The sequence below is a fragment of the Thalassophryne amazonica genome, chromosome 7, assembly GCF_902500255.1.
Source record: "Thalassophryne amazonica chromosome 7, fThaAma1.1, whole genome shotgun sequence".
NCBI lineage: Eukaryota > Metazoa > Chordata > Actinopteri > Batrachoidiformes > Batrachoididae > Thalassophryne > Thalassophryne amazonica.
Window position 1 is genome coordinate 40,962,767 of NC_047109.1, and position 72,089 is coordinate 41,034,855.

Below are 72,089 nucleotides of genomic sequence, written 5' to 3' on the forward strand. Positions count from 1 at the left end.
TGTCACCCCGATGGTGTCCTGGCTTTCGAATTTTTGGCACGTGCCAATAATTCAGAATTTGCTTTGATACGGACGAATTTTAATCACGTTCTGACTAATATTTTGGGAATCCTTTATATTCACACTAACGAACAAAATTACTTTGGTCCCCATCAAAATTCTAACAATCGTCTCAATTTCAATATGTTCCTGGCACTCCAGCTTTAAGGAGTTTGTATCATTTTAAAATTGTTGGCGCTAGGACAACCAGGAAATGCTTCTATGTCTCCATTTGTGGTCCTAAAAAATTGAATAATCCACCTGAGAAACTCAAGCGATGTCCAGATATCAACCGGTTCAAATATTTATACAAAGAAATGGTATTGTTGAGTTGTGTTGTATGAAGGTGTTATACTTGAACCTTTTTGACTGAAATATGTAGATGGTAACCAGCTTGTATTGTGAGCTGTTTGGAAATATTTGCTTTCTTTTAATTGTAATTATGAGCTGCTGTTGTTCAGATTTTGTTTAGAAATGAATGTTTATGAACTGGCACAAATGCCTGGTTTGATTTGATTTCATGGAGGGGTATAGTCGTTGATAAGCTTTGCTTCTGCCTACACCTTTAGGCACCGTGTGCATTGTTTATTTTATTTTATTTTTTTCTTACTGTCTTTTTTCTTTGACTACTTTGAGTTTTGTGTTGTATATGAGTGAAATTTTGTTGCATGGGTGACTAATAAATTCAAATTCAATTCAAAATACTGTGAAGGATTAAGACAGATCTGAGGTTAAAAGAACCCAGCATGATACTACCAAGATATGTTGTTGATCTTTCAGTTGCCCCATTTATTTAGGGTTAGCACTGCAGATACAGTACAGGTTGACACAAGCTTGACACTGGATGCTCTTCTACTTTCACCAGGAGCAACACACACAAGAACTGGTCTTCCATCAAAGTACTAACCAGCCTTACTCTGTGTAGCTTCTGAGATCTGATAGGATCAGGTGTATACAGAACAGATTTGCTGCTACCAGTACTACCAAGCTGTATTTTAAGGCCCCTTCACACATAGCACGAATAAGTATGAATCAGGGTGAATCACAGCAAAACAACCCAAATGAACAAACCACAAAAACATTGAGCCGATGTTGGGAGGGACACACAGTTGGGCAGGTGTGAATGATCCCACTGCGACAGTTTTGTGCACGCGCAGTGCGAGCAGCTGAAACGTGTTGGACCACATTTAGCCGCTGCTGTGGAGAAACAAAATGAAAACCACACACCATATAAAACACCGCAATTTCCAATATTGAATCCCTCTTATTGAGTGGCAATACAAGTATGATCCCTCTGTGCCTCTGCATATGATGGGCACAGACATACAGTCATGAAATGACATGAATGAAGCAGTGTGCTCTCATTATGTCTAGCCAGATATATAAATAATTACTACAATCACCGCACACTGCTAGAGTAGATATTGGTGTATAATTAGTGAAAATTACTGGGTTGATATAAATAATAAATAAAAGGGGACCCAATACAGACTCCTGCGGTTAAATAACCCTGGTTAAATAAAAAATAAGTGTCACTTCCAGGATTCGAACCTGCAATTTACAAATGCTCTGATTAACAGACGGAAACATACAGAAGCACAGAAGCATAAAATGCCTAAAATCAACAAGGAGATAAACATATTTTTAAAAAAAGAGAAATTAGATGATCTATAGAAGAGGAAGTTTTCGTCATCATTAATTACCGCGAAAAAAGCACTGTAATAACTGACAAAACGTTGTTTGATTTGGCCGCTGGTGTACGCGAATAGTTGTAGGTGTAAGAGGCGTTAGAGGCAGCTCCAATTTTTCACGAATGGCATGCAATTCCTCCTTTGTGCGCTACTCGGCTTCAATCGTGTTATGTGTGAAGGGGCCCTTAACGATGATGAATGAATGAATGATAAATGAATAGCTTTTGAAAAAGCTTTCTGCAATGAAGGCAGTTCTAGAATAGAATTTAAAATTCTTCTTCTTACTTCTAAGGTTTTGAATAATCAGGTCCCATCTTATCTTAGGGACCTCATAGTAACATATCACCCCAATAGAGCGCTTCGCTCTCAGACTACAGGCTTACTTGTAGTTCCTAGGGTTTTTAATAGTAGAATGGGTGGCAGAGCCTTCAGCTTTCAGGCTCCTCTCCTGTGGAACCAGCTTCCAATTCGGATCAGGGAGACAGACATCCTCTCTACTTTTAAGATTAGGCTTAAAACTTTCCTTTTTGCTAAAGCTTATAGTTAGGGCTGGATCAGGTGACCCTGAACCATCCCTTAGTTATGCTGCTATAGACTTAGACTGCTGGGGGGTTCCCATGATGCACTGAGTGTTTCTTTCTCTTTTTGCTCTGTATGCACCACTCTGCATTTAATCATTAGTGATTGATCTCTGCTCTCTTCCACAGCATGTCTTTTTCCTAATTCTCTCCCCTCAGCCCCAACCAGTCCCAGCAGAAGACTGCCCCTCCCTGAGCCTGGTTCTGCTGGAGGTTTCTTCCTGTTAAAAGGGAGTTTTTACTTCCCACTGTCGCCAAGTGCTTGCTCACAGGGGGTCGTTTTGACCATTGTGGTTTTTCTGTAATTATTGTATGGCTTTTGCCTTACAATATAAAGCGCCTTGGGGCAACTGTTTGTTGTGATTTGGTGCTATTTAAATAAAATTGATTTGATTTGATTTTTGATTTAGTAAAACTGTGCAACCAGCAATTATAGATTGACCAAAATAAATCAGTGGACTCAGCTGTTTGTAGCCTGCTTTGTGAATGTATAAGGAGGCTCTTATGTAGTTCAGTTCAACATAGTGTGAAATCAAACTCCTTCTGTCTCCCATCCATGAAGCTCCCACCGACTACAATTACATCTTTGCATTTGAAAGAATGTCAAATTGTTGGAAAGAATAAGAATGGCATTTGCACAATTAAAATAAAATAAAAAATAATTTCAGCCAAAACTCATGAGATGTCTTTGTAATGTGTATCATTTGTAATATGTGACTGTGTAAATCAACAAATATTTGAATTTAAAAAGCTGTCAAAATGAATAAGGGGAATTTATCTAATCTCCAAGTTCTAATTTTATTTTATGAAGTTGTATGAAAAAGTAATATAGGCTCATTACAGATGATAAAGCTTTACCATATTGCTGCTCACAGATCTTCACCTGTTTTCTAAGCCTAGCTTCTACTACTCTTTCCCATAACTTCATGCTGTGGCTGATCAACTTTATGCCTCTGTAGTTACTGCAACTCTGCACATCACCCTTGTTCTTGAAAATAGGAACCAGCACACTTTGTCTCCACTCCTCAGGCATCCTTTCACTTTCCAAGATTTTATTAAAAAATCTGGTTAGAAACTCTACTGCCATCTCTCCTAGACATTTTCATGCCTCCACTGGAATTTCATCTGGACCAACTGCCTTTCCACTCTTCATCCTCTTCATAGCAGCCCTCACTTCTCCTTACTAATCTCTTGTACTTCCTGACTTACTCTTACCACATCATCCAGTCTTTTCTCTCGCTCATTTTCTTCATTCATCAGCTCTTCAAAATATTCCCTCCACCTTCTCAGCACACACTCCTCACTTGTCAGCACATTACCATGTGCATCTTTTACCACCCTAACCTGCTGCACATCCTTTTCAGCTCTGTCCCTTCATCTGGCCAGTCGGTACAAGTCCTTTTCTCCTTCCTTACTATTCAACGTCTTGTACAGCTCGCAATATGCCTTTTCCTTCACTTTTGCCACTTCTCTTTTCACCTTACGCCGCATCTCCTTGTAGTCCCGTCTACTTTCTTCATCTCTCCAACTATCCCAAAACTTTTTCACCAACCTCTTTCTCCTTATGCTTTCCTGGACCTCTTCATTCCACCATCACCACGAACATGTACTCAGTTTTGTGATGGAGCCACAAACAAAAACATTAAATGACTTTTCATGACACCATCACAAACCAGGTGTGAGATTGAGTTGGAAAATAGGGGATGAAACCATAATTAAACAATGGATAGAATGTGTGGCTGAGGAAGACAATAAATGTTTTTGCTTGCACTGCAAATTATTGATGCTAACTTAAAATTGGTTACTGAGTGTTTATAGCTTTACAACCAGTAGCGGTTTTTGATACGGGTGAATCGGGCAGCCGCCCGGGGTGGCATATTTTCATGGGAGCACCAGCACTTAAAAAAAAACAAAAATCATCTGCACCACAAAGTGGTTATCATATCACTGCGTGGGAAATTGGCAAATTGGTGCTCCCTGCTTGCTGAGGTGCACAGTACAGAAGCAGTGTGTGAGAAGTTCTGCACGCGGTTGTCTCCTGCGTTGTCTCCTGGGACAGTCTCTCTCCTCTCTGTGCGCGCTGCTCCACTTTGGCTCCAGATGGCGCATCCTGCTCCTATCAGCAAGATCCTGCTCTGTGGCTTCACAGTGTATTCTCTTGCAGGGCAACGTCCACTTAGGACACAGCACAGAACCTGAACTCTGCATCACATTTCTCTACAGATCATCCAGTGCCAAAATAAAAGAAGGACGAGGCAGGCAGCCAATTTATAAACTAAAAGGCGTTTGAAAGTGGACAGACATGGTGTAAGAACGGGTTTGAATCTCACCAGAGAAGACAAACTGCCCACTTGTGGAAAAAGAGTTTGCAGAAAAGAAAGCCTGCATATTTGTAAGGAGGGTTTAGAACTTGAGCTGCGTTCACAAGATTAGTTGAAGTGACTTGAATCTGGCTTTGTTTTTGTGTGCCTGCATGTGATGCAGTGTACACTTCAACAAATTAAAAGATATATGTACTTAATCTATTTTCGTTAACCCCTACCACATAACGTGGTTGTAATTAATTTAACAAAACATACACTCAACAAAAATATAAACGCAACACTTTTGGTTTTGCTCCCATTTTGTATGAGATGAACTCAAAGATCTAAAACTTTTTCCACATACACAATATCACCATTTCCCTCAAATATTGTTCACAAACCAGTCTAAATCTGTGATAGTGAGCACTTCTACTTTGCTGAGATAATCCATCCCACCTCACAGGTGTGCCATACCAAGATGCTGATTAGACACCATGATTAGTGCACAGGTGTGCCTTAGACTGCCCACAATAAAAGGCCACTCTGAAAGGTGCAGTTTTGTTTTACTGGGGGGGATACCAGTCAGTATCTGGTGTGACCACCATTTGCCTCATGCAGTGCAACACATCTCCTTCGCATAGAGTTGATCAGATTGTCAATTGTGGCCTGTGGAATGTTGGTCCACTCCTCTTCAGTGGCTGTGCAAAGTTGCTGGATATTGGCAGGAACTGGTACACGCTGTCGTATACGCCGGTCCCGAGCATCCCAAACATGCTCAATGGGTGACATGTCCGGTGAGTATGCCGGCCATGCAAGAACTGGGACATTTTCAGCTTCCAAGAATTGTGTACAGATCCTTGCAACATGGGGCCGTGCATTATCCTGCTGCAACATGAGGCGATGTTCTTGGATGTATGGCACAACAATGGGCCTCAGGATCTCGTCACAGTATCTCTGTGCATTCAAAATGCCATCAATAAAATGCACCTGTGTTCTTCGTCCATAACAGACGCCTGCCCATACCATAACCCCACCGCCACCATGGGCCACTCGATCCACAACATTGACATCAGAAAACTGCTCACCCACACGACGCCACACACGCTGTCTGCCATCTGCCCTGGACAGTGTGAACCAGGATTCATCCGTGAAGAGAACACCTCTCCAACGTGCCAAGCGCCAGCAAATGTGAGCATTTGCCCACGAACTGGAGTCAGGTCGAGACCCCGATGAGGACGACGAGCATGCAGATGAGCTTCCCTGAGACGGTTTCTGACAGTTTGCGCAGAAATTCTTTGGTTATGCAAAGCGATTGTTGCAGCAGCTGTCCGAGCGGCTGGTCTCAGATGACCTTGGAGGTGAACATGCTGGATGTGGAGGTCCTGTGCTGGTGTGGTTACACGTGGTCTGCGGTTGTGAGGCTGGTTAGATGTACTGCCAAATTCTCTGAAACACCTTTGGAGGCAGCTTATGGTAGAGAAATGAACATTCAATACACGAGCAACAGCTCTGGTTGACATTCCTGCTGTCAGCATGCCAATTGCACACTCCTTCAAATCTTGCGACATCTGTGGCATTGTGCTGTGTGATAAAACTGCACCTTTCAGAGTGGCCTTTTATTGTGGACAGTCTAAAGCACACCTGTGCACTAATCATGGTGTCTAATCAGCATCTTGATATGGCACACCTGTGAGGTGGGATGGATTATGTCAGCAAAGGAGAAGTGCTCACTATCACAGATTTAGACTGGTTTGTGAACAATATTTGAGGGAAATGGTGATATTGTGTATGTGGAAAAAGTTTTAGATCTTTGAGTTCATCTCATACAAAATGGGAGCAAAACCAAGTGTTGCGTTTATATTTTTGTTGCGTATACAATCCATTGTATTTTACAGTATATTCTGTTTAATATTTAAACAACTCAGGTATGTGGGACCAGTTGACAGAACCAGATTAAGTGAATATAGAAGAGCATGTTCATTCAAATGTGCAATTCATGGATGTTTTGTCTAAGAGTTATATTGTAACCTGCGGTCTTTTGATGTCAATTTCAATTGCAATTTCAGGGGCACTTATAAAATATAAAAAAATAATAAAATAATAAAGAATGACTGTTTGTGCAAAGTTTTTGTTTTTTTGGGGGTTGGGGAGCACTCAGAGGTGCTCTTGCCCAGGGAGTAATTCAGTATAGAACCACCACTGTTTACAACACCTGTGTTATAGAACATTTTTCCAGAGCGAGTATCATAAGGAAAACATGACATGCTGTGCTAAATGGGACCTCATTACAGCAGGAATGCTTTTCAAAGAAATGTTTCGAAAGGTTCTATTTGTTTTGTCCCTATGTTGTTGAGCCATAATAAAACACGAGTGAATGAACTGTTCCAGTCAGTGCAAGGTCTGTATATGGTACTTACACAAGCACGGTTTGTAACTGAAGGAGGAAAAGCTTTGCATTGGCTGTGAATGCTGTCATGACATTACTCAACAAAAGATCCATTGTCCATTTAGTACACAACAAATATTAGGTAACAAAAGCTTTTCAGTGATAACACAATGCAGTCCTTGCACAATGAGCAAATGCGTACAGTTTGTTTTTTATGTCTTGTATTCTGCAGTATCTGGCTCTGGAAAATGCAAATGATGGTTAAACGCATTCAGCGTATAATGCCCAAATCAGAAAAAAGTTGGTAAATGGCAAATGCAAATGAGAAAGCTGCATGGATTCTTACATTTTGACTTTTAATTCATTGCAGACAGAATGAACCCAAGATATTTCCTGTTTTGTTTAAAATACAGATTCATTCCTGCACTTAATGCCTACAGCAAGCTCAAAAAAAAGAAAAAAAAAAGTGATGTGCCAATTTAGGGTTGACCAATGAGGTTAAATAAATGAATAAATGCTGTTATTTCAAATGGGTGATGTTAACACATAAAACTAATACTAATCCAGTATTTTGGTTGCAAAAGAAAGCTATAAAAATGATCAGTAACAAACCATACTGTGAGCCAACAAATCCATTATTTGCCTGTTTACATATTTTAAATTTCTGGAACTTGATTGATCACAATACAAATTAGGTACAGCTGAAATAAACTTTTTGCCTCAACATGTCCAGGATGTGTTTAAAATGAGGGACTTCAGTTATAATTTGAGAGTAACATTATTATTTGAGAAATTAAAGATCTAAACTACTGTAAAAAGTCATTGTGTTTCCGTTAAAGATGTTAACATTTGGAATAATTATCCTGATAACATTAAATCACTTGGTTTTTTACTTAGCTTTAAAAGGCTTTACAAAAAATAATAAAATTACTTGTTATAGTTTGAAAAATTCGGTTCACCCAGTGTGTTATTGTTTTTGGGTCTGTGCATTGTGCACTATTGTTTGTCTGGGTGTGTTTTCAAATTTTAGTTCATTGACTAATTTATATTCTTCGTGCATGCTTCTTTAGTATTTATTGTTATGAGTATATACATACATATGTATATACTCATATATTCATATGTATATATACACACACACACACACACACACACACACACACACACACACACACACACACACACACACACACACACACATTCTTTATTTTTTATAGTATAATTTTAGAATAACCCTGTTGTGTCTGATGATTTGCGGACATTCATGCTGGTTATACAGTCGCAAATTCAGTTTTACCGATGACGCATTAGCGGAGCCGCTAAAACGGATATTTGCGACGGCGATCCAGCATGAATGTCCACAAATCATCAGACACAAGGGGTTATTCCCATTCTAATCCAATTCCCTCGTTTGCACGGTTTATTTTTCTGTAGGTAATTCGATCGACGAGGCTTACCTTTGAGCCGAGACAGCGTTTGTTCTTATATAAGAACAAATCCTACGAACACTTGGTACTCTTACGCACATTTTAGTGCTGACATGTCACATTAGTTGCGTTGTCTGCTTATGTGAATGTCATTAAAATATGATATTGCAGTGATATTTCCATGATATCTCTGTTCATTATAATATGTTACATTTTGGTAATTTACAGAGTATTGTTAATATTAAAATAAATGAAATGTACACTGTAAAAAATGTTTGCCTCATTAAGTTAAATGAACTTATGTCTTCTCACAACTCCACTTGTAATGGCAAGTTTAGGATATTTGACTCAAGTTTATATGTTTTCAAAATCTGAACTTAAAGCTATCCATTGTCTTCACTAATTATGAGTTGATACAAAACTTATCTTTAAGTTAACTAATATTCAGTTGAATTAACCCACATTAACCCACAAAATGTGAATCAGCTGCAAATCGGGAATTATCCGCAAACCATTAATTGCAAAACATGAATACTGAAAAAATATCTCCCCAGCGTGAACGCAGATCTCGCAAAACATGAATATCATTCATACAGTAGTGTTCAGAATAATAGAGCTATGTGACTACAAAGATTAATCCAGGTTTTGAGTATATTTCTTACTGTTACATGGGAAACAAGGTATCAGTAGATTCAATAGATTTTCACAAATCCAACAAGACCAAGCATTCATGATATGCACACTCTTAAGGCTATGAAATTGGGCTATTATTAAAAAAAGTAGAAAAGGGGGTGTTCACAATAATAGTAGCATCTGCTGTTGATGCTAAAAACTCAAAACTATTATGTTCAAACTGCTTTTAAATCAATCCTGTAAATCACTAAACTAGTATTTAGTTATTTAGTATAACCACAGTTTTTCATGATTTCTTCACATCTGTGAGGCATTAATTTTGTTGGTTTGGAACCAAGAATTTGCTCGTTTACTAGTGTGCTTGGGGTCATTGTCTTGTTGAAACACCCATTTCAAGGGCATGTCCTCTTCAGCGTAAGGCAACATGACCTCTTCAAGTATTTTGACATATCCAAACTGATCCATGATACCTGGTATGCGATATATAGGCCCAACACCATAGTAGGAGAAACATGCCCATATCATGATACTTGCACCACCATGCTTCACTGTCTTCACTGTGAACTGTGGCTTGAATTCAGAGTTTGGGGGTCGTCTCACAAACTGTCTGTGGCCCTTGAACCCAAAAAGAACAATTTTACTCTCATCAGTCCACAAAATATTCCTCCATTTCTCTTTAGGCCAGTTGATGTGTTCTTTGGCAAATTGTAACCTCTTCTGCACATGTCTTTTATTTAACAGAGGGACTTTGTGGGGATTCTTGCAAATAAATTAGCTTCACACAGGCATCTTCTAACTGTCACAGCACTTACAGGTAACTCCAGACTGTCTGTGATCATCCTGGAGCTGATCAATGGGTTAGCCTTTGCAATTCTGGTTATTCTTCTATCCATTTTGATGGTTGTTTTCCATTTTTGTCCACACGTCTCTGGTTTTTTTGTCCATTTTAAAGCATTGGAGATCATTGTAGATGAATAGCCTATAATTTTTTGCACCTGCATATAAGTTTTCCCCTCTCCAATCAACTTTTTAATCAAACTACGCTGTTCTTCTGAATAATGTCTTGAACGTCCCATTTTTCTCAGGCTTTCAAAGAGAAAAGCATGTTCAACAGGTGCTGGCTTCATCCTGACATAGAGGACACCTGATTCACACCTGTTTGTTCCACAACATTGACGAACTCACTGACTGAATGCCACACTACTATTACTGTGAACACCCCCTTTTCTACTTTTTTTTTTTACTAATAGCCCAATTTCATAGCCTTAAGAGTGTGCATATCATGAATGCTTGGTCTTGTTGGATTTGTGAGAATCTACTGAATCTACTGGTACCTTGTTTCCCATGTAACAATAAGAAATATACTCAAAACCTGGATTAATCTTTTAAGTCACATAGCACTACTATTATTCTGAACACCACTGTATATATATATATATATATATATATATATATATATACGAGGTCTGTTAGAAAAGTATCGTACCTTTTTATTTTTTTCAAAAACTATATGGATTTGATTCATATGTTTTTACGTCAGCCAAGCTTGAACCTTCGTGCGCATGCGTGAGTTTTTCCATGCCTGTCGGTTGTGTCATTCGCCTGTGGGCAGGCCTTGAGTGAGCACTGCTCCACCCCTCTCGTCGTTGTTTCATTGCGAGGAAATGGCGGAATTATTTGGGCTTTTTTTCCATCAGAATTTTTTCAGAAACTGTTAGAGACAGGCAGCTGGAAACCATTCGAAAAATTTATCTGGCTTTCGGTGAAAATTTTACGGGCTTCACTGAGAATAAGGAATGTTACTACAGCTTTAAGGACGACCCACAATGGCGTACGGCGCGTCGCGCTCCGAGCCGCCATCGAGAGGCAGAAACCACCAGATCATTTCTAAACGGATCGCTGTGTGGAGCTGGGACCGTCGTGTGCAATTTCTCTGGTTATCACAAGAGCTGGACATCAGCCATTTTCCGGCAGATTTCACTTTTAACAAGAGATTTTGTCATGGAAAGCCGCGCGGAGGCTTCGCGCGTCATGACCGATTCGCTGATGATGCGAGACAAAGGAACACCTCCGTTTCGGATTGTTAGAGGACAAGTTGAGACAAGCCCAGCTCTCCACAATTTCTCTTATACTCACTCGACTGGTAAGCACTGAAAGCCGAGATAGGCATGATCTGGTGGTTTCTGCCTCTCGATGGTGGCTCGGAGTGTCATTATTTTGTTTAAGAATGTTTAATTTTCACTGTTCCTGCACTTTGTGTCAAATCATAGTCATATACATATACATGTATGTATACATGTATACATATATGTCTATGATACATAATCATAGACATATTCTGTCTGAGTTATTTTCATTAGTTACTTCATCCAAACCATCAACATGTTTATTAGACCCCATTCCTACCAGGCTGCTCAAGGAAGCCCTACCATTATTTAATGCTTCGATCTTAAATATGATCAATCTATCTTTGTTAGTTGGCTATGTACCACAGGCTTTTAAGGTGGCAGTAATTAAACCATTACTTAAAAAGCCATCACTTGACCCAGCTATCTTAGCTAATTATAGGCCAATCTCCAACCTTCCTTTTCTCTCAAAAATTCTTGAAAGGGTAGTTGTAAAACAGCTAACTGATCATCTGCAGAGGAATGGTCTATTTGAAGAGTTTCAGTCAGGTTTTAGAATTCATCATAGTACAGAAACAGCATTAGTGAAGGTTACAAATGATCTTCTTATGGCCTCGGACAGTGGACTCGTCTCTGTGCTTGTTCTGTTGGACCTCAATGCTGCTTTTGATACTGTTGACCATAAAATTTTATTACAGAGATTAGAGCATGCCATAGGTATTAAAGGCACTGCGCTGCGGTGGTTTGAATCATATTTGTCTAATAGATTACAATTTGTTCATGTAAATGGGGAATCTTCTTCACAGACTAAAGTTAATTATGGAGTTCCACAAGGTTCTGTGCTAGGACCAATTTTATTCACTTTATACATGCTTCCCTTAGGCAGTATTATTAGACGGTATTGCTTAAATTTTCATTGTTACGCAGATGATACCCAGCTTTATCTATCCATGAAGCCAGAGGACACACACCAATTAGCTAAACTGCAGGATTGTCTTACAGACATAAAGACATGGATGACCTCTAATTTCCTGCTTTTAAACTCAGATAAAACTGAAGTTATTGTACTTGGCCCCACAAATCTTAGAAACATGGTGTCTAACCAGATCCTTACTCTGGATGGCATTACCCTGACCTCTAGTAATACTGTGAGAAATCTTGGAGTCATTTTTGATCAGGATATGTCATTCAAAGCGCATATTAAACAAATATGTAGGACTGCTTTTTTGCATTTACGCAATATCTCTAAAATCAGAAAGGTCTTGTCTCAGAGTGATGCTGAAAAACTAATTCATGCATTTATTTCCTCTAGGCTGGACTATTGTAATTCATTATTATCAGGTTGTCCTAAAAGTTCCCTAAAAAGCCTTCAGTTAATTCAAAATGCTGCAGCTAGAGTACTGACGGGGACTAGAAGGAGAGAGCATATCTCACCCATATTGGCCTCTCTTCATTGGCTTCCTGTTAATTCTAGAATAGAATTTAAAATTCTTCTTCTTACTTATAAGGTTTTGAATAATCAGGTCCCATCTTATCTTAGGGACCTCGTAGTACCATATCACCCCAATAGAGCGCTTCGCTCTCAGACTGCAGGCTTACTTGTAGTTCCTAGGGTTTGTAAGAGTAGAATGGGAGGCAGAGCCTTCAGCTTTCAGGCTCCTCTCCTGTGGAACCAGCTCCCAATTCAGATCAGGGAGACAGACACCCTCTCTACTTTTAAGATTAGGCTTAAAACTTTCCTTTTTGCTAAAGCTTATAGTTAGGGCTGGATCAGGTGACCCTGAACCATCCCTTAGTTATGCTGCTATAGACGTAGACTGCTGGGGGGTTCCCATGATGCACTGTTTCTTTCTCTTTTTGCTCTGTATGCACCACTCTGCATTTAATCATTAGTGATCGATCTCTGCTCCCCTCCACAGCATGTCTTTTTCCTGGTTCTCTCCCTCAGCCCCAACCAGTCCCAGCAGAAGACTGCCCCTCCCTGAGCCTGGTTCTGCTGGAGGTTTCTTCCTGTTAAAAGGGAGTTTTTCCTTCCCACTGTAGCCAAGTGCTTGCTCACAGGGGGTCGTTTTGACCGTTGGGGTTTTACATAATTATTGTATGGCCTTGCCTTACAATATAAAGCGCCTTGGGGCAACTGTTTGTTGTGATTTGGCGCTATATAAAAAATTGATTGATTGATTGATATAGTATGTCATATTGATATGACAATTCAGTAAGCTATATCTTCCATTATACATTCCAAATCTAAGGTGGAACTCTACTAGTGTTTACTAAGGTACACCTAAATATCTGAAAGAGAGAGAGAGAGAGAGAGAGAGAGAGAGAGTAGAGCCACTTAGGTGCCTGGTCTTGAGAACCAGGGATGGTTGGTCGAAAAGCTTTTTTATCCCATGGGAACTTTCCCTACCCACCTAAGTGGCTCAAGAATATGGACAGCATGTATATAAGTGACATTTACATGACAATTTATATGACAATATTGAGATACGATAATTTGACCATATTGTTCAGCCCTACTGTCAACTAGCTGAAAATGTTGAATATTAATTTACATCTACATTTAAAAAATGCTTAAAGTGGCAGGGGGTTAAATGGGCTATAATGAGGGGGGTCAGCTGAAAAGCAAATAAAGAAAAATGCTTAAAAAGGTGGAGAGTATGGGGGGCAGAGCCCCTCCAGAAGATGAAAGGCAAAATAAGGAAAATGCTTAAAAAGTTGGAGAGTATGGGGGGCAGAGCCCCTCCAGAAGATGAAAGGCAAAATAAGGAAACTGCTTAAAAAGGTGGGGGTTGGGGGGGCAGAGCTCCTCCATAAGCTAAAAGGTTTTAGTCACGCTCATGCTCCCAAGAACCATTTTACTGAAAAAAGTCTGAAGGAACTAAAGGGCATGGTTAGATGGCGAGGAGCTTTCCCAAGTATGTGAGAGGCAACTAAAGAAAAATGCTTAAAAAGGGGGAGGGGGGTCTGGGGGGCGGAGCTCCCCAGAAGCTGAAAGGCTTTTGCCATGCTAATGCTCCCCTGAAGCATTTACTCAAAATAAAGTCTGAAGAACCTAAATAACATGGTGAGATGGTGACGAGCTTCACTCGTTCATGTCCATGTATTAATAATAATGCATATTAATAATAATACAGCACTCAGTTTGGAAAAAATGTGCAAAAATTTAATTTTAGTGAATTATTGAATTTGATTGCTCATTTCATTACCTTTTTAAATTATAAAAATTACTAAAATTCAATTTTTGCACATTTTTTTTCAAACTGAGTCCAACCTTCAAGTCCCCTACTTCACCAGACTGTGAATTCCTCAAACTATATTGGATTAACCATGGAATTGATCAGCTGGTCTCTGAACACTATTGATACCATTTTTTTCAGCAAGGAAATCAGGGCCGGGGGACCCTGCGTGCCCAGATGGAACCTACCCTGCGGGCTATGTTCTTGACACCTGGGAGACATGGTGTGTCGCATGCTTTATGCCATTCTCTGTGGAGGACGTCGAGGATTTATTTATTCTTCTTCCTCCAAACATGAGTAGTTGAGTTTTTAACCAAAATGTTCCATTTTGGTTTCATCTGACCACATGATATTCTCCCAATCCTCTTCTGGATCATCCATATGCAAACTTTCAAACTTCAGACAGGCCTGGAGATGTAGGCAGGGGGACACGCCTGGCACTGCAGGATTTGAGTCCCTCTCTGCGTAGTGTGTAGCTTTTGTTTCTTTGGTCACAGCTCTCTGCAGGTCATTCATCAGGTCCCTCTGTGTAGTTCTGGGATTTTTGTTCACCGTTTTCATGATCATTTTGACCCCACAGGATGACATCTTGCGTGGAGCCCCAGATCGAGGGAGATTATCAATGGTCTTGTATGTCTTCTGTTTTCTTACAGTTGCTCCCACAGTTGATTTATTCACAACAACGTGCTTGCGTATTGTAGATTCACTCTTCCCAGCCTGGTGCACATCTACAATTTTCTTCCTGGTGTCCTTCGACAGCTCTTTGGTCTTGGCCATGACTGTTTGGAGTCTGACTGTTTGAGGCTGTGGGCAGGTATCTTTTATACAGATAACAAGTTCCAACAGGTGCCATTAATAGAGGTAACACGTGGAGGACAGAAGGGCTTCTTAAAGAAGAAGTTACAGGTCTGTGAGAGCCAGAAATCTTGCTTGTTGTGGTTGACCAAATACTTATTTTCCACCATAATTTACAAATAAATTCTTTAAAAATCCTTTCAATGTGATTTCCTGGATTTTGTTTTCTCATTTTGTCTCTCACAGTTGAAGTGTACCTATGATGAAAATTACAGACCTCTCTCATCTTTCTAAGTCTGAGAACTTGCACAATCAGGGGCTGACTAAATACTTTTTTTTACCCCACTGTAGTCATAATATAGTATTCACCTTTTTCGGGAAGACAGGGTGGGCGGCTTCATTTTGTCAAGCAACTTCCGGTTTGCCACTACATCTGATGATTAGCTACGTGAGAACACAGTATGCCAGAAGTGTCCAAACATGAGTAGCAGTTCTTGGGTGCCACAACAACTGGAAGAAGAGGAAACTATCGCTTTCAGAACGATGTTTTGAACATGGAAAGGAGAGATCTGAGTGCTGTGGATGAGTATTTAACTTGTTCCCTCCTCCACTGAAAGACGAGGATCTCCAGTGATGGCTAAAGGTGCTGAATTTGAAAAATCCACCCAAACGTCCCTATGTCTGTTGTCTATATTTTATGGAGAAAAAACCCACACTGGATATTTACCCAGACAAATGGTTGGACTACAACGCTCTGTTGAAGAAGCCACAGCAGATGCTAGTGAGACAGGGCTGTGTTTGCAGCATTAGCTGCTCTTTACTCATTTACTGGTGTTTGATACAAACAAGCACTGCATGAAATAACACCATACGTATATTAACGTTATGTAATTTTGACATTGTGGTGGTACTACTTGTCGGGTAGTATTTTAACTTGATTGTGCTTTTATATGTAGTTCCTCATAGCCAAACCACACCGAGTGACAACACAAAGTAGTTAAAAATAATCGAGGGCTACTTTTTCATGTCATCTTCCCTCTCTGTTATGACCCGTTGGTGAGCCAGAGTCAATTCCTTTGAGCTTTTCAAAAAGGTTTTTGTTTCTACCTATTCAGGGTTTTCATGTATCCCATAATCCATTGCGTGCCAGAGAGTTGCTGCAGTCAAAACAACATACAGAATTCACATGATGACAACTGTAAATGAATATTATACTACAAAAACGTATTTGTTTATGCTTTTCATCACGTTAATAAGAAACTGCATGCATGATACACTGAAAACTTGCTAAAACAATTATAACAAATAATCCGTGTCTGCTACGTTTAATCTGCGTGGAATTTAATAAGCGCAAACCGAATTTGAGACATATTATATATATTAGTCTGGAACAAAGAGGACAAACAGTTTTGTAAAGAACAATAATCAAGACGTTAAAGAGCAAACTTCACTTTCCCCCAAAACGACATGATCAGGAAGCGAGCATAGATCACAGCAGCTCCCATTGAAAATAACAGAGACAGTGTTGTGAAAGTGTAGTGACACGGACCCACAACAGGGGGCGGTAAAAAACGGACAATGGAGTAAGCCAAAAAGTAACAATTTAATGTTACAGACGATTGCAGTTGAGGCGTACAGTCAATCATACACAAGGTGACGTGTGGGCAGGCTCGAGGATAGAAGACGTCTGTCCAGAGAAGAGTCGGATCCCACACGGCTTCCACCGCCAACGGATCTGAAGAACACCGGAGCCGCCAAGTCCTGGGTCCCAGGTGGCCACCGTCTCTAGCTGTCAGACCTGGTACTGCTGGCAGAAACAGAAACAGTTAATGGTGGGTGTGTGGATACACACCCAATAATCTCTCTGTACTTAGTTCCTCCGGGAGGGAGAACCTCCACTTCCAGAAACAGAAAACACCCGTGCAGTTCCTGTCAGCCGCTTCTTTGGAAGGAGTGAGAGGCGAAGACTTCGCAACCCACACTGTACGCCAATCAAGCAGAAGACTGTATCCACAGGGCGAATGGCTGCACACAGAACAAATATGCAGAAAATCACAGCAGAGAAGGTTACCTGAGTGGTAGCTGATTTCTCGGCGGGGAGGTGGAGTTGCAGTCTGGCTTTTATGGTGATGTGGATGATGATAGTAGAATGAGTGACAGCTGGTGCTGTTGACGAGTGACAGCTGTCACTCTCTGTTGCTCCGACGCCCTCTCGTGCTTGAAGCCCGCACTTCAAGCAGGGCGCCCTCTGGTGGAGGTGGGCCAGCAGTACCTCCTCTTCAGCGGCCCACACAACAGACAGCCTGTGATTCTCGCATGTTTACATAAAATAAACACAATAACAACGTCTAAAAACCCAGAGAATATATTCACAAGAGTTTTAGGCACAATATAAAAATAGCTTTATGTTGCGATCTTAATGGTGTTGACCGTGTGCAGCGGTTAAAGTGCAGCGTGATCAGAGCGTCTCAATGCAGTTCTCAGTGTTACTGAGATCTCGCAGCGCAGTGAACTCTGCGAGGTTTTGTGGGATTTGAAACCTGAAAAGGGTGAATGTAATATCTTCCATTGTTCTATATTGAAAACACAGCTAACCTTCCTGGCGTCCTAACGATGGTGTCCTGTGGCATTTCCGTTTTGTCTTAGGACAAAACGGAAATGCCTCTGTTGTAAAAGTGGGCGGGGCTGAATAAGGTGAATAGACAATTAGCATGTAAGGGCATGTTTATTCAAATTTGCAATTCATGGATGTTTTGTACAAGTTTTATGTTGCAGCCTGCGGTCTTTTGATGTAAATTTCAATTGCGTTTTCAGGAGCACTTCTAAAATATTAGAAATAATAAAAAATGGCTGCTTGTGCAAAATTTTGTAAATGGACTGCATTTATATAGCGCTTTTCCATCTGCATCAGACTCTCAAAGCGCTTTACAGTTATGCCTCACATTCACCCCGATGTCAAGGTGCTGCCATACAAGGTGCTCACTACACACCGGGAGCAATAGGGGATTAAAGGCCTTGCCCAAGGGCCCTTAGCGATTTTCCAGTCAGGCGGGGATTTGAACCCATGATCTTCTGGACTCAAGCCTAACACCTTAACCACTAGACTAGACCATCACCTCCCCTAAACCACTAGACCATCACCTCTCCTTGTGTTTGTTTTTTTTTGGGGGGGGGCGCTAGGAGAAGGTCTCACCCATGGAGTAATTCAGTGTAGAACTGCCACTGGCAGTGACCTCAGCTTTGGAGAAGTGGTGAAGTGACCAGGGAGTTGCGGCTTTCATCCTCCCACACTCATTACCACATCTACAATGCCCTTGGAAATTACAGGTGGGAGCAGCCCTTAATCCCCAAATGGCCTTCCATGCCAACTCCTGATGTCAGTGTGTGGGTGAGTATGTGTGGGTAACCACTGTTGGATCCAATTATATGCCCATATCAGGGATTTGGATGTATGGTCACAAAATAATTTCTGTTCTTAAAAGGAGTTTATTAGCCTTCTATCAGGCATAAGAAATACTGTAAGTGATGACATTTTCCTTCCTCCAATAGTTGTATTTCTGGTGGAATTGCTAATAGACTGAGCTCAGTTGACTAAATTAAGAAGCTTGGATGCAACTGGACTGTGTAGCTGCATGACTAAGAAGATTAAACAAGATTTAACTGCCCAACGGTTGTCAGCAACACTGTTCACACAGACAAAGGAGCGTAGCAACAGGTCAGTGTTAGCGTTCGCAGATTAGCACATAAACCGGTTTAATGTTGGAGCTCCTGTTTTTCTATGACTCCACATATGATTAACGTCATCAGTAAAACCTCTGTTAAGGTCAGTGTCTAGCTTTTTGTGAACCTACAATTAATAAGGATCCATATATGTGCATTTTTTTTTCCATTTATTTGTGTCTCAAGCTAAACTTATTCATGATACCGCTGGTAAAATTCAACTGAAGAGAAATTTGCTTGGATGGACCAGTTGGGAGTGTTATTATTTAGTGCTGGGGTGACAGAATGGTGTCATAAATGTGCAATTAAAGTAAATTTTGAGGGCCTACTACATCCACATTATTGTACATGTACAGTACACAATAGTAATAATGATACGAGGCGATGTGGCTCAGAGAGTGTGGGGACACAATGGCAGACTCACACCCAGAGGCGTAGGATATATCAAAAAGCTTTATCTGATAAACAGGCAGTAGTTCCGTACATATGGTGGCAGTCAGTGTGGCAGAGGTAACAGGCAGATGTTAAGCAGAGGCGTGGTCAAAAAACAAGCTGAGATCAAAACACTGTGATACAGAGGTCGATGGGCTGAGACAAAAGCGTGATCCAAAAAAAAAAAAAAAACCCCAAAAAACAAAGCAAGGTCAAAAAATAGCAAGGCAATCAGGACTGGAACAAGAGGCTGGAACAAAGCATACAGAAAACAACAAACTGGCAGTAAAGGACAAAACACACAAGGCTTAAATAACAGAGGCGGTAATCACAGAAAATGAAATACAGGTGAGGGGAACATCCAGGAAGGGGGTGTGTGAAGAAACGAGACGAAGATGAGGGAAGGCAGGTGCAAGAGAGTGCATTGAGACAAAACAAAGCAGACAGAAGCAAGAGAAATCAGTGACACAAACACCAACGGTGAATAACATAAAAAAGCCAAAAGAAAAATAAGACCAAAAGCCTAACAAATATTAACATGAACAAAACAAAGAAGCAAACTAGGAAATAAAATAAAAGACCTAAAAGTAGAACAACAAGAAAATAAAAGACTAAGACTAAACTATAATGGAACTCACAATGCCTGAAGAATGATAAACAGAAAAGAAGTAATCAGAACAAACTAAGACAAGACTCAAGTAGCTAAAAGTGACTAAAGTATAACAAACAGATAAAAGAACCAGTAACTAAAGTAAAAACAAAGACAGAGGATCAAAGGGCAGAGTGGACACAGACAGGGGACAAAATGTGATGAAGACCCAAACAGAAGAGGCCATGGGACCAGACAGAGGAGGACCTAGCAAGCAATTGTTTAAAAATCACAACAGTTACTCTTCTCACAGTGCAAGAATACAAAATTTGGAACATTTGGGAAAACCCAATAGGCAGAACAAAAGAACATAGCTAACCACACATAACACAATAAAGACAGATGTTCCTCTCCTTTAGGCGATGCTATTGTCCTTCACTCTTTCTGAATTTCTGGGCTATTATTCTTTCAATTTTTAAATTTCACCAGAACCTGGGGAAAAACCCACATCTTAGGGTGCTATAATAACTGGGGTGCTATGGGATCAGACCAGTCAAACAACATTAGAAAAATATGTAAAAAAAAATACAGATTTTAAATGACAAATGTGTTTTTGAGGGGAGTTGCAGCCCTGTCACTCCTCACTCCAAGACCTGCCTGTGATTAAAGTACATTTCTCTGCAATTGTGGTCATTAATTCAGCTGTTTATAGAATTCAATTGCAATTTCAGTTTCACTTATGAATAAAATTCAATAAACCACAGTTATATTCACTCCTCAGTCATAATAGGATGATATCAGGTGAACATGCGTTGATGTGATGCTGTGGACGGTATGCACGTGGACATTCAAGGGGATACTGTGCACATGCAGATTCCTGTGGGTGAGTGTGAATTCATCCCTTTGAAATCTGTCATTCTTTTTGGAAACTGGATATTTGAACAAAGCTAAGGTGTTGATGCACTGCAGGTGTGCCCATATAATGCAATACAGTTTTTGCCACGGGAACGGCGACTTAGAGAAGACACACGACACAAGCAGAAACACCTTGCAGGTAAGTATATACAGTAATAATTACTCAAAACAGCAGCAGCGACACTCAACTACAGCACTGTGCAAAGGTATGAAGGCCAATTTATGGGTTCCAAAGTTTAACATATATTGAAAAGCTTTTAAATATTGAATACTGGCAAACACAAGAATCACTTTGCACCCTTAAAAATATGTAATTGCAGCTACAATTCATAAGAGAATGATACTGGATTTAATCCTATATTTATAATAATTTTGTTATTAATCGATCATTGGCAACTGTCTTTGTAGCATGAATCGCCAGGTAGTATTTTATTTGTTTATTTAGAATTGATTAGTTTCTTTCATATAACTCAGCCACCTGGGGTGTGCAGCCAGTATATTCTGAGCACTGGTCCCAAGCCCGGATAAATGAGGGTAGAAGGAGGCAAGGTGTTAACCATAAAGTTTGTCAAATCTCAGCCAAATGGGGTGTAAATCCAGTACACTCTGAGTGCCGGTCCCAAGTCCAGATAAATAGTAGGGTTGCATCAGGAAGGACGTCTGGTGTAAAACAAGCCAACGCAATCATGCAGAGTACAAATCAAATTTCCATACCAGATAGGTCGAGGCTCGGGTTAACAATGATGGTCGCGAGTGCCATTGCCCAATAGGGTGCCGGTGGAAATTGGGCTACTGCTGGGCGAAGAAGAAGAAGAGGTAGAAACGTGTCCAGAAAAAGTTGGAGAAGAGGAAAACTAAAAAGGTGGAAGGGAGAGTCGGGACATTGAATTTTGGCAGTGTAACTGGCAAAGGGAGGGAGCAGGCTGACATGATGGAGAGGAGAAAGGTAGATATTGTGTGTGCAACAGAGTAAGTGGAAGGAAAGTGAGGCCAGGAGCATAGGTGGTGGGCTCAAATAGTTGTATTATGGTGTGGATGGGAAGAGAAATGGTGTTTGGGTCATTCTAAAGGAAGAGTATGTTAAGAGTGTGTTGGAGGTTAAGTGACTGTCTGACAGGTTGATAAATGTAAAGTTGGAAACTGAAGGGGTGTTGATGAATATCATCAATACATATGCCACACAAGTAGGTTGTGAGATGAAGGAGAAAGATTTCTGGAGTGAGTTGAATGAGGTAGTGGAGAGTGTGCCAAAGCATGAAAGAGTGGACTTCCCCCCCCCCGTGCGCGCGTGCACACACACACACACACACACACACACACACACACACACACACACACACACACACACACACACACACACACACACACACACACACACACACACACACACACACACACACACACACATATTCCAAAAATAGAGCCCTCAAACAAAACAGCAGATATACATCCCCCCCCCCCTTTCTCTTTGGTTCATCCAGAGGAAAAATAATGAAAATAATGTTCTTTCGAAGTAGAATTTATTATTGAGTAAACATGTTATTAATAATTTGATGCAACAAGTGCACATGTAATTTTGCCAGCCTCAGAACAGACAAAATTTTGAACACACTCTGGGGTTTTTGGTTGTTGGGGGTTGACCTGGACCTCAGTTTGGGAGTCATGATCATAGCGAAAAAAAGATACATTTTTAAGTTCAAGACACCCAAAATCTGTTGTTTTATAAGGTGTACATATCAGACCATGAACTAAATTGTGTTATTCATTTTGCACTATTTGGGCAGCACGGTGACTTTGTGGTTAGCACTGTTGCCTCACAGTGAGAAGGTCATAGTTTCAATTCCCGCCTGTGGCTTTTCTGTGTGGAGTTTGTGTGTTCTTCCCATGTTTGTGTGCGTTCTCTCCGGGTGCTCCAGCTTCCTCCCACATCCAAAGACACGCAATATAGGTGGGTTGGAAACTTTAAATTGTCCATAGGTGTGCGTGCAGGTGTGAAAGTGGTTGTTTGTTTATATGTGGCCCTGCGGCAGACTGGCGTCCTGTCCAGAGTGTACATTGTGTCTCTTATGATTAGCAGCTCTCAAGGAATGAGATAAACCCCAGAAATGCAGGTCAGCCAGACTCAAAATTAAGTTCCAAAAATATGCAAAAGTTTAATGTCCAAACGTGAACCAAAAATACTATCTCTGGAGGAATAACAAAGATACAATTACAAACCTGACCAAGTGAGTGGGGAAATAAAGTTCCAACAAAATACAAGAAATTAAAGTTAATTAATAAGTGTAATGCTGCATTTACACATAATGATGACAGGTCACGAATGCCACAAAGTATACATTCTTGGCCGCTGATCACGAATATGATGATTTGAGGCAGAGGCGTCAGGTGTCCTCAGGAACTGCTGCAACCTGTTACGTTACGATTAATGGCACATGTTGCTAGCGAATTATCAGGAACCATTACGCATGGTCAAGAATAATGTTCTGCGCTGTTGCATGCTGTTCCGCGCAACAGCGCATGGTTACGTTCTGTTACGTTGTGAATGAGGTGAATTGTCCCCCCCCACACACCCCCATATTCATCCATCAGTTGCTGAACAACTCAGATCGCTCCAGTTTGCTCCTCAAAATCCACAGCAGAAAACCTTTGTGACTGCATGCTTAGTTGGGCTCCGTGCCATGGAGTGGCGCAGAGAGGAGGAGGAGACAGAGAGCCAGATGTGTGGTTTCATGCGGCTCTCGTCTTGTGCATTTTCCCAAACATCAGGTGCAGCAGCAAGTGGAACACCTGCAGGAGCACGCTGAGGAGCACTGGAACGAAACCTTTAGCCGGCTTGGCATCACTGTCCTTCAGGATACTGCAGTAATAAAACTGAATGCGGTGCAGCAGGGTTTAATTGTGCGCACGTCAGAGAGGAACGCTGTCATGCTCTATTAAGGATCACCACTAATCAACACGCTCAGCTGCGACCTCAACGACGAGGCGAAATGAGGGTGGTGCGTGACATTCGTGGAAGATTTTTTGATAGCCAAAAACATGCTCCACGAAAATCACAAATATCATGCACTATTAAGAAACCTATTCAGATGCGTTAAGTCACATTAAGAATGTCAGGAATGTGCCAAAAAAATGACAGAAATATGACATTCATAACGCGTCCTGCCTATGTGTAAACGCAGCATAATCCAGAAAAATCAGAGGCTTGAGCTGGGAAAAAGAACAAAATACAATTTCAAACCCTACAAAGGGAATTACGTACCAAAAATACAGGAAGTCATGTCTAAGTGTAAAACCAACATTATGAAAGGCTAGTGCAGGATAAAGAACGAAAATACACTTTAACCCTTCACAGGGGATGGGGAAAAACAGCTAAGGGCAAAGGTATAAAGTCCAACAAAATCAAAAACAGAAAACTCACAGCCACGGCAAAAGGCACTGAACCACGAAGAAGGGAAAAACCATACAGAATAATGAGCCCACAACAGAAGAACAAGCAAAGGAGGTTTAAATAGACAGTCAATACACAGGGGAACAGGTGATACTGATTGAGACGATGACGCGTATTAACCAAAAGATGATGCTAGAGGGCAGCAAACCATAAACACAGAAAACAGAAACTCCAACAAGACTAAGACAGAAAACCTGAGACTGAAATGCATAATAATAATAATAATAAAAAAAACAACCCAATCAAAATGAGTAGAGATACACTCACAATAAATAACCTGACACAAAGACTTGACTAGTAGCCACAATAAAATAAAACACAATCACAAAAATTTCTGTGTAGGCTCTCAGTTGTCCAGGTGGTTTCCATAGTAGAGAAGCTTGAATCTTCGACTGGACTGGGTTGCTTGACGCGAGGACGTTTCGCTTCAAATCGCAGAAGCTTCCTCAGCTAAAATTCTTGCTCTGGAAGTCTGACTTCTGTCTGACTCTTGTAGAGAAGAATAAAACAGAAGCCAACAAAAGCTGGAGTTTTAAACCTAACCAGACCCCTCCTACTGAGAGGCAGACTGCTATAGGCTAGTGACTAAACAATAGCTCTAATTAGCAACTATTGTGCTGTAGTTAGCACACCTAATGGCAGGACAGCTGTCCCTCTAATGATGGGATAGATGCCTTTCTGATGGCTCCCTTGATGACGTGAATGACTCATTACCATGAACAAAAGACTGAAACTCCTTTGACCTGAGTACCCCATTGTAAACAGGGGATAAAGTGTGTCTCAGACCCCCTCCCCGGTTAAGGCTGGGTTTCAAACGTTTCACATAGAATGCCTCCTTGGCCCCTCTCTCAAACCATTTCTTCTCTCTGGCTAATATTTTAACTTCCTTGTCCTCAAACGTGTGGATAGTGTCTTTGAGGTGGAGGTGAACTGCAGACTGAGGTCCACTGGCGCCCTCTCTGCAGTGCTGGTATAGCCTTTTGTGTAAAGGTTGCTTCGTTTCACCTATGTAGTGTTCGTTACAGTTTTCCTGACATCTGATAGAATACACTACATTGCTCTGTTTGTAACTAGGGATCATGTCCTTAGGGTGAACTAATTTCTGTCTCAAGGTGTTAACTGCTTTAAAGTAAACTGGGATTTTGTGCTGTCTGTGTTATGTGTCGGACGCAGGACGGAGAACCGACCAGCGTTTGAAGGACCCATTATGAAATAAGCAGAGGACGGTACAAAGGATAACTGAATTTAATAACACAACAGTGACATGCAAAATACAAACAAATACATGCGCGGTCTGGCGTGGTGGAATGCCGGTGTGCTCCCAGCAGCACTAACGGTCCAGAGCCAGAAACAGTTCAGACCCAAGGACCCCGCCGACACCCCGCAGGTGGTCGCGACAAACCGAGTCTGTGAAAGAAGAAACCATCATGTGAGTCCACACTCCACACACAGAGAGACCACTCAAAGGTGTACATAAACAGCAAACACTTCCTGGCTTAATCACTAATCAGCTTCCCACCCTGCAGGCATGGAACACCCAGTTCACATTCTCAACTGCAGTGGAAGCTGATTAAACGACTAACATAACAGCTCAATATAATAATGTGTGAGGGACACCACATTTACTGACTGTACTTATGTTAGTCACAAAACCTAACGTACCTCAGGAAGTGTGCTGACGAGCGTGAGACCTCACCCCCTCCTCTTTCACAGACCATACATCAAACCTGGTACGGTCTCTGCATCCATGATGATGAGATGGCTCTCGAGACGACGATCTCACCCGTCTGGTCACAAGGTCGAGTCTCCGGCAAATACACACTGTGTACTCCAGACTTAAATGCCACCATGCCCCAATCCATGTAGATGCACCACAGCTGTGAGTCCTGACGAGCTGCACATGACCAGCCTCAGGTGATCAGGGTGAGGTCCTGATAGCTCAGCCACACAGCCACTCAGTCCTGAATGCAAGCCACCTGGAAGGAAAAACAAAAGACAGAACAGAAGACAGAAACAAAAGGCAGCCAGGCACCCCCAGCCATACAACAGTCTGAAGATCCTCTGTAGTTTTTCCCCTACTCCTGCTAAATAAGGGAGAGACACTCCTCTTCTTCTTGTCGCCATCTCCTGTCTATCTGGTCTCTTTGTTCTCTGGGACTTCTGCACTTTTGCCAGGGACCATCGTGGGTACCCACATACTGTGAGGGCTTTCCGGACATGTTGTTGTTCTTTAGCCCTTCCCTCTGCAGTTGTGGGCACCTGTAGGGCTCTGTGTTGAAGCGTCCTGATCACCCCGAGCTTGTGTTCAAAGGGGTGGTTTGAGCCGAAGAGCAGATATTGGTCAGTGTGAGTTGGTTTTCTGTAAACCCCTGCCTGGAGCTGCCTGTTCTCTCCAATCGTAACGTCACAGTCCAGGAAGGCTAAATGGTTGTTTCTGGCATCCTCACGTGTGAACTTGATATTGGCGTCCACCGAGTTGATGTGTTCTGTAAAGTCCTCAACGTGCTGTTGCTTGATTTTGACCCATGTGTCATCAACATATCTGAACCAGTGACTGGGAGAGATGCCCGTGAAAGATGTCAAGGCTGTCTTCTCCACTCGCTCCATGTACAGATTGGCTACAATGGGGGATACCGGAGACCCCATCGCACAACCATGAATCTGCCTGTAGTAATTCCCCCTAAACAGGAAATACGTGGTGTTGAGACAGATCTCCAAGAGTTGGCAAATGTGGTCTGGTGTGAGTTTGGTCCTTTCAAGTAGAGACACATCCTCCAGCAGTCTCTGCCTCACAGCTGAGACGGCCTCAGCAGTGGGGATGCAGGTGAACAACGGTGTCACATCAAATGACACCATAGTTTCATCTGCCTCCAGCTGTAGGTCCTTGATCTTGTTCACAAAATCTTGTGTGTTCTCCACATGGTGGTCTGAGTTACCCACTAGAGGAGCCAAAATCCACTTGAGGTACTTGGCCAAATTGTACGTGATGGAATCTGTGCTACATACAATAGGCCTGAGTGGCACGTCCTGTTTGTGGATTTTGGGCAGTCCATAGATGCACGGAGTGGCGTCCCCAGGGTACAGTCTGTAGTATGTCTGCCTGTCGATGAGTCCCGCTTTCTCCAGGTTTTGGAGGTAGCTAATGATTTTCTTCTTATAGCCGCTCATGGGGTCTCTCTTCAGACGTTCGTATGTGTTGGAGTCACTGAGCAAGTTGTTGATCTTGGCCTCGTAGTCCGATGTGTTCAGGACCACCGTGCATCTGCCTTTATCCGCTGGCAGGATAAGGATGCTATGGTCCTTTTGCAGTGCTGACAAAGCTTTCTGTTCTTCACCTGTGATGTTGGACGGAGGAGGCTTAGCACTGTTCAGCACTGCTGTGACTCTTAGTCGGAGGTCCCCAGCTTCTGACTCTGACAAACTATTATGTTTAATGGCTGACTCTACTGCAGTGATGTAATCTACTGTCGGAATATGTTTAGGGGTCACTGAGAAATTTAGTCCTTTGGCGAGCACATCCTTTTCTGTCTGTGTAAGAACCCTGTTGGAGAGATTCTTTATCCAATTTTCCCTGTTGTCACTAATTTGTCTGGGTGTATCTTTAAAAATACTCCCACTGAAAGTACGCCTTTTCTGTACTAAAAGGTTGTGAAACTTCCTGATTTGCCGCTCCTTACTTTTTAAATGCTCAGCCATTTGAATTTTAACTATGAACTTTGTGATCTTATTATGGGCCTCTTCCCCCACTAAGGTTTCTAACATTTTGTGCAGACTATCCAGATTATTTTGGAGGTCTAATATTTTAAAATGAAGCCTTCTAATTCTAAGACCCAAACTCCTAAGGTAACTGTGCTGGATCTTTTCTGCTGTGTGACCTGCTTCTAGTGCCTTTTGCTTCATGCATTTGGGAATAACATTGTTTTGTTTGCATCTCAGGTTAAATCTTAAGTGGTTTCTAAAGTTAGCTATCTTTTTAGCAGTCTTTTCCAGCTTACGTACCAGTGCCAGGGCCTCATGCCCACAGTTGGTCGCAATGTTTCTGTGTAGGCTCTCAGTTGTCCAGGTGGTTTCCATAGTAGAGAAGCTTGAATCTTCGACTGGACTGGGTTGCTTGACGCGAGGACGTTTTGCTTCAAATCGCAGAAGCTTCCTCAGCTAAAATTCTTGCTCTGGAAGTCTGACTTCTGTCTGACTCTTGTAGAGAAGAATAAAACAGAAGCCAACAAAAGCTGGAGTTTTAAACCTAACCAGACCCCTCCTACTGAGAGGCAGACTGCTATAGGCTAGTGACTAAACAATAGCTCTAATTAGCAACTATTATGCTGTAGTTAGCACACCTAATGGCAGGACAGCTGTCCCTCTAATGATGGGATGGATGCCTTTCTGATGGCTCCCTTGATGACGTGAATGACTCATTACCATGAACAAAAGACTGAAACTCCTTTGACCTGAGTACCCCATTGTAAACAGGGGATAAAGTGTGTCTCAGACCCCCTCCCCGGTTAAGGCTGGGTTTCAAACATTTCACAAAGAATGCCTCCTTGACCCCTCTCTCAAACCATTTCTTCTCTCTGGCTAATATTTTAACTTCCTTGTCCTCAAACGTGTGGTTAGTGTCTTTGAGGTGGAGGTGAACTGCAGACTGAGGTCCACTGGCGCCCTCTCTGCGGTGCTGGTATAGCCTTTTGTGTAAAGGTTGCTTTGTTTCACCTATGTAGTGTTTGTTACACTTTTCCTGACATCTGATAGAATACACTACATTGCTCTGTTTGTAACTAGGGATCATGTCCTTAGGGTGAACTAATTTCTGTCTCAAGGTGTTAACCGGTTTAAAGTAAACTGGGACCACCATGTGGAGTACACACAAGATTTTGTGAACAAGATCAAGGAGGGGGAATTACTACAGGCAGATTCATGGTTGTGTGATGGGGTCTTCGGTATCCCCCATTGTGGCCAATCTGTACATGGAGCGAGTGGAGAAGACAGCCTTGACATCTTTCACGGGCATCTCTCCCAGTCACTGGTTCAGATATGTTGATGACACATGGGTCAAAATCAAGCAACAGCAAGTTGAGGACTTTACAGAACACATCAACTCGGTGGACGCCAATATCAAGTTCACACGTGAGGATGCCAGAAACAACCATTTAGCCTTCCTGGACTGAGGAACTACAGAGGATCTTCAGACAGCACAAAATCCTAGTTTCCTTTAAACCGGTTAACACCGGGCGCCAGTGGACCTCAGTCTGCAGTTCACCTCCACCTCAAAGACAATAACCACACGTTTGATGACAAGGAAGTTAAAATATTAGCCAGAGAGAAGAAATTGTTTGAGAGAGGGGTCAAGGAGGCATTCTTTGTGAAACGTTTGAAACCCAGCCTTAACCGGGGAGGGGGTCTGAGACACACTTTATCCCCTGTTTACAATGGGGTACTCAGGTCAAAGGAGTTTCAGTCTTTTGTTCATGGTAATGAGTCATTCACGTCATCAAGGGAGCCATCAGAAAGGCATCCAGCCCATCATTAGAGGGACAGCTGTCCTGCCATTAGGTGTGCTAACTACAGCACAATAGTTGCTAATTAGAGCTATTGTTTAGTCACTAGCCTAGAGCAGTCTGCCTCTCAGTAGGAGGGGTCTGGTTAGGTTTAAAACTCCAGCTTTTGTTGGCTACTGTTTTATCCTTCTCTACAAGAGTCAGACAGAAGTCAGACTTCCAGAGCAAGAATTTTAGCTGAGGAAGCTTCTGCGATTTGAAGCGAAACGTCCTCGCATCAAGCAACCCAGTCCAGTCGAAGATTCAAGCTTCTCTACTATGGAAACCACCTGGACAACTGAGAGCCTACACATTAACATTGCGACCAACTGTGGGCATGAGGCCCTGGCACTGGTACGTAAGCTGGAAAAGACTGCTAAAAAGATAGCTAACTTTAGAAACCACTTAAGATTTAACCTGAGATGCAAACAAAACAATGTTATTCCCAAATGCATGAAGCAAAACGCACTAGAAGCAGGTCACACTGCAGAAAAGATCCAGCACAGTTACCTTAGGAGGATTTTGGGTCTTAGAATTAGAAGGCTTCCTTTTAAAAATATTAGACCTCCAAAATAATCTGGATAGTCTGCACAAAATGTTAGAAACCTTAGTGGGGGAAGAGGCCCATAATAAGATCACAAAGTTCATAGTTAAAATTCAAATGGCTGAGCATTTAAAAAGTAAGGAGTGGCAAATCAGGAAGTTTCACAACCTTTTAGTGCAGAAAATGCGTACTTTCAGTGGGAGTATTTTTAAAGATACACCCAGACAAATTAGTGACAACAGGGAAAATTGGATAAAGAATCTCTCCGACAGGGTTCTTACACAGACAGAAAAGGATGTGCTCGCCAAAGGACTAAATTTCTCAGTGACCCCTAAACATATTCCGACAGTAGATTACATCACTGCAGTAGAGTCAGCCATTAAACATAACAGTTTGTCAGAGCCAGAAGCTGGGGACCTCCGACTAAGAGTCACAGCAGTGCTGAACAGTGCTAAGCCTCCTCCGTCCAACATCACAGGAGAAGAACAGAAAGCTTTGTTAGCACTGCAAAAGGACCAAAGCATCCTTATCCTGTCAGCGGATAAAGGCAGATGCACGGTGGTCCTGAACACATCGGACTATGAGACCAAGATCAACAACTTGCTCAGTGACTCCAACACATACGAACGTCTGAAGAGAGACCCCATGAGCAGCTATAAGAAGAAAATCATTAGCTACCTCCAAAACCTGGAGAAAGAGGGACTCATCGACAGGCAGACATACTACAGACTGTACCCTGGGGACACCACTCCGTGCATCTATGGACTGCCTAAAATCCACAAACAGGATGTGCCACTCAGGCCTATTGTATGTAGCACAGATTCCATCACGTACAATTTGGCCAAGTACCTCAAGTGGATTTTGGCTCCTCTAGTGGGTAACTCAGACCACCATGTGGAGAACACACAAGATTTTGTGAACAAGATCAAGGACCTACAGCTGGAGGCAGATGAAACTATGGTGTCATTTGATGTGACATCGTTGTTCACCTGCATCCCCACTGCTGAGGCCATCTCAGCTGTGAGGCAGAGACTGCTGGAGGATGTGTCTCTACTTGAAAGGATCAAACTCACACCAGACCACATTTGCCAACTCTTGGAGATCTGTCTCAACACCACATATTTCCTGTTTAGGGGGAATTACTACAAGCAGATTCATGGTTGTGCAATGGGGTCTCCGGTATCCCCCATTGTGGCCAATCTGTACATGGAGCGAGTGGAGAAGACAGCCTTGACGTCTTTCACGGGCATCTCTCCCAGTCACTGGTTCAGATATGTTGATGACACATGGGTCAAAATCAAGCAACAGCAAGTTGAGGACTTTACAGAACACTTCAACTCGGTGGACGCCAATATCAAGTTCACACGTGAGGATGCCAGAAACAACCATGTAGCCTTCCTGGACTGTGATGTTACGATTGGAGAGAACAGGCAGCTCCAGACAGGGGTTTACAGAAAACCAACTCACACTGACCAATATCTGCTCTTCGGCTCAAACCACCCCTTTGAACACAAGCTCGGGGCGATCAGGATGCTTCAACACAGAGCCCTACAGGTGCCCACAACTGCAGAGGGAAGGGCTAAAGAACAACAAAGTGTCCAGAAAGCCCTCACAGTATGTGGGTACCCACGATGGTCCCTGGACAAAGTGCAGAAGTCCCAGAGAACAAAGAGACCAGATAGACAGGAGACGGAGACAAGAAGAAGAGGAGTGTCTCTCCCTTATTTAGCAGGAGTAGGGGAAAAACTACAGAAGATCTTCAGACAGCACAAAATCCCAGTTTACTTTAAACCGGTTAACACCTTGAGACAGAAATTAGTTCACCCTAAGGACATGATCCCTAGTTACAAACAGCAATGTAGTGTATTCTATCAGATGTCAGGAAAAGTGTAACAAACACTACATAGGTGAAACGAAGCAACCTTTACACAAAAGGCTATACCAGCACCGCAGAGTGGGCGCCAGTGGACCTCAGTCTGCAGTTCACCTCCACCTCAAAGACACTAAAGAGAGTAAACTGAGCGACCTTATGTCAAAAACTGATTTATGGTCCTGTCAGCCAATCAGAATCGACTACGTCACTAAGCCCCGCCCCTAGCCCCGCCCCTTATGACATCACAGCCAATCAGAATCGACTACGTCACTATGTCCCGCCCATAAGCCCCGCCCCATAAGCCCTGCCCCTAACCCCCTCCCCTAGTCCCGCCTCCAAGCCCCGCCCCTGGCTCCTCCCCTAGCCCCACCCCCCAGCTCCACCCCAGCTCCTCCCCTAACCCTGCTCCCAAGCTCCACCCCTAACCCCGCCCCTAGCACCTCCCCTAACCTCACCCCAAGCTCCGCCTCCAAGCCCTATCTCCCCTCCCACCCGGGTCTAATATTTTAATGTCATTTTATTTCATGAATTAAAGAACGATTAAAAACATACCTTGATCTTTTTTAATGTATTAAAGAATTAACTAATTCTGAAATAATTAAACATAAATCAGTGTCTAATATTTAATACCCCTTTAATATTTTTTAATTCTTAAATTAAAGCGCGTCCTTTTATGGTTTTTAATGCCTCAATTAAAGAAGGATTAAAAAATACCCGTATCTTTTGCACAATTATGGGAGGTTTTCTTCAATTTAGTGATTAAACACGAATATTTTAATACCCCTTTAATATTTTTTAATTCTTAAATTAATGCGTCTCCTTTTCTGTTTTTTAATTCTTAAATTAAAGAAGGGTTAAAAATAACTGTCTCTCGGCTGTAACGCCTGTAAGTCTTTGCAGCAAGACGGTCAAATACCCACGCATAGAGCTCCTCACGGAAACATGACCCCACGGCTGTAATACCTGTTGCAGACGCTAGCTGTGTGCGTGTGTGTCTGTCTGGGGGTGTGTGTGCGTGTGTGTGTGTGTGTTTCGGAGGTGTGTGTGTGTGTGTGTGTGTGTGTGTGTGCGTGCGTGTGTGTGTTTCGGAGCGCTGTGTGTGTGTGTGTGTGTGTGTGTGTGTGTGTGTGTGTGAGACCTGCGCAGCGGGGGTGTCACGCCAGATGGTCTTTTATAACATAGTAGAGAAGCTTGAATCTTTGGTTGAAGCTTGAATGTTTTATTACATCCGATTTCCTGATGACGGGGTCGTTCGCTGGGCTTGTTTGAAGACGGAAAAACAAAGCTTATTCTTAGTCACGATAGATGCAGTTTCTTTTAAGATATTACCCGGTCGATCAGGGGCTGCGGGACACCCGCTGATCGGAGATGCCGCCCGAGGTGATGAAGGCGGAAAAAACAAAGTTTCTTCTCAGTCACGCCAGATGGTGTTTTTATTCATCCGAGGCGTTGAATTAAGCCCCGCGGGCTGAAGACAGGGTTTAAAAATCCCCTTTTCGATGACAGAGTGACATACAGCATCCACCATGGCGAGACGAACTCCGATCCTCCGTTACATCTGTGAGACGCCCGTGAAGATCACCATGACGACAGAGGGCTCACTCGCTCCAAAAAAAGCGAGGATGTACGTCAGCCGCTTGAGTGAGCCGATACCGGAGGAAGATTTGACGTACGGCCTGGAGGGGCCCGAACGTTTAACTTACACGTTCGATCAGTATTTTGCCCAAGTAAGTTTCTTCACTCTGGCTGAGGGTGAGACTGCCACTCGAGGAACCCCGCGGGTGGTGCTTACTTCCGCCGACTGGGGAGTGTTCTCCGCGGCTGCAGGGTCGATGATTCGTGACACGGTCAACCCTGAGCCTCCAGGAGATTGGATGCTGGAAAAGAGGAAAACTCACTTCCAACTCACCTGGCTCAGCCCCCAGGGGCCGCGCTATAGGGTAATATTTCAGCGGGGACCTCCTGACGCTGACTCTGAGGGTGAAATTAAATTGGAGAGAGTTAGTGCCAGCGGCCACGTCAGATCCGTCACAGCCGCGGCTGAGAGCTGGGACGAGTTGTTCAACACCTGCAATGAGAGGATTACAGGCCTTTTTACAAGGTGTCTGGGCTGGAGGGACGTGATCGAAGTCCGAAAACACTTGGCGCCTCTTTTTACTTAAAAAAAAACAAAAAAAAAACAAAACCTCTGCCGTAGCTCCTCCCCCGCATGCACGGGGATTTCTATTAAAAAAACAGTGGACCACATCTCATTTAAGCATCAGACGACGGACCAGCATGAGCTCCTCAACCTCCCCCATCGCACCGGCCGATGACATCACTTGTGACTGCGCACTCGCCTGTGGAAGAGACCCGCCATCCTCGGGGCAGGCCTGGACGAGATCCGCCGAGCCGGTCGTGAACCAGGACCGGCGCCAGAAGGCTTCACGGACCCGCGGCGTTCAGCTCGAACCGGTCTGGGGCGAGATCCATCCTTCTCACGCGCTTTCTAGCCCGGGAGGCGTGGGCTCTCTTCCCGCTGTCACGGAGGCCGTGAGTCCGGGGGAGGTACAAGACCTCGAGCGGGCTGAGAAATACGCCACATCTTACGCATCAGACCGGCCAGACGGGTTCCTGTCAGAGGAATTCCTGAAAATGGTGAAAGTCGGCGTGGCCCACTTACTTTTGGCTGTGATCAAAAGTTACAGACAAAAACTCTGTTACGGGTGTGAGATCGATCACCCCAGCCAGTGCCAGCACGAGTGCCTGGACCCGTTAAATGAATATTTCTTTACCGGACATTTTGAGAGATTAATGGTGAGACTCTGGAGACGGACCTTCATTCCGGCTGTGGTAAAACCCATCAGCGGCGAGGGTCCAGGGGGTGGTAGAAAACATCCTCACTGAGCTGAAATACACTGATAATTTTGAAGCAAAGATCAATGAATGGTGAAGACGCCGATCTCGACCTGGAGGGGATGGTAGCCGTCTATAACCCTGACGACTGAAAAAAACCCTGCATTTTTTTTTTTTTTTATATCATCATTATATTGTTTACAGTCATGGGTAATTGTGTGATGAGTCTCTTTCAAAGCCTGCGGGAAGTTTATATTATACGTGGACTCTCGTATAAGCTGGAGCGGGCTGTCATTTGCAGGCTGGAGACCCCAGACACCCCGCCTTCAAGCGTTATGGAGAGGGTCTTCAACGTTATCAGACGTCGTCCCGGGCCCGAAGTCTGGACAGAACATATCTACAACGCGGCTCTCCATTCATCTGAAAAATCTCTGTACAACGTATTACTGAAAATCTCTGTTTTGACCACCGACGATTTTACACGGTGTAATCCGCTGCACCTGCTTACATTATACACTCTGTGGATGTGATGGCGTGCCGGGTGAAACAGCTGGAACTGCCCAGAGGGGAGATTGTTCCTACACTTTTACAGCTGAATACTGAAATAAACCGTAAATGTGGGGGAGATGTATTACTCAGAGTTTTCCAGTTTTGTACGTGAACGTATACTTTTTCCTTCATGTATGTTGTGTTTAATAAACATGAACGTATACTTTTTTCCTCCACGTATGTTGTGTTTAATAAACATGAACGTATACTTTTTCCTCCACGTATGTTGTGTTTAATAAACATGAACGTATACTTTTTTCCTCCACGTATGTTGTGTTTAATAAACATGAACAATTGGTTTTTTCTCTGTGTGTGACTTTAATGAATGTAATAAAGCATATATTCTAAAACTTAGACGGTCAGTGTTCTTTCCAATATATTGTTGAAAAAAGGGTGAAATGTTTTCAAATCAAATTTATTTATATAGCGCCAAATCACAACAAACAGTTGCCCCAAGGCGCTTCATATTGCAAGACAGAGTCATATAAACGAGGTTTTGGTGGAAAAAAAGGTTCTCGTATGAATTTATGCGGGGTTTTAACACGGTCTTATTAAAAGGTCGAGGATGATCTGTGAGCGCTCTCCGCGGTACTGAATCAGAGTTCAATTTAACATTTCCAAGAGCGCCTATTTAAAACAAAAGATTAATATTTATGTTCGGTAAAACATATAAAAATGAAAAAGGTCTATCCGCTTCATCATTCTGAAGAGATCCGCCTTAAAAGATGGGTGATGAGGATTTAATGAGGGCTATGTATTATAGTCCGGCAAATCCGGGGAGTTTTGGAGGACTGGAGCGTTTACGCAGGGCTCTGCGCGATCAACTCGGATCTAAAATTCGTATGAAGCATATCAGAGATTTCCTGTCGGGGGAAGATGCATACACATTACACAAACCTGCCAGGACGCATTTTCCAAGAAATAGAGTATTTGTCACAAACCTGCTTAACCAATTTCAGGCAGATTTATGCGACATGCAGGGGTTATCAGATTTTAACGACGGGTACAAGTACCTGCTGACCGTTATCGATATCTTCTCAAAAAAAGCGTATGCCAGAGCCCTGAAGTCGAAGCAAGGGTGCGAAGTCTCACAGGCCTTTGCCTTACTCTTAAAGCACAGCGGGGTGCCTCTGAAGCTACAGACTGATGCTGGGAAAGAGTTTTTTAACAAACCGTTCAAAGATTTAATGAAAAAACACCGGATTCTACATTTTGCCACGGCCAGTGATCTGAAAGCCTCGTTTGTCGAGAGGTTTAATCGCACGCTAAAGACGAGAATATGGAGATATTTTACTGCTAAAAACACACGAAGATACATCGACGTCCTGCCGTCTTTACTCACAGCTTATAACGAGAGTTATCATAAAAGCATTAAGAAGAGACCAAATGAGGTTAACGCTCGAAACGTAGATCGAGTGTTTCAAAATTTGTACGGGGCATCCACCCTACGCAGGAGGCCTGCGAAGTTTAAATATAAGGTCGGAGATATAGTCAGGGTCTCCAAGCTCAGGGGAGTTTTTGATAAAAAATATGAACAAAGTTTTACGGATGAAATGTTCACGGTGTCAGAATGTATACAACGTGTGCCGCCCGTTTATAAATTGAAAGATTATGACGGCGAGATCATTGAAGGTTCATTCTATGAACCAGAATTGCAGAAGGTTAAAATAGCAAAAGACTGACCGTTATCAGGTTCAAGAAATTATTCATGAACGTTTTACCAAGGGGAAGAAATTTGGATTTGTCAGATGGAAAAATTGGCCCGAGAAATTTAACTCCTGGGTTCCTGTGGACCAGTTGATGGCCGTATAAATATGAAAACATCTATCTTCAACCGACATATGAGAAATGGATCGGGATCTGAAACACGGATTTTATATGACTCTGCCTTCAAACGCCAGCCTAAAAGTATTCCCGGACAACACAATTTCATGCTACCAGGTGGACTTGGCTCGACACCTGGATCTAGAGGGTGACTGGGATGTGGCGCTGACGGAAATTTCTTATCCACACACCTGGTTAAATATCCCGGAAAAGCCTTGCTGTACGTTTCAGGTGAAGAAAATTACGGGCTTACCGCCCAAGAACAAACTCGCTGTTCACTCGCAATTTTTTGACACGGGATATTACGATAACTTTGAGGTTATTGCAGCGTGGATAAACCCTCGTTTGAAGACTACAGATCCGAAGCTGACTTTAAAATATGATGATATCCAGAAAAAGTTTCTGTGGGAAGGAGACGGTACCTGCCAGGTATATTTTGAAGCCCCGACGGCGTACATGCTGGGGATACAGCCTAATCAATGGCTGAGATGCGGACCCGGGGTCATGAGCTCTCCCCTGCTACCCCGATATAAAAGCGGGCATGTATCACCTGTTCTGTTATACAGACGTTGTACAGCCTCAGGCGGTGGGCGATGCTTTTGCTCCTCTCCTCTGAGCGTTCGAAATTGGAGGTCGTTTCGGGGAAATAATTACAAAGAAATTCAACCCTGCTTATTACATCCCGGTCTCCAAAAGACATATTGAGACGATACGCATCGAAATCAAAAGCGATCAAGATCGACCGGTGAATTTCAGATACGGTAAAGTGGTTGTGACATTACATTTTAAACCGGCGGGATAAAAAAATGGCCGGGGCAGTGCACAAAGCCGACATTTATAGATTTGTGCCTTACTATGAAAATCAAGTCAGGAATGGCCTTCACGGCTTCCACAGCGCTCCTGTTATGTACGGGCGCGGGCTCGGGAACATATTTTCGAAACTGTTCAAATTTGTGTCGCTGCTGATTAAACAAGGATACACGATCGCCAAACCTCACCTGAAAAACGCAGCTCGAAGCATCGCTTCCGATGTAGTGAGCCGCGTTGTTGAGAGGGCCGGACGGAGTCAGGAACCCGAGCAGCAGCGGGGGTCCGGGATCATGGTGCTCTCAAGAAGGCCCCGGAAACGCCCCCCGGGGAAATGGATCAAAACGGTTAAAAAGCGAAAGACCCCCGGAAAAAGCAGAACAGTTCGAAGGAAGCATAAGAAGAGGAGGTTGTCCGGGGATATTTTCTCTTAAACAATGTCTCTTTTGCGAAATAATTCCCCCAAATGCACCATGAGCGAACTGGATTTATTCGCCGTCCCCGGGACCCAGCTGTCCATCGAGCAAAGCCAATACATTGAGGTCAGCCCGTTATCAGCCCTGACGGACACGGGCCCTATCGAGTTTTTTATCCCCGGAGATGGTGAGAGGTATTTAGACCTCAATAATACGCTGCTTTATCCGCGATTGAAAATTACAAATGCCGACGGGACTGACCTGGCTAATGACGCCCGTGTGGTGGTAATAAATTACCCTCTCAATATGATTTTCTCGCAAGTCGACGTGACTCTGGGTGACCGGCTAATATCCCAGTCCAGCGCGACGCACCAGTACAGGGCGATGATTGAGACGCTGCTGAACTTTTCGCCCGCTTCATTGAAATCGCAGTTCACGGGCAGATTGTTTTACAAAGACACCCCGGGTCAGCACAATTCGACCGCTGTGGATGACGCGGGCCCGAATAAAGGGCTTGTGAGCAGAGCGCGCTTTAGCGCCGAATCGCGTGAATTTCAAGTTCAGGTCCCGCTGCACGTGGACATATTTTTCTGCGAGAGGCTTCTTCTGAATAATGTTGATCTAAGAGTTAAATTAATTCGAGCCAGCGATGCTTTCTGCCTGATGGGGCTGGCGGCCTCCACTTTCAAGCTGAAAATTCTGGGCGTGTCCCTATTCGTTAAGAAAGTCACCGTATCCCCTGCAGTAAGATTGGGTCACTCCGCAGCTCTCATGAAAGGGAACGCCGTGTACCCGTTATCACGAATCAATGTTAAGACTTACGTGATCCCCAGCCATTCCAGGATATGCAACCAGGAGAACCTGTTTTTAGGAACCATGCCCAAATATGTGGTTCTGGGTATGGTGAATCACAATGCATTCAGCGGGAGAAGAGATCTGTCCCCGTTTGAATTTGCACACTATGACCTGGAGTACCTCGCACTCAGTCAAAACGGGAGACAGCTGCCGGCTAAAGCTTTCCAGCCTGAATTTAACAACGGACTATCTGTCAGGGAGTTTTACAATCTCTACACGGCAACCGGGCGACACCTCAAGGACCTGCCTCTCTGTATAGACCGGGAGGATTTTGCACACGGCTATGCGCTGTACGTCTTCAATTTAAACCCGGAGGAGGACAGCGGCGCTCTGAGCCCCGTCTCCACAGGGACCCTGCGACTTGAGATGAGATTCAGAGTCGCGACTCCGCATACCACCACGCTGATAGTGTACGCGTGTTACGATTCTCTCCTGGAGATTAATTCCAAGTGACAGGACCTTGTGGACTTTTACTGATGAACACCCTGGAATTGGAAGCTGTTAGGAGGGGCTTAATAGGAGACCTGTTCGCCGATGTTTTCGCGTCTGACGAGTTATTCCGGATCAAGCCGGACCCTCCCGTATATTTCATTGTAAACACCCACCCTAGACATTTACCGGGGGAACACTGGTTAGCGCTCACCGTTGAAAAAAATGGTAGAGCCACATTTTTTGACTCGTTCGGCCTCAGCCCGGACTTTGAATACTACCCTAAAAGCATCCTGCGATATCTGGAGAATCTCCCAGATGTTAAAAACATTCTGTATCACAACAAACAGCTTCAGCATGAGTTATTGGACGTATGCCAACAACACTGCGCGTATTATCTGTATAACAGAGCCGCCGGGAAGTCGTACCAGGACGTGGTGTCTTTATACACCGAAAATACTATCGCGAACGATGATTTGGTTTCTGATTTTGTGAAAAGATATCGTTATTGCCTTAAGAAAAGCTGCAATACCTCCTGTAACCAGCTAGCAGGGCCTTTGCATGAGTTTAAATATTGTCACGGCTTGTGTTAACCGGCGTTCCTATTATTTTATGTTTTTCCGTGTGAAAATGTAACCCCCGTCTTAGAACGCTCTCCTGATCATACCTTTAAAGTTTTGTTGTGTTTGCATAATTTAATACCCCGTTATTAAGCATAGAAAGAAGCGTTGACCTTTGACCTTTGATTTTTTTATGTGTTTTTTTCACCTAAAAACGGGATGGATGTGTGAGAGCAGCCTCCCGATCATACCTTTAAAGTTTTATCGCATTTGCACGCTTTAAACCCCCGTTATTAAGCGTAGAAAGAAGCGTTGACCTTTGACCTTTGATTTTTTTATGTGTGTGTTTTTTTTTGTGAAAAATGTTCCGGATGTGTAGAAAACGCACCCCTGATCATACCTTTAATGTTGTTCGTTTTTTCCATCGTTGTTATTAAGTAGAGAAGTGCTGAAAGTTGTTTTTAAACCATATGCCGTATAAAAGTGATGAAGGCCGGAGATGAGTTTCAGTCGGTGTTTTATTAGTAACAATATACAAAAACGTGTCTGACTGTGATATATTTAAAAAAATCTTGATCATAATAGCCAGTCACTTTTTAATTCGACACCCTCCTTTTATGGTGAGAAACCTTCCCAGCGTTGGAAGTCTTTTTTTTTCTTAAGTTTCTTCCCGGCCGGCTAATCGGTTAAAAGAAGGGTTCCATCCGGCGAGCTGCTCCGTCCTTTTTTAAGCTTCTGAAACTGCTCGCAGGCTTGCGGGTTTGATACGCACGCCACCGGAATGTTCCGCTCCTGTAAAATATTGAGGAACTTCACCCAACCTGTAGGGGGGCTCGATTTCTTGAACGAGGATCCAAGATGTTTCATAAGATCTATGGCGTGAGACCCCCTCACGACTTTCCCCTTGTAAATAAATTCCCCCGACGGACTCCAGCGCGTATCACCCATCGACAATTTCCTCATAATATATTCAGCGTTTCTACACTCTCTGGAGGGGATATTCTTCAGGACCTCGGTCACAGTCTCATCCAGCTCCTCCTCCTCCTCCTCCACCCCCTCCTCCTCAGGTTGCTTAGCGACGCGAGTCTCTTGCGGGGGTGAAACGCGTGATTCGAGTTCCCCCTGTTTGATCAGGGTTAAATAGCGCTGCAGCAGAGCCTCATACTTTTTAATTTTTTCATAAGGAGAGTGAGTACGTTCCTCCAGCACAGCCCGCATTCGCGAGTCTAAATCATTTTCCGCCGTTTGTCTGTTATTTCCGCTCGGCGGAACGGAATGACCGAGTTGAAGCATCTGCTGTGGAGTGAGTAAAAACATCTTTTGCGCCGCTTTGAACGCCATTATCCTCCGGGTACTATTAGACTCGTTATAACGGGCAGGGCCGCGGCGAGCAGAGGCAGGAGAAAGCCGCCCGTCTGAATCAGCGCTCCCCGCTTCCTTTTGTAACTGTTTTTTCTATCGGCCAGAAGACATAAAACTTTTTTTAGTTTTTTCAAGGCACGGAATTGAGAGTCGCTCAAGGCGATATTCCCCTTTAATATATTCAAAGCGATCTCGGATAAAGTTTTCAGAAGCTCCGGCCTGCAGGTCTTCAGGCTGTGGTGACTCTCCCTCGCCCCGTTCTGATTAGCGCTTTAAGAGTGGGGGCGTTCCTTTTTAAAAGAGAGCTCATATCCGTTTATCTTTCTGTAAATAAACCGTGGGCCACTCGTGCGGGAGTAATCCCGATCTCAGTCTGAACTGATCTGGACACTCCTGCGTGCAATCCAGTAATAAATACCCGTAAGGTACGCTTGTAGCATCATCAAGAGCCTCCAAAAAAAAATTGTTTTCTGCCGGGAAACATTTGCTGAGCCAGAATGTTCATCTGTAACTTGTCTCTGGGGATTTTAAACAGCACCATATAATTACAATTCAAGCTGATGGTTCGACTGTATTTCCCTTTATGAAAGACGTTCTGTGTGATCATGATGACGCTCATATTCCGGTGATGTCTGTACTGGGTGAAAATTCTTACAACTTCAGGATGATCCGTTGCTTGAAAGATGAGATCGTCCAAAATAACCAGATGGCTCTGACCTTCAGGGAAAAGGCTGTCGTCCAGAAATGAGTCAGGGAGTCCTCTTACAATTTTAATATTTTTATTCTTCAGTTCAGAATACAGAGGTTGTTCAGACGTATAAAGCCATACAGTGTTGTCAGGCACATGCTTGCCTCTACTGGTGGTTGGCTCTCACTGCGGTATTGTATCACTTCCTGTTCCGGAGCACAGCGGTGTTTTTCTGTATCTGTTAGCTGTTTAATCTGCGCAGTTAGATTGATCTAGTTATCTAGATTACGATTTGTTTCACAGTGTAATCTTTACGTGCCTTAACTAAAGCACTCCCTCTGCTGAATCACCTCTAAATTATTTACACATTATTAACTTTGCGTGTTTTTAGGAATCCGCTAGCTTAGCGTAGCTACTAGCTCTTAGCCGATTTAGCATGGCGGCTTCTCCTGTCTCTCCTGCACTTTTCTGCTCTGGGTGTGAAATGTTTAGTTATTCCTCTGCCTCCTTTAGCAGTAACGGTACTTGTAATAAGTGTAGCTTATTCGTAGCTTTGGAGGCCAGGCTGGGCGAATTGGAGACTCGGCTCCGCACCGTGGAAAATTCTACAGCTAGCCAGGCCCCTGTAGTCGGTGCGGACCAAGGTAGCTTAGCCGCCGTTAGTTACCCCCTGGCAGATCCCGAGCAGCCGGGAAAGCAGGCTGATTGGGTGACTGTGAGGAGGAAGCGTAGTTCTAAACAGAAGCCCCGTGTACACCGCCAACCCGTTCACATCTCTAACCGTTTTTCCCCACTCGGCGACACACCCGCCGAGGATCAAACTCTGGTTATTGGCGACTCTGTTTTGCGAAATGTGAAGTTAGCGACACCAGCAACCATAGTCAATTGTCTTCCGGGGGCCAGAGCAGGCGACATTGAAGGAAATTTGAAACTGCTGGCTAAGGCTAAGCGTAAATTTGGTAAGATTGTAATTCACGTCGGCAGTAATGACACCCGGTTACGCCAATCGGAGGTCACTAAAATTAACATTAAATCGGTGTGTAACTTTGCAAAAACAATGTCGGACTCAGTAGTTTTCTCTGGGCCCCTCCCCAATCAGACCGGGAGTGACATGTTTAGCCGCATGTTCTCCTTGAATTGCTAGCTGTCTGAGTGGTGTCCAAAAAATGAGGTGGGCTTCATAGATAATTGGCAAAGCTTCTGGGGAAAACCTGGTCTTGTTAGGAGAGACGGCATCCATCCCACTTTGGATGGAGCAGCTCTCATTTCTAGAAATCTGGCCAATTTTCTTAAATCCTCCAAACCGTGACTATCCAGGGTTGGGACCAGGAAGCAGAGTTGTAGTCTTACACACCTCTCTGCAGCTTCTCTCCCCCTGCCATCCCCTCATTACCCCATCCCCGTAGAGACGGTGCCTGCTCCCAGACTACCAATAACCAGCAAAAATCTATTTAAGCATAAAAATTCAAAAAGAAAAAATAATATAGCACCTTCAACTGCACCACAGACTAAAACAGTTAAATGTGGTCTATTAAACATTAGGTCTCTCTCTTCTAAGTCCCTGTTGGTAAATGATATAATAATTGATCAACATATTGATTTATTCTGCCTTACAGAAACCTGGTTACAGCAGGATGAATATGTTAGTTTAAATGAGTCAACACCCCTGAGTCACACTAACTGTCAGAATGCTCGTAGCACGGGCCGGGGCGGAGGATTAGCAGCAATCTTCCATTCCAGCTTATTAATTAATCAAAAACCCAGACAGAGCTTTAATTCATTTGAAAGCTTGACTCTTAGTCTTGTCCATCCAAATTGGAAGTCCCAAAAACCAGTTTTATTTGTTATTATCAATCGTCCACCTGGTCGTTACTGTGAGTTTCTCTGTGAATTTTCAGACCTTTTGTCTGACTTAGTGCTTAGCTCAGATAAGATAATTATAGTGGGCGATTTTAACATCCACACAGATGCTGAGAATGACAGCCTTAACACTGCATTTAATCTATTATTAGACTCTATTGGCTTTGCTCAAAAAGTAAATGAGTCCACCCACCACTTTAATCATATCTTAGATCTTGTTCTGACTTATGGTATGGAAATAGAAGACTTAACAGTATTCCCTGAAAACTCCCTTCTGTCTGATCATTTCTTAATAACATTTACATTTACTCTGATGGACTACCCAGCAGTGGGGAATAAGTTTCATTACACTAGAAGTCTTTCAGAAAGCACTGTAACTAGGTTTAAGGATATGATTCCTTCTTTATGTTCTCTAATGCCATATACCAACACAGTGCAGAGTAGCTACCTAAACTCTGTAAGTGAGATAGAGTATCTCGTCAATAGTTTTACATCCTCATTGAAGACAACTTTGGATGCTGTAGCTCCTCTAAAAAAGAGAGCTTTAAATCAGAAGTGCCTGACTCCGTGGTATAACTCACAAACTCGTAGCTTAAAGCAGATAACCCGTAAGTTGGAGAGGAAATGGCGTCTCACTAATTTAGAAGATCTTCACTTAGCCTGGAAAAGAGTCTGTTGCTCTATAAAAAAGCCCTCCATAAAGCTAGGACATCTTTCTACTCATCACTAATTGAAGAAAATAAGAACAACCCCAGGTTTCTTTTCAGCACTGTAGCCAGGCTGACAAAGAGTCAGAGCTCTATTGAGCTGAGTATTCCATTAACTTTAACTAGTAATGACTTCATGACTTTCTTTGCTAACAAAATTTTAACTATTAGAGAAAAAATTACTCATAACCATCCCAAAGACGTATCGTTATCTTTGGCTGCTTTCAGTGATGCCGGTATTTGGTTAGACTCTTTCTCTCCGATTGTTCTGTCTGAGTTATTTTCATTAGTTACTTCATCCAAACCATCAACATGTTTATTAGACCCCATTCCTACCAGGCTGCTCAAGGAAGCCCTACCATTATTTAATGCTTCGATCTTAAATATGATCAATCTATCTTTGTTAGTTGGCTATGTACCACAGGCTTTTAAGGTGGCAGTAATTAAACCATTACTTAAAAAGCCATCACTTGACCCAGCTATCTTAGCTAATTATAGGCCAATCTCCAACCTTCCTTTTCTCTCAAAAATTCTTGAAAGGGTAGTTGTAAAACAGCTAACTGATCATGTGCAGAGGAATGGTCTATTTGAAGAGTTTCAGTCAGGTTTTAGAATTCATCATAGTACAGAAACAGCATTAGTGAAGGTTACAAATGATCTTCTTATGGCCTCGGACAGTGGACTCATCTCTGTGTTTGTTCTGTTAGACCTCAGTGCTGCTTTTGATACTGTTGACCATAAAATTTTATTACAGAGATTAGAGCATGCCATAGGTATTAAAGGCACTGTGCTGCGGTGGTTTGAATCATATTTGTCTAATAGATTACAATTTGTTCATGTAAATGGGGAATCTTCTTCACAGACTAAAGTTAATTATGGAGTTCCACAAGGTTCTGTGCTAGGACCAATTTTATTCACTTTATACATGCTTCCCTTAGGCAGTATTATTAGACGGTATTGCTTAAATTTTCATTGTTACGCAGATGATACCCAGCTTTATCTATCCATGAAGCCAGAGGACACACACCAATTAGATAAACTGCAGGATTGTCTTACAGACATAAAGACATGGATGATCTCTAATTTCCTGCTTTTAAACTCAGATAAAACTGAAGTTATTGTACTTGGCCCCACAAATCTTAGAAACATGGTGTCTAACCAGATCCTTACTCTGGATGGCATTACCCTGACCTCTAGTAATACTGTGAGAAATCTTGGAGTCATTTTTGATCAGGATATGTCATTCAAAGCGCATATTAAACAAATATGTAGGACTGCTTTTTTGCATTTACGCAATATCTCTAAAATCAGAAAGGTCTTGTCTCAGAGTGATGCTGAAAAACTAATTCATGCATTTATTTCCTCTAGGCTGGACTATTGTAATTCATTATTATCAGGTTGTCCTAAAAGTTCCCTAAAAAGCCTTCAGTTAATTCAAAATGCTGCAGCTAGAGTACTGACGGGGACTAGAAGGAGAGAGCATATCTCACCCATATTGGCCTCTCTTCATTGGCTTCCTGTTAATTCTAGAATAGAATTTAAAATTCTTCTTCTTACTTATAAGGTTTTGAATAATCAGGTCCCATCTTATCTTAGGGACCTCGTAGTACCATATCACCCCAATAGAGCGCTTCGCTCTCAGACTGCAGGCTTACTTGTAGTTCCTAGGGTTTGTAAGAGTAGAATGGGAGGCAGAGCCTTCAGCTTTCAGGCTCCTCTCCTGTGGAACCAGCTCCCAATTCAGATCAGGGAGACAGACACCCTCTCTACTTTTAAGATTAGGCTTAAAACTTTCCTTTTTGCTAAAGCTTATAGTTAGGGCTGGATCAGGTGACCCTGAACCATCCCTTAGTTATGCTGCTATAGACGTAGACTGCTGGGGGGTTCCCATGATGCACTGTTTCTTTCTCTTTTTGCTCTGTATGCACCACTCTGCATTTAATCATTAGTGATCGATCTCTGCTCCCCTCCACAGCATGTCTTTTTCCTGGTTCTCTCCCTCAGCCCCAACCAGTCCCAGCAGAAGACTGCCCCCCCCGAGCCTGGTTCTGCTGGAGGTTTCTTCCTGTTAAAAGGGAGTTTTCCCTTCCCACTGTAGCCAAGTGCTTGCTCACAGGGGGTCGTTTTGACCGTTGGGGTTTTACATAATTATTGTATGGCCTTGCCTTACAATATAAAGCGCCGAGGGTGGGGTCTTTTATATAACCCTCGACCAGATCTTTGACGCTGTCAAAGTTTATTTTCTGACAGCTCTCGTGGGTTTGAGTGATCCCCTTCACACGCATGACCGTTTTACCTCGTCCGGTTTTATATGCGTAACTTTTAGGCCCCGCTGCTGCAAACTCTGTGATGACGTCGCCGTTCAACTTGTCGGTGAGCTGCCCCAGATAATTACCGGTAGGCAGCGGGGTTTCACCCCGCCTACAAACGTAAATCAGGCTATCGGTATCATAATACAGAATCCTGTCAGGATTTGGCACAGCCTCCATAAAACCGTACAAGGTGAAACGCGTGTACGCCGTTGTAAACGCTGCGATGAAAATATTGACGGCTTTACCCGGTCGGCTGACGTACTGCGGGCCGTACCTCCATTGAACCATAGCCACCTGACTGCTGAGGAATGTTAGATATGTGACCTCGTACTCTTCAGAAAACAGATACCTGAACAGATCGTCAGCGTTTTTAACGAGCGCGGCCTGCGTCAGATTTGACCTCTGGGCGAATTTCCCCCAGAAGGAGTTGAGGCAGATCTTAGCCATCTGTCGTTTTGCCGGATTGTGACTGATTTTTTCTGGGTCTAAACGAATCTTCTGATTCAGCCAGTAGTCCGTGATATATTTTTCTCTGCTCTCGGGGTCTTTATCAAATTCGGGAGGGAAACCGGAGGCTTCCTGCTTGTGTTTTAAGAAGGTGTTTATATACCCCTCAAAGATTTTATCCCTTTTTTCCTCAAAATGCCAGACTTCAAAAATCTTAGCTACAACGTAGCCTGTATCCAGAGCTTTGTGGAATTCCGGGGTCGTCCAAGTCCCAGACAGAGCTCTCTGCTGCTGACTGTGTGCACGCTCCTGCTTGATTATTTTCATCAGTGCAGGTGCGACACAGAGTAAACACCAGTTTACCGTGAGGAGTTCTGTGTGGGAGGACAGGGAATTTTAGCCCCCGGGGCGGATACACGACGGCTTTGATGAGCCCGAAATAAGTCCTGGGGTCTCGGAAATTTCTCTCGATAAATTCCGGATGCCCCGTGGGATATGTGAAATTTACTTTAACGTAAGGATACAGCGAGGTCACGTCGACGTAATAGACCCTCTCATCTTGCTTAGCCGTGTACCTCAGACAGGACGCGCAAGTCCGACCTCCATATAAAGCGTCGCGAGGTTCGAGGGGCGGCGGTAACCCCCTGCGGCTGAGGAAACGGCGAACGCTCTCATCCCTCAGCCTCATTTCAAGCCACTGATGTTCCCAAATTACGCTAAGGGTGACGCCCGGCATAGCCCGCAGAAAGGCTATTTTTTCTGACACGCTGCGTGGAGCTCTCCAAATGAGGTGTTTGTGAGAGGGTTTATTTCGTGCTGTGTAAAACACGTTGCACACCCGCAGTAAAAACACCCGAGAAACTCCCACACTTTTATCCGCCCGTCAATCTGAGCATACCCGTCAACATAATAATCTCCTATTTTTTTCTCGCCCCTGTTTAGAGCGTGATCGATGGTAATGTTTTGCGTCTCAGCAACCCATTCTAACCACTGCACGGCCACGTCCGAATATTTTTTATGCTTCGTTCTATAATTGTCGGCGGAGGGGATCGCCAGCGTTTTTGGAGCGAGAAAGTTAGTTTGGAAGACTTTCATACACGCTGAGGCGATTGTAACGCAGGTAAAAGGATCCACGCGTGTTTCAGTGATGAATTCAGCCATAAATTTGGAGCAGGCTGCAGCCAGGATTTTTGTATCATTATCACAATACATAACGGCCTCGGCTTTAAAATCGAAAATTGCATTTTTTTTTGTTCACGTACCACGCGTTAAATTCCTCTCTTTCTCCCTCTGACATATTTGCGACCCCATAAGCTGCAGAGTCAGGGTATGGCCCGACATAGTTCAGATTTTTTTCTGAACTGAACAGGTGCGGAAAGTAACCTTTGCGGATGATTTCGTCTTTCAGCCGGATTCCCAGGGCTTTAGGCATCTGAGATAAGCGCATTGTAAGGAAAGATAACAAATCTATATATTTCTGTTTAAAGGCGGCGTCTGTCATGCGTAATAGTTTACTCCTGGTCATAATCACAGCGGGGGTTACGCCCTGCTGGACTAAATACTTTAGAAGCAGATAGCCGTCAAAACCTTTTGAGTTGTGAGCGATGAACACATATTCCTTGAATTTTCTCGTTCTAAAATGTTAAAAGAAGCGGGCTACGCAGTCTGCCCCCCATGCGCTCCAAAAATCACCCGTCTTTGTTACAGTGCTGACGTAAAACGGCACGTGTTCCCCGTTATTATCGACATACGTTTCAAAGTCATAAAAAACGTATTTCTCTGAATGCGTCTCTTCAGCTTTGAGCGGTGTCATATAGCAGAGGTGACCCTCGCTCGGCTCCTGGAGAGCCTCGCCGCATATATGACACCTCTTCTGCTTACACACGTGCGGAGTGCTGTTTTTAGAAAATTACATTCCCTGCAGAATACCGGGTTATTTTTCTCGTAACACTGCGTGGATTCACAAATTTTACAATATGACGGACAGTTATGGGAGGCGGGGTTATTGAACCCCTCAAAGCAAAACTCACATACATATCTCACTCCCAAAAATCTCTTTAAATCAGTGATTCCGTAAAAATGATTATTAAACAGAAAAACGAAAAGAGTTTTCTGCTGCGCCGGTATTCCTGTTTGGAATTTTGTCAGCTTTCTCTCCCCTTCAGGTCTGAAAAACACCACAATTTTACAACCCAGAACGTTTTCAAATTTTCCCACCTGCTCTAAAGATACCGGCGTAGCAGCCGTTAATCCGACGCTAATTTGTAACGTCAGCCCGCGCTGCTCCGCCTCATGCGTAGTCAGATGAGGATTCAATAATTGAACGAGGTTTATCGCGAAACATAAACTGTTGTCAGAATTATACACGATATTAAGCCATTTGGAATTTTTCCTCAGAACCTCGTGATGGAGGAGGTCATCTATTCTGCGCTTCCCCACACCGTTCTGGTTGCGGATGACTTGGACCACTAATTCCAGAGACTCGTCAGATAAAACGTTGGAATTCGATTGTATCAATCGTTCTAGCAGATTTTGGAAGCCCGTCACATCGCCCGCGTCGTTATATGAGCTGATCAAAGCGGCCTCATTGTAGACTGAGTCCCCACGAATCTCCATTTGGATAAAGTCCCCGGCCCTGGCGTGTGTTAAAGCCTTTTCGACCGAGTTCTGAAGAGTCCCAACGACGTTACAATAAAATTCTGCGTAGTCGGGAATTTCGTCAACGCGGTGGAAATTTAGAGGCTGCCTGATTTCGATATTGTTAAAAGCCGGTCTCCTGATGACGTTAGCAGCCCCACCGCCCGTCATGGGAGAGTGTCGGCTGGACCCCGGTCGTGCATCATCCCCGCCTTCCATCAAAATAGAGATTGCCGCGTTTATCGGGGTTAAACTAGCTCTGTTTAAAATATCTTCTCCGTGCACATTGTGCGGGGAGGGACTTCTTAATGGTGAAAAAACGCGCGCATCGTTAGGCATTTCATTTAATTCATCCACCGCGGATTGGACGTGAGGATTAACTTCACACGCGAGGAGGTTTACGGCGTTAATTAGAGGAGTCAGACGTACCTGGTTCAACGCCGCGGGACTGGACTCGTCTGGAGGCGGGGTGTATGGGGGGTCAGGGGGTCTTCAGTATCAGACTGGACCGTCGAATTTATCACGTTAATCGCAGAAATGATGTAGGGGTTAATTTCTTCCGATTCTTGTTCAGCCGCCAAATTGTTAAGAGCATCATTTAGCGGTGTTAAACGAACACGGCTTAAAAGTCTCTCTCCGGACTCGATGTTATTTCGAGGCGGCGAATTTAACGCCTCGGGTAATGGGCCATCTGTTCCAGGAGCGCTCCCCGCTGAGTTGATTATTGAAGTGTTTAAATCCAATACACGTCCGAAGTTATTTTCCCGACCTGAATTCTCTCCTTCCATCTTTTAAAAGCCGTACCAAGATGAATCTACGTCAAGAAAATCAATTAATATACCTCTTCAAAATGAATTCTCCCGTTCCATCGGAATAAGAAAAAAAAAAAAAACAGAATACACATTTTCAAAAAATCCCAGCTCAGAATATCTTCGAGCCTTGCGTCTCGGTGGAAAATAGACGGTCTCCCTCCACCGCATGCTGAAAAAAAAAGAGAAAAATGTTAGTTATTAAATATTTAAAATAAATAAATACATAAACTCCGACTCCTTACCGTGTAAATCTGTGGCTCGTTTTACGGTTCTCTTTCGCTGACCCGCTTCTCCATGGGCTGTAACAGAAAAAATCGGGTTATTCCAGAGTTTTAACCGTGATTTAATTTCGGTCGGTGTACTTACATCTGCGTGGTGAAGTCGGGGCTTCCAGCCTTCGAACTTCTTCAGGGGGCTCTGACTTGATTTCTAGAATTAAAATAAATAAATAAAGAAAAAGCAGCACCCTCGCAAGCAGATATTCTGTAATATTTCAAATATATTACAGAGGCCGGGTCCGAACGCACTCTGGAGCGTCTCCGCAGTTTTGTCTAAAAAAGACACAGTTTCAGACCGCGTGCATCATTTAAAAACAGTCATTTCTATCAAAAAAAGATTACTTAAATTACTTACCCTGAAAGCTGATGTGGTTTTCGCACTCTGCTCGAAGACAAGAAAACTTAATTAAATAACTTGGTTTTTCAGGACCAGGGGATTTTTTTTTTACCGCAAATTAATTCTATTTTATACCCATTGCGGGGTCCAGACCCCTTCACTCTTCACCGGTCGTAGTGGAAATGAGCGGTGACTCCTTCCCACAGGGGGATGTGACTGAGAAGAAACTTTGTTTTTTCCGCCTTCATCACCTCGGGCGGCATCTCCGATCAGCGGGTGTCCCGCAGCCCCTGATCGACCGGGTAATATCTTAAAAGAAACTGCATCTATTGTGACTAAGAATAAGCTTTGTTTTTCCGTCTTCAAACAAGCCCAGCGAACGACCCTGTCATCAGGAAATCGGATGTAATAAAACATTCAAGCTTCAACCAAAGATTCAAGCTTCTCTACTATGTTATAAAAGACCATCCGGCGTGACACTCCCGCTGCGCAGGTCTCACACACACACACACACACGCACACACACACACACACACACACACACACACACACACACACACACACACACACCACACACACACACACACACACACACACACACAGCGCTCCGAAACACACACACGCGCACACACACACACACACACACACACACACACACACACACACACACACACACACACACACACACACACACACACACACACACACACACACACACACACCTCCGAAACACACACACACACGCACACACACCCCCAGACAGACACACACGCACACAGCTAGCGTCTGCAACAGGTATTACAGCCGTGGGGTCATGTTTCTGTGAGGAGCTCTATGCGTGGGTATTTGACCATCTTGCTGCAAAGACTTAGAGCCGTTATAGCCGAGAGACGGTTATTTTTAACCCTTCTTTAATTTAAGAATTAAAAACAGAAAAGGAGACGCATTAATTTAAGAATTAAAAATATTAAAGGAGAATTAAAATATTCGTGTTTAATCACTAAATTGAAGAAAACCTCCCATAATTGTGCGAAAGATACGGGTATTTTTTAATCCTTCTTTAATTGAGGCATTAAAAACCATAAAAGGACGCCTAAAAATATTAGACACTGATTTATGTTTAATTATTTCAGAATTAGTTAATTCTTTAATACATTAAAAAAGATCTAGGTACTTTTTTAATCGTTCTTAATTCATGAAATAAAATGACATTAAAATATTAGACCCGGATGGGAGGGGAAGTAGGGCTTGGAGGTGGAGCTTGGGGCGAGGTTAGGGGAGGTGCTAGGGGCGGGGTTAGGGGTGGAGCTTGGGGGCAGGGTTAGGGGAGGAGCTAGGGGCGGAGCTTGGGGTGGGGCTAGGGGAGGAGCCATGGGCGGGGTTAGGGGCAGAGCTTAGGGGCGGGACATAGTGACGTAGTCGATTCTGATTGGCTGTGACATCATAAGGGGCGGGGCTAGTGGCGGGGCTTAGTGACGTAGTCGATTCTGATTGGCTGACAGGGCCATAAATCAGTTTTTGACATAAGGTCGCTCAGTTTACTCTCTCACTAACCACACGTTTGAGGACAAGGAAGTTAAAATATTATCCAGAGAGAAGAAATGGTTTGAGAGAGGGGTCAAGGAGGCATTGTTTACAATGGGGTACTCAGGTTAAAGGAGTTTCAGTCATTTGTTCATGGTAATGAGTCATTCACGTCATCAAGGGAGCCATCAGAAAGGCATCCATCCCAGCCCTACAGGTGCCCACAACTGCAGAGGGAAGGGCTAAAGAACAACATGTCCAGAAAGCCCTCACAGTATGTGGGTACCCACGATGGTCCCTGGACAAAGTGCGGAAGTCCCAGAGAACAAAGAGACCAGATAGACAGGAGACGGAGACAAGAAGAAGAGGAGTGTCTCTCCCTTATTTAGCAGGAGTAGGGGAAAAACTACAGAGGATCTTCAGACAGCACAAAATCCCAGTTTACTTTAAACCGGTTAACACCTTGAGACAGAAATGAGTTCATCCTAAGACATGATCCCTAGTTACAAACAGAGCAATGTAGTGTATTCTATCAGATGTCAGGAAAAGTGTAACGAACACTACATAGGTGAAACGAAGCAACCTTACACAAGGGCTACACCAGCACCGCAGAGAGGGCACCAGTGGACCTCAGTCTGCAGTTCACCTCCACTTCAAAGACACTAACCACACGTTTGAGGACAAGGAAGTTAAAATATTAGCCAGAGAGAAGAAATGGTTTGAGAGAGGGGTCAAGGAGGCATTCTTTGTGAAACATTTGAAACCCAGCCTTAACCGGGGAGGGGGTCTGAGACACACTTTATCCCCTGTTTACAATGGGGTACTCAGGTCAAAGGAGTTTCAGTCTTTTGTTCCTGGTAATGAGTCATTCACGTCATCAAGGGAGCCATCAGAAAGGCATCCATCCCATCATTAGAGGGACAGCTGTCCTGCCATTAGGTGTGCTAACTACAGCACAATAGCTGCTAATTAGAGCTATTGTTTAGTCACTAGCCTATAGCAGTCTGCCTCTCAGTAGGAGGGGTCTGGTTAGGTTTAAAACTCCAGCTTTTGTTGGCTTCTGTTTTATTCTTCTCTACAAGAGTCAGACAGAAGTCAGACTTCCAGAGCAAGAATTTTAGCTGAGGAAGCTTCTGCGATTTGAAGCGAAACGTCCTCGCGTCAAGCAACCCAGTCCAGTCGAAGATTCAAGCTTCTCTACAATTACAAAAGGAAAATATGTGACTGATTGAAAACACCACGCCCACATTAACACAAGATGTACAGAATGGTAGAGACACAGAGGTGACACATGGAGGGACAGAAACAACCACAGACTGAAATGATGCAGACAAATAAAGAAGACAGGAGGAGGCAAAACATGTCACAAAGAAGAAGGGGAGACGATCAGTGCAAAAACACCGCACACACCCAACCTGCAGCTCCGCAATTGACAGCCTGAGGAGGCATGTCCATCAGACGGTCAGAGCACACAGAAGGACACACCCACAAGACAGCAGAGATCAGAGACACAAAGGGGATTCACATGACTCAGGGGAACAAAACACCAAACTCCCATAAAAACCCCATAAACAGATGACATCCAACAGTGGTCACGCTCTATGACTGCTGGGTATGGAGTCAGATCAGTGACAAAACCCCACTCGTGTAAAAAATGCATGCGCTGTGGTTAATGCGCTTGGTTTCAGTTCAGAAGGTTCCGGGTTCAAATCCCACCTCTGCCACATTTCTCCATGTAATGTGGAGTTGCGTCAGGAAGGGCATCCGGGGTAAAGCCTGTGTCAATTCAACATGCAGAGCCACCTTGGATTTGCTGTGGCTACCCCGAGTGCAAACAAGGGAGCAGTCGAAGGGACTTACTTACTTACTCTGATATACAATATGACTTTGATTTGAAACAAAGTGTCGCAACAGTGAAAATTAAACATTCTTAAACAAAACAGTAATAATACCACACTCATTTTGCACTCATCATAAGGTTAGGATACTGTGCCCTCCAAAAGTATTGGAACACTGGAATTTCACAATTTGTTATGCCATTTTAAATACAAGAAATACAATAATAATAATAATAATAATAATAATAATAATAATAAAAACTAAAAAAATAATAAAAATTTCTTCAATTATCTTGCTTCAAAATCAACTGAAAGCAATCTCTAAAACTTGATTAAAACTTGTAAATAATAATCAGTTTTATTGCCAGCTTTCTTTAGACAAGTCAGGGGATGGAAACATGAACATTTCCAAGTCACTGAATATGTCTTGGACTTTATTTACATCAATTATGAAGAAATACAAAAGTTGTTTGACCAAAACATCAAATCTAGGCTTTCATTCTCAAATGTACTTTCTGTCAAATTGTAGCTGAACTTTCAGGTCTTCTTTTTAAGAAAATCCTCCTCTACACCACTTCATAAGGAAGCTGGATTTTATATTTTTATTAAATAATTTATATCTCGTCTGTCAATCCAGGAGTGTTTGAAATTTGAACATTTCCTGTTTTACTGTGGATTTGAAAATTGGCACTTCCTGTTTAAAACGCCCTGAACCATGAGTGCGCTTCACGCCGCTGCGCGATGCTTCGCTCATACAAAAAAAAAAAAAAAAATCTAATATCATTAGAAATTTGTGTCTAAAGATTGTGGGCAGCACTATGGCTTAGTGGTTAGCATTGTTGCCTCACAGCAAGAAGGTCATGGAATCGATTCCACCTGTGGCCTTTCTGTGTGGAGTGTGCATGTTCTCCCCATGTTTGTGGGGGTTCCCTTCCCAGTGCTCCGGTTTCCTCCCACATCCAATGATGTGCAAATTAGGTGGACTGGAAACTTTAAATTGTCCGTAGGTGTGCGTGCGGGTATGAATGTGTTTGTTTGTCTATATGTGGCCCTGTGACAGACTGGAGACCTGTCCAGGGTGTATCCTGGACATATATAGCTTGGAGCAAAGTAAAAAAAAAAAATCTTTTTAGGACTTTGATAATATAACTGCTAGGGGTGTAAAGATACACAAAAATCATGGTTCGATACGTACCTCGGTTTTGAGGTCACGGTTCGGTTAATTTTCGGGACAGTATGGGAACAAAATGCAAAAACTGAAATTTGCTTGATGTTTTAAACCAACAATTTATTGTAACATTACAGGAAAATAAAATAATTTCAAAGTGCTGCCTGGTAATAAGTTAAATAAAATGTTTTCAAATAAACAACAAATGTATGAAATCTAAAAAATAAATTCCTAGTAAACAGCTTTTAACAAAACCTTTCCACAAGTAAAGCACAGCACAATGGTTCACTGTTCAATTTTATTCAACCTGCATATTTTTTTCCCAGAAAAATGAACTTGTCCAAAACGGTCACACTAAGGAATTTTTAAAGAGACACACAGCTGGTTCATGCTCTGTTGGCTTATTAGTGCAGCAGATAACTGAAACAGTCCTTCAACTGGTGATACAAGCATCAAATTCAGCACAAATACAGCTGGAGCAAAATTAATGCCCTTACCAAAAAATAGTACTGATAAGTATATAAAAAGTAAACTGGAAGTATACTTGAAACATACTTGCATGTATTACTTTTTGGTAAGGGTGGAGCAACTTTAACTTTTGACCCCTGTAAAAGTGAAACTGACCTTTGTCACCATTCTTGCTGCTTTAACCCCCATAACATTCAGTCACAGATTGTCCAAACTATACCTTTTTGGAATCTTTATGATCAGGCAAATAATGTGTGTAGTTGTCTATATGATTGTTTGTGAATGATGTACATATGAGATGTAAGATGCTGCTCCTCAGTGTTTCTCAATTGCTCTCAAAAGTATTGGAACACTTGGTATTTCATACATTTTAATTTGTTTATTCCATTTCAAATACAATTTTTTTTTCTAAAATGATCTTCCTTAACTCAACTGAAAGCAAATCTCTACAAGTTGATATAAATGAATTAAAAATATAATATCCAGCTTCCCGATGAAGTGGTGTAGAGGAGGAATTTCTTAAAAAGAAGACCTGAAAGTTCAGCTACAATTTGATAGAAAGTACATTTGAGATGAAGGCTAGATTTGTTTTGGTTTTTCATAATTGATGTAAATAAAGTCCAAAACCTATTCAGTGACTTGGAAATGTTCATGTTTCCATCCCTGACTTGTCTAAAGAAAACTGGCAATAAAACTGATTATTATTTACAGGTTTTATCAAGTTTTTGAGATTTTCTTTCAGTTTGATTTTGAGGAAGATAATTTAAGAAATTTTATTCTTTATTTGTATTTCTTGTATATATAAATGACATAAACAAATTAAAATGTGTGAAATTTCAAGTGTTCCAATACTTTGGAGGACACAGTATCCTAAACTTATGATGACTGCCAATGAGTGTGATATTATTACTGTTTTGTTTAAGAATGTTTAATTTCCACTGTTTGCTGCACTTTGTGTCAAATCATAGTCATATTTATATCATATTGATATGAAAATTCAGTAAGGTATATCTTCTATTATACATTCCAATCTAAGGTGGAACTCTACTAGTGTTTACTAAGGTACACCGAAATATCGTTAAAAAGGTGCCTGGTCTTGAGAACCAGAGATGGTAGGTTGAAAAGCTTTTTTATCCCATGGGAACTCTCCCTACCCACGTAAACGGCTCAAGAATATGGACAGCATGTATATAAGTGACATTTACATGTCAGTTTATATGACAATATTGAGATACGATAATTTGGGCATATTGTACAGCCCTAGTGTCACTAGCTGAAAAACTCTGAATATTAATTTACATCTACATTAAAAAAAAGCTTAAAGTGGCAGGAGGTTAAGAGGGCTGTAATTGGGGGGTCAGCTGAAAAGCAAAAAAAAGAAAAATGCTTAAAAAGGTGGGGAGTATGAGGGGCAGAGCCCCTCCAGAAGATGAAAGGCAAAATAAGGAAATGCTTAAAAAGGCGGGGGTCCGGGGGGTGGAGCCCCCCCCCCCCAGAAGCTGAAAGGTTTTATTCATGCTCATGCTCCCAAGAACCATTTTACTGAAAAAAGTCTGAAGGAACCTAAGGACGTGGTTAGATGGCGAGGAGCTTTTCCAGGCATGTGAGAGGCAAATAAAGAAAAATGCTTAAAAAGCTGGAGGGTCTGGAGGGGGCGTAGCCCCCAGAAGCTGAAAGGTTTTGCCATGCTAATGCTCCGCTGAAGCATTTACTCAAAATAAAATCTGACAACAGAGATGTTCACTTTCAGTCATCAAACATCAGAAAAGTCTCCGGTAATGCCAGGAAAAGTCGCTAGATTTGTCGCTAGTCGCTTTTGAGAAAATAAGTCATCAAGAGGGTTTGGAAAGTCACCAGATTTGGCAAGAAAGTCACCAAGTTGGCAACACTGAATGTAAACACATGCAACGCGAACTCGCCTGTGAACAGCCCTGTACCGAACCGAACAGTCCTGTATCAAAACGGTTCATACAAATACATGTATCTTTACACCTTAATAACTGCGAATCTTTATCCAGTATTGATAAAGATGTTAGAGCATGACCACAACACATGAACCATTGTACCTTTCTGATTGTATTTCTTTTGATTTTGTTCAGTTTCTGAAAGTAAAGTGGTTGCAGCCATACCAGGCAGCCCTGACCAAACTGTGGACCTTCTCAAAAGATTGACCAAAACCGAGAAGAGATACTGTCCCTAAAGACCCGGATAGCCTGTGAAAGAGCAATCATGGGAGAGGAGGTTTACAGAGCTACAAAGAAAACAGGAAGAGCTGTACAGCCAGGTGTGTTCTTCACGTGCACGTACGGGTCAAAACTTTGTGCCCATGACTTTTTAATTGTAGCATGTCTACCTTCAATCAGCTGCTCTCAGAAGCTGGAGTGTCAGTCAAAGTGGGGCAGTTATGAGGAGCTCGAGAACCAGGAGTGGACAATGGAGAAGTATTTGTGGCATGTTCAGGTAAGTAAAACAGTGTTTTGTATTTTGAATTCATATAAATTGGATAAATTTGAGTTGTTTCCACTTAATTATCAGGCAGTCTGTCAAGATGTTCTTACCATCACAGAGAATGTGAGGCGTCATCACGAGGTGACCCTATTGGAGCAGTTTGTCAGGAAGCCGGGCATCTTTATTATCTGGGCAGAGCTCCAGGCCTGCTTCATCTTCATCTTCTTCAGCCAACAGGTACAGCCTTTTTGTTTACACTAAACACATCTGGGGCATGTACTACGAAGCGGGGTTAACTTACTCAGATGTACCCAGGGTTAACTTCTTAAACTGGGGTTGACAAAACCTGGTGTTCTCAAGTGGTGTTAATCGGTACTACGACGCTGATTAAGATGTTGATTTGTTGTACCTGTGTTAACCTAATTGGAGTTTGTGCACGTTCACATAAAAGGGGCAGGTTGCAGCGCACGTCACCATTTTTCAATGATGGCGCGGTCACCTACTTTACCGAAGAAGAATGCACGATTATTATGCGGAGCTATGAGGATATTTAAATTAACGTTAAGGGGGAAATTGAACACATATCTGCCAATAAAGCAAGACAGGCTTGTTGGCAACATATTGCTGATCTGGTAAAGCGTAAGTACAATTCAATTGTTCTCCAAATCTGTTACAGAGATTAACCTGTGGAATGTCTGATATGTGTAAAATATGACCTTCTTTCATTAATTACGCCCCAGATGCAACCCGATTCAGAGGTGGGCATAGGCCTACTAACAGATGTTAGGTTAATTTAATGTTCCTAAATAGGCTACCTATCTAAGGATTTAAAGCCATTAATGGTCATTCTGTTACATAGTTACATATACGAGGTCTGTTAGAAAAGTATCCGACCTTATTATTTTTTTTAAAAACGATATGGATTTGAAATCACGTGTGATTGCGTCAGACAAGCTTGAACCCTCGTGCCCATGCGTGAGTTTTTTCATGCCTGTCGGTTGCGTCATTCGCCTGCAGCAGGCTTTGTGTGAGCACTGGTCCACCCTCTCGTCTATTTTTGTATTGCGAATAAATGTCTGAACGATTTGGAGCTTTCTGCATCAATTTTTTTCCAGAAACTGTGAGAGACCTCCAGGTGGACACTGTTCGAAAATTAATATGGCTTTCAGGGACGGTTTTATGGGGATTAAACAGATAAGGGGTGTTACTGCTGAGAGCGCGCGCTCCAGCCCCATCGACAGGCTGACACCCCGCTGGAACAACCAGATCATTTCCAATGTGAAAGCTTTGTTGACTCCGAGACCTCGTCTGACTTTTCAGAAAAAAGGCAGAAGATGGGACATCAGCACTTTTTTCCGGCACATTCCACTGTGACAGGAGTTTTTTTCATGGAAAGAAAAAGCGGAGGGAGGCGCACGGCCCGTTCATTACGTGGGACAAAAACCACCTCGGTGTTGGTCTCTCAGGACAGCTTTCAGGTAGATTTCAGACGGATTCCGGTTGTCTTTCCAGTCGGTGAATATCTGATTGTGATTGTGCATGAGCTGGACATGCCAGAACATGTTCCGTGAGGCTTCATCATGGCGTTGCTTTGCGCCGAGCGGCTGCACCCGCGACGCGCGGTGGAGCAGCTTCTCTTTCCATGACCAAAAACTCCTGTAACAGTGAAATGTGCCATCATTTTTAAACTGGACGCTGTCTGATCCGGTATGTCATCTGAGTAGCACAGGAATTGTGAAAAGACGTGGACATCAGCACTTTTTCCGGCACATTAAGACAGACGTGCGGAGGAGTTCCGCGCGTCGCGGGTGCAGACCGCTCGGCGCAAAGCAACGCCGTGATGAAGCCTCACGGGACATTTCTGGCATGTCCAGCTCATGCACAATCAGAATCGGATATCACATGACTGGAAAGCAACCGGAATCGTCTGAATCCACCTGAAAGCTGTCCTGAGAGACCAACACCGAGGTGGTTTGTCCCGCGTAATGAACGTCTCTGTGGCGCGTCCCTCCACTTTTCTTTCCATGAAAAAAACTCCTGTAACGGTGGAATGTTCCGGAAAAAGTACTGATGTCCATGTCTTTTCACAATTTCTGTGCTAGTCAGATGACATACCGGATCAAGACAGCGTCCAGTTTAAAAATGAATGGCACATTTCACTGTACAGGAGTTTTTGTCGTAGAAAGAGAAGCTGCTCCACCGCGCGTCGTGGTGCAGCCCCTCGGCGCAAACGTGCTGATGTCCACATCTTCTGCCTTTTGGTGAAAGTCAGACGAGGTCTCGGATCAACAAGCTTTCACGTTGGAAATGATCTGGTTTTTTCCAGCGGGTGTCAGCCTGTCGATGGGGGGCTGGGGAGTCGCACCGCGCTCTCAGCAGTTGGGGCGTCCTTAAAAGCGGCAGTACACCCCTAATCTGTTTAATCCCCATAAAACCGTACCTGTAAAGCCATATTAATTTTTTGAACGTGGTCCACCTGGAGGTCTCTCACCGTTTCTGGAAAAAAAATTGATGCAGCAAAGCTCCAACATCGTTCAGACATTTATTCGCAATAAAAATAGGACGAGGAGAGGGTAGACCACCACCTCACTCAAAGCCTGCTCACAGGCGAATGACGCAACCGACAGGCATGAAAAACTCACGCATGCGCACGAGGGTTCAAGCTTGTCTGACGCAATCACACGTGATTCAAATCCATATGGTTTTTAAAAAAAATAATAAGGTTGGATACTTTCTAACAGACCTGTATATCACTTTAGCATGAAGGTTATCCAACAGGACAGTCCCATGTGGGGGAGAAAAAGAATGTGACATATGTATTATAGTAATTGTATATTAGAATATTTAGAAAAAATCACCCAACCAAAGCACCCTTATGTGGCTGAAATAAGTAAAAAGAAGGTGAGCTTAGAGTGGACTACACAATAATGGGTATATGAAATAGTCCGAATAGAACGGCTATACCTGCACATGATACTGTGAAAAGATTGCGATTGACATAATCGCCTTTGTGCTCTCCCAGGGGTGCACTGCTTGGGATTTGTGTGCAATCAATGGCTCCTATTACTCTTGGGAACCTAGGAGAAATTGTTATTGATAAGCCCCACTTCGCCTAATTATGGACATGCATTAGACCTATTTTGATACTAGTAATTACCCGCGATTGCTAAAACCCTTCTTTGTTTTGCATTGCGGAATAAATGGCCAGGGAAATACAACAAATGCATCCAACAGTTTAGATAGAGCAAGTACTACCTTGCGAATCATACGACATACAGTTTCTTGCTCAGATGTTCAGCATCACCGATGGAATACATAAATTGTCCACTGGCAAAATATCTAAGCGCAAGGCACATTATCTTCTCGATCATCAGGGCATTGCTATGATGGTGATGTACAGACGTCTGGCCCGATCAGCTGACAAAGATAACGAATTCCCTCGGCTGAGAATCTATATCTTTCATGGAGAATATCGTCTGGGTATGTCAGTAGATTCTGCCGGTTCTTTAAAAAGGCCCTCGGCACCTGCCGAAGGAGAGCCCCTCACAATTTGTGCCCCAATATCAAACGGATCATCCAGGTAGGCCGGCATTGTCTTCGGAGTGATGAAGGTGGATGGGCGGTACTTATAAAGGGAGTGGTTAAGCGAAAACCTCAAGCTAACCTAGAACATAACCTGCTCGGAGCAGGTTGGCACACAGCATAAATTGCCATGGCAGCATACCTCGATCAAAACCTATCCACCTTTCATAGTATGGGTTAACCGGGAAGTTACTCCACACGTCGTCAACTTACTCCCGAAGTTACCCTGTTAAGCCAGTAACCCCGCTTCGTAGTACAGGCCCCTGTACCATTTCAACAAAAACATGCAGACGTCATGCTAAGTTTTCAAAACTCATCCAAGTAGCTTCTTCAGTCATCTGAATTAACAGATTTTTTAAAGGATTAAGTAGCAGAAGTTGCAAGAAAAATAACATGTTTTGCATGAAAAAGTAACAGATTTTGAAAAGAAAAAAGTAACTGTCAAATAAACAAATCAATAAATAACAACAACAAAAAACAAAGAATGTAACAGGAAAATGTAACAGTCAAAATAGTATCGGGAATGGTAACAGACAAAAGTAATAAATATTGTTTGGAAAAAAAGGCAACAGGAAAAAAAAACAACTAATAGACAAAAAGGAATTTTTTAAGCAAAATCTTTCAGATAAAATATAAAATGTTAGCTTTTGCTTGGAGAAGCAAAGGCCCCTTTACACTTAGCAAGAAAGAGCATGAATGAGGCCAATTCACACCAAATGGGGGAAAATGGCAGACATCGTGACACACTTCAGAGGAACACCCGGTCAGATAGTTGTGTACGGATGCCACGCGACCACCGAGAATGTGGGCAGAGCCCGTGCCTATGAATTTGTGCGTGGTCGTGTGCACTTGCACGAACATACCGACACAGATGTGAGACTGCACTTCACACAGCAGCAGGGAAGCATTGAATATTTCATTCCTGATAGCAAAATAACAGAGAATACAGGAAGTATCGTCCATCTGTTCCTTTTCGTTCATGCCGATAGAAGTAAGCAAATACATTAATGAAACTACATGTATGAAGTAAAATTAAATAGAAACATCCTCCCTCGTGTGTGCAGTGAGCGGCGCTCAGTCCAGCAAAGTTCACGGCTGCTGTGGGCCACCTGCCTGGAGCAGCTCTTATCCACACGGATGTCAAGTGTCCAATGCGCTCACATCATTAACACATCAGCCAACCACACGGAGGCGAAAGTGGCTGACATGCTCACATGAATGGGCATACGGCTTTCCCCTCTCCAGGATATGGGGCCCATGAGCTGGCCTCACTGGTATACGTGTACTCTGGTGCTCAGTTACTGCACCACTTGAGGGATGGTCCGTGTGGATCTTGTGATCGCATGTCAGTGGCTGTCCGGTCGGATGGCGTGCTTGGTGTGGAATGTTGCGTCACATAGGGTTTATATGGGATCTACAGTAGTGTTCAGAATAATAGTAGTGCTATGTGACTAAAAGATTAATCCAAGTTTTGAGTATATTTCTTATTGTTACATGGGAAACAAGGTACCAGTAGATTCAGTAGATTCTCACAAATCCAACAAGACCAAGCATTCATGATATGCACACTCTTAAGGCTATGAAATTGGGCTATTAGTAAAAAAAGTAGAAAAGGGGGTGTTCACAATAATAGTATCATTTGCTGTTGATGCTACAAACTCAAAACTATTATGTTCAAACTGCTTTTTAGCAATCCTGTGAATCACTAAACTAGTATTTAGTTGTATAACCACAGTTTTTCATGATTTCTTCACATCTGCGAGGCATTAATTTTGTTGGTTTGGAACCAAGATTTTGCCCGTTTACTAGTGTGCTTGAGGTCATTGTCTTGCTGAAGCACCCATTTCAAGGGCATGTCCTCTTCAGCATAAGGCAACATGACCTCCTCAAGTATTTTGACATATCCAAACTGATCCATGATACCTGGTATGCGATATATAGGCCCAACACCATAGTAGGAGAAACATGCCCATCATGATGCTTGCACCACCATGCTTCACTGTCTTCACTGTGAACTGTGGCTTGAATTCAGAGTTTGGGGGTCGTCTCACAAACTGTCTGCGGCCCTTGGATCCAAAAAGAACAGTTTTACTCTCATCAGTCCACAAAATATTCCTCCATTTCTCTTAGGCCAGTTGATGGTTCTTTGGCAAATTGTAACCTCTTCTGCACATGTCTTTTATTTAACAGAGGGACTTTGGGGGGATTCTTGCAAATAAATTAGCTTCACACAGGCGTCTTCTGTCATAGCACTTACAGGTAACTCCAGACTGTCTTTGATCATCCTGGAGCTGATCAATGGGTGAGCATTTGCCATTCTAGTTATTCTTGTATCCATTTTGATGGTTGTTTTCTGTTTTCTTCTACACGTCTCTGTTTTTTTTTGTCCATTTTAAAGCATTGGAGATCATTGTAGATGAACAGCCTATAATTTTTTTCACCTGCGTATAAGTTTTCCCTCTCCAATCAACTTTTAATCAAACTACGCTGTCTTCTGAACAATGTCTTGAATGTCTTATTTTCCTCAGGCTTTCAAAGAGAAAAGCATGTTCAACAGGTGCTGGCTTCATCCTTACATAGGGGGACACTGATTCACACCTGTTTGTTCACAAATTGACGAATCACTGACTGAATGCTACACTACTATTATTGTGAACACCCCCTTTTCTACTTGTTTACTAATAGCCCAATTTCATAGCCTTAAGAGTGTGCTATCATGAATGCTTGGTTTCTTGGATTTGTGAGACTCTATGAATCTACTGGTACCTTGTTTCCCATGTCTTTTTCCCAATCTTTTTAAGTCACCAATGTCGGACTCAGTAGTTTCTCTGGGCCCTCCCCAATCAGACCGGAGGTGACTGTTTAGCCGCATGTTTCCTCTTGAATTGCTGGCTGTCTGAGTGGTGTCCAAAAAATGAGGTGGGCTTCATAGATAATGGCAAAGTTCTGGGGAAAACCTGGTCTTGTTAGGAGAGACGGCAGCCATCCCACTTGGATGGAGCAGCTCTCATTTCTAGAAATCTGGCCAATTTTCTTAAATCCTCCAAACCGTGACTATCCAGGGTTGGGACCAGGAAGCAGAGTTGTAGTCTTACCACCTCTCTGCAGCTTCTCTCCCCCTGCCATCCCCTCATTACCCCATCCCCGTAGAGACGGTGCTGCTCCCAGACTACCCAATAACCAGCAAAATCTATTTAAGCATAAAATTCAAAAAGAAAAAATAATATAGCACCTTCAACTGCACCACAGACTAAAACAGTTAAATGTGGTCTATTAAACATTAGGTCTCTCTCTTCTAAGTCCCTGTTGGTAAATGATATAATAATTGATCAACATATTGATTTATTCTGCCTAACAGAAACCTGGTTACAGCAGGATGAATATGTTAGTTTAAATGAGTCAACACCCCCGAGTCACACTAACTGTCAGAATGCTCGTAGCACGGGCCGGGGTGGAGGATTAGCAGCAATCTTCCATTCCAGCTTATTAATTAATCCAAAACCCAGACAGAGCTTTAATTCATTTGAAAGCTTGTCTCTTAGTCTTGTCCATCCAAATTGGAAGTCCCAAAAACCAGTTTTATTTGTTATTATCTATCGTCCACCTGGTCGTTACTGTGAGTTTCTCTGTGAATTTCAGACCTTTTGTCTGACTTAGTGCTTAGCTCAGATAAGATAATTATAGTGGGCGATTTTAACATCCACACAGATGCTGAGAATGACAGCCTCAACACTGCATTTAATCTATTATTAGACTCTATGGCTTTGCTCAAAAAGTAAATGAGTCCACCCACCACTTTAATCATATCTTAGATCTGTTCTGACTTATGGTATGGAAATAGAAGACTTAACAGTATTCCCTGATAAACTCCCTTCTGTCTGATCATTTCTTAATAACATTTACATTTACTCTGATGGACTACCCAGCAGTGGGGAATAAGTTTCATTACACTAGAAGTCTTCAGAAAGCGCTTGTAACTAGGTTTAAGGATATGATTCCTTCTTTATGTTCTCTAATGCCATATACCAACACAGTGCAGAGTAGCTACCTAAACTCTGTAAGGGAGATAGAGTATCTCGTCAATAGTTTTACATCCTCATTGAAGACAACTTTGGATGCTGTAGCTCCTCTGAAAAAGAGAGCTTTAATCAGAAGTGTCTGACTCCGTGGTATAACTCACAAACTCGTAGCTTAAAGCAGATAACCCGTAAGTTGGAGAGGAAATGGCGTCTCACTAATTTAGAAGATCTTCACTTAGCCTGGAAAAAGAGTCTGTTGCTCTATAAAAAGCCCTCCGTAAAGCTAGGACATCTTTCTACTCATCACTAATTGAAGAAAATAAGAACACCCCAGGTTTCTTTTCAGCACTGTAGCCAGGCTGACAAAGAGTCAGAGCTCTATTGAGCTGAGTATTCCATTAACTTTAACTAGTAATGACTTCATGACTTTCTTTGCTAACAAAATTTTAACTATTAGAGAAAAAATTACTCATAACCATCCCAAAGACGTATCGTTATCTTTGGCTGCTTTCAGTGATGCCGGTATTTGGTTAGACTCTTTCCTCTCCGATTGTTCTGTCTGAGTTATTTCATTAGTTACTTCATCCAAACCATCAACATGTTTATTAGACCCCATTCCTACAGGCTGCTCAAGGAAGCCCTACCATTATTTAATGCTTCGATCTTAAATATGATCAATCTATCTTTGTTAGTTGGCTATGTACCACAGGCTTTTAAGGTGGCAGTAATTAAACCATTACTTAAAAAGCCATCACTTGGACCCAGCTATCTTAGCTAATTATAGGCCAATCTCCAACCTCCTTTTCTCTCAAAAATTCTTGAAAGGGTAGTTGTAAAACAGCTAACTGATCATCTGCAGAGGAATGGTCTATTTGAAGAGTTTCAGTCAGGTTTTAGAATTCATCATAGTACAGAAACAGCATTAGTGAAGGTTACAAATGATCTTCTTATGGCCTCGGACAGTGGACTCATCTCTGTGCTTGTTCTGTTAGATCTCAGTGCTGCTTTTGATACTGTTGACCATAAATTTTATTACAGAGATTAGAGCATGCCATAGGTATTAAAGGCACTGCGCTGCGGTGGTTTGAATCATATTTGTCTAATAGATTACAATTTGTTCATGTAAATGGGGAATCTTCTTCACAGACTAAAGTTAATTATGGAGTTCCACAAGGTTCTGTGCTAGGACCAATTTTATTCACTTTATACATGCTTCCCTTAGGCAGTATTATTAGACGGTATTGCTTAAATTTTCATTGTTACGCAGATGATACCCAGCTTTATCTATCCATGAAGCCAGAGGACACACACCAATTAGCTAAACTGCAGGATTGTCTTACAGACATAAAGACATGGATGACCTCTAATTTCCTGCTTTTAAACTCAGATTAAAACTGAAGTTATTGTACTTGGCCCCACAAATCTTAGAAACATGGTGTCTAACCAGATCCTTACTCTGGATGGCATTACCCTGACCTCTAGTAATACTGTGAGAAATCTTGGAGTCATTTTTGATCAGGATATGTCATTCAAAGCGCATATTAAACAAATATGTAGGACTGCTTTTTTGCATTTACGCAATATCTCTAAAATCAGAAAGGTCTTGTCTCAGAGTGATGCTGAAAAACTAATTCATGCATTTATTTCCTCTAGGCTGGACTATTGTAATTCATTATTATCAGGTTGTCCTAAAAGTTCCCTAAAAAGCCTTCAGTTAATTCAAAATGCTGCAGCTAGAGTACTGACGGGGACTAGAAGGAGAGAGCATATCTCACCCATATTGGCCTCTCTTCATTGGCTTCCTGTTAATTCTAGAATAGAATTTAAATTCTTCTTCTTACTTATAAGGTTTTGAATAATCAGGTCCCATCTTATCTTAGGGACCTCGTAGTACCATATCACCCCAATAGAGCGCTTCGCTCTCAGACTGCAGGCTTACTTGTAGTTCCTAGGGTTTGTAAGAGTAGAATGGGAGGCAGAGCCTTCAGCTTTCAGGCTCCTCTCCTGTGGAACCAGCTCCCAATTCAGATCAGGGAGACAGACACCCTCTCTACTTTTAAGATTAGGCTTAAAACTTTCCTTTTTGCTAAAGCTTATAGTTAGGGCTGGATCAGGTGACCCTGAACCATCCCTTAGTTATGCTGCTATAGACGTAGACTGCTGGGGGGTTCCCATGATGCACTGTTTCTTTCTCTTTTTGCTCTGTATGCACCACTCTGCATTTAATCATTAGTGATCGATCTCTGCTCCCCTCCACAGCATGTCTTTTTCCTGGTTCTCTCCCTCAGCCCCAACCAGTCCCAGCAGAAGACTGCCCCTCCCTGAGCCTGGTTCTGCTGGAGGTTTCTTCCTGTTAAAAGGGAGTTTTCCTTCCCACTGTAGCCAAGTGCTTGCTCACAGGGGGTCGTTTTGACCGTTGGGGTTTTACATAATTATTGTATGGCCTTGCCTTACAATATAAAGCGCCGAGGGTGGGGTCTTTTATATAACCCTCGACCAGATCTTTGACGCTGTCAAAGTTTATTTTCTGACAGCTCTCGTGGGTTTGAGTGATCCCCTTCACACGCATGACCGTTTTACCTCGTCCGGTTTAATATGCGTAACTTTTAGGCCCCGCTGCTGCAAACTCTGTGATGACGTCGCCGTTCAACTTGTCGGTGAGCTGCCCCAGATAATTACCGTAGGCAGCGGGGTTTCACCCCGCCTACAAACGTAAATCAGGCTATCGGTATCATAATACAGAATCCTGTCAGGATTTGGCACAGCCTCCATAAAACCGTACAAGGTGAACGCGTGTACGCCGTTGTAAACGCTGCGATGAAAATATTGACGGCTTTACCCGGTCGCTGACGTACTGCGGGCCGTACCTCCATTGAACCATAGCCACCTGACTGCTGAGGAATGTTAGATATGTGACCTCGTACTCTTCAGAAAACAGATACTGAACAGATCGTCAGCGTTTTTAACGAGCGCGGCCTGCGTCAGATTGACCTCTGGCGAATTTCCCCCAGAAGGAGTTGAGGCAGATCTTAGCCATCTGTCGTTTTGCCGGATTGTGACTGATTTTTTTCTGGGTCTAAACGAATCTTCTGATTCAGCCAGTAGTCCGTGATATATTTTTCCTCTGCTCTCGGGGTCTTTATCAAATTCGGGAGGGAAACCGGAAGGCTTCCTGCTTGTGTTTTAAGAAGGTGTTTATATACCCCTCAAAGATTTTGATCCCTTTTTTCCTCAAAATGCCAGACTTCAAAAATCTTAGCTACAACGTAGCCTGTATCCAGAGCTTTGTGGAATTCCGGGGTCGTCCAAGTCCCAGACAGAGCTCTCTGCTGCTGACTGTGTGCACGCTCCTGCTTGATTATTTTCATCAGTGCAGGTGCGACACAGAGTAAACACCAGTTTACCGTGAGGAGTTCTGTGTGGGAGGACAGGGAATTTTAGCCCCCGGGGCGGATACACGACGGCTTTGATGAGCCCGAAATAAGTCCTGGGTCTCGGAAATTTCTCTCGATAATTCCGGATGCCCCGTGGGATATGTGAAATTTACTTTAACGTAAGGATACAGCGAGGTCACGTCGACGTAATAGACCCTCTCATCTTGCTTAGCCGTGTACCTCAGACAGGACGCGCAAGTCCGACCTCCATATAAAGCGTCGCGAGGTTCGAGGGGCGGCGGTAACCCCCTGCGGCTGAGGAAACGGCGAACGCTCTCATCCCTCAGCCTCATTTCAAGCCACTGATGTTCCCAATTACGCTAAGGGTGACGCCCGGCATAGCCCGCAGAAAGGCTATTTTTTCTGACACGCTGCGTGGAGCTCTCCAAATGAGGTGTTTGTGAGAGGGTTTATTCGTGCTGTGTAAAACACGTTGCACACCCGCAGTAAAACACCCGAGAAACTCCCACACTTTTATCCGCCCGTCAATCTGAGCATACCCGTCAACATAATAATCTCCTATTTTTTTCTCGCCCCTGTTTAGAGCGTGATCGATGTAATGTTTTGCGTCTCAGCAACCCATTCTAACCACTGCACGGCCACGTCCGAATATTTTTTATGCTTCGTTCTATAATTGTCGGCAGAGGGGATCGCCAGCATTTTTGGAGCGAGAAAGTTAGTTTGGAAGACTTTCATACACGCTGAGGCGATTGTAACGCAGGTAAAAGGATCCAGCGGTGTTTCAGTGATGAATTCAGCCATAAATTTGGAGCAGGCTGCAGCCAGGATTTTGTATCATTATCACAATACATAACGGCCTCGGCTTTAAAATCGAAAATTGCATTTTTTTTTGTTCATGTACCACGCGTTAAATTCCTCTCTTTCTCCCTCTGACATATTTGGGACCCCGTAAGCAGCAGAGTCAGGGTACGGCCCGACATAGTTCAGATTTTTTTTCTGAACTGAACAGGTGCAGAAAGTAACCTTTGCGGATGATTTCGTCTTTCAGCCGGATTCCCAGGGCTTTAGGCATCTGAGATAAGCGCATTGTAAGGAAAGATAATGAATCTATATATTTCTGTTTAAAGGCGGCGTCTGTCATGCGTAATAGTTTACTCCTGGTCATAATCACAGCGGGGGTTACGCCCTGCTGGACTAAATACTTTAGAAGCAGATAGCCGTCAAAACCTTTTGAGTTGTGAGCGATGAACACATATTCCTTGAATTTTCTCGTTCTAAAATGTTAAAAGAAGCGGGCTACGCAGTCTGCCCCCCATGCGCTCCAAAAATCACCCGTCTTTGTTACAGTGCTGACGTAAAACGGCACGTGTTCCCCGTTATTATCGACATACGTTTCAAAGTCATAAAAAACGTATTTCTCTGAATGCGTCTCTTCAGCTTTGAGCGGTGTCATATAGCAGAGGTGACCCTCGCTCGGCTCCTGGAGAGCCTCGCCGCATATATGACACCTCTTCTGCTTACACACGTGCGGAGTGCTGTTTTTTAGAAAATTACATTCCCTGCAGAATACCGGGTTATTTTTCTCGTAACACTGCGTGGATTCACAAATTTTACAATATGACGGACAGTTATGGGAGGCGGGGTTATTGAACCCCTCAAA

General features: G+C 43.0%; 1 long non-coding RNA gene across 1 annotated transcript; it reads left to right on the plus strand.

The window, feature by feature from the left end:
- The first annotated feature begins 18,890 nt into the window (after nt 1-18,890).
- On the plus strand, nt 18,891-59,187 carry LOC117513272. The gene is made up of 4 exons (XR_004561528.1): nt 18,891-19,040; nt 20,740-20,841; nt 20,928-21,012; nt 59,085-59,187. It is a non-coding gene; the product is annotated as an uncharacterized LOC117513272 (long non-coding RNA).
- The last annotated feature ends 12,902 nt before the right edge of the window (nt 59,188-72,089 follow it).